The 72,089-nt window shown below is 41.4% G+C and overlaps 1 protein-coding gene across 1 annotated transcript; it reads left to right on the forward strand.

The window, feature by feature from the left end:
* Positions 1–25,710: 25,710 nt before the first annotated feature.
* On the forward strand, positions 25,711–41,574 carry IYD (iodotyrosine deiodinase). The gene is made up of 5 exons (XM_085310485.1): positions 25,711–25,927; positions 34,897–35,091; positions 37,189–37,348; positions 39,175–39,331; positions 41,392–41,574. The coding sequence occupies exons 1-5, from the start codon at positions 25,747–25,749 to the stop codon at positions 41,572–41,574; spliced, it is 876 nt and encodes a 291-aa protein (XP_085166611.1). The 5' UTR covers positions 25,711–25,746.
* The last annotated feature ends 30,515 nt before the right edge of the window (positions 41,575–72,089 follow it).

Raw genomic sequence — 72,089 nt, forward strand, 5'->3', positions numbered from 1 at the left:
TTAGAAGTTAGAAAGAAGTATTTTTAATCCAGAGTTGAACCAAGAACTGCAACTCAGTTTCCTGTCTGTGATTTTTGACCTCTGGGCAGCCTGTCCTTTTTAGCCCAATTTCTATAGAAACTTAAACTCACAGGCCAAATTCAACCACACTTGACAAAAGAGCAAAAGCCATTAAGTAGGCTCAGTAATTTTCAGCTCCTTCAAGTTTCTTGAAAATAGATGACCAGACAGAAGAGAGACTTTTAAGCACTGAATACCTGTCCTATTAGAAACTAGGGAAGCTATGTGGAAGACAGCTACAAAAYGCCCCACTTACGAGAGAAACCTCTTTCAGCACTCTTAATTTTAAAGACTGCTCTCTRTTCTAGAGAGGAACATGTATATTGGTGAATATCATCTCCGAAATATATTCACATATTGGCCAAGCATCTGGTTCTGTGCTGCAATACATCTATGCTTTCTGGAAGAAGACAAGTTACTACATGTAAAGCTAATGTCAACAAACCTACTCTAGTGAATAATAAGGTCCAAAACTCCCAGGCTGACAGGCATTCAGAKAAATAGAGCACATGTACTTTTAACYGTCTTTTGTATCACACATGCCTGAAATGAAACTACCTGCATTTACAGTTTAAAAGTCAGAAAACACAGAGCTTATTGCTTCTCTGCGAGGGCTCTCCAGCTGYCCTCCCACACAGGACATGCGGAGAAGCCGTTAAAGCTGGATTGGCTGGGGGGGCTGGTTGCTCTCAACCCCCCAGCTGTACTGCTCCCTTTGGATTCATCCCATATACTGCTGGCTAGCTGTGCCTGACCTCAGCACACACTTGGAGCTCATCCTCCATCTGTTAGCTCTCCCAGTTTCTCGGTCCTAATGCTTAAGACTCAAACTATGCGTATTCTCCCAATCTCTCCTAGAGAGGCTGCATATGCCTATATAAAATTTCTATGAAAGAAGTGATCTTTCCAGGATACTGCTCCTCTTTGAGGCCTATATGACAGTCAAAGCAAGGAATATCTAACCTCCAAAAAGACATTTCTGATGTAATCAGTACATAGAGCCATAGTARCTGAAATGGCAAAAGAATCCCTCGTGATAAACTCCACTCCATTTTCCAGAAATTACAAGTGCTGCTGAGGAGTCAGTCCTAATCAGGGCCCTGTTTTGTCTCTACCAATATTTCACCCTAAAATTCTAGTTGCAAATATTTCTCAGACTAAAATGAACAGAGACCAATCAGGCAATTCATATTGCCCCTCTGATGTCCCAACCCCTTAAAACTGGATCTCCCAGCCAACAGCTGCTGAAGGGAAGGTCAGACGGGTCAAAGACTCCTGAAGGATCTCTCTTGTTAGCCCTCTATCTTAAATCCAGATAGCCCCAATTTACTGTGGCAGTGAAAATAAAACAACGTAGTGTGGTTTTATAGCCAAACAGTGCTCAGCATAAAATGTTTTGTAAAGATACCGATACTCATCTCTTGCAGCAGTACCTCAGAATTAAACTATGTGAAATTTTTCTGCTCCCTACAAAAACAATTGACTATGAAGCCCTATGGGAAACCCACAAACAACAGACCCCTGGAAAGTTTTGAAGAATTCCAAGCACTACCTTAATGCAGATCTATAAATACCATTTTAACTGTTCCAACTGCTCGCAACTTACTTAGCAGCATCTCAGAGGAGTCAAGATGTGTGTTCAAATCCAATGAGGGCTGTCGCTGCATTCAGAGATTTTGGCAGCCAGCCAGAGTTCCCTGAAAGGATTGATATATGTGTACACACATGCCAGCTGTAAAAACTTGTTGAAGGGGTTGGTGTATGTAACAAGTACATTTTATATCTCACAAAAAGTCACAATAATTTTACAGGCACAGAAAGTTAYGTTCGCTGTGAATTCATATGAGCCCTGCAACATCCTTCCCACTGATACCTGTGGCTATTCTACCGTAAACCTGAACAAGATCTTGCCTTGAGCCATGGGTGATTTTTCACACAGGTTACCCAACTGGGTAACACAGAGTAGCACTTTTCTGTGACATGAAGCCAGATTTCTGTTAAGACCCTAACTTTTGTTATTTAGACAATTCTGCATGTTATGTTAGTAATTAACATTCTTCATTTTCTCTTGGTTGATTCATAAAGAATCATAATAAAACKATAATAAGAATCCCAGAAATGTAGATGATCCATATGGGTTATCTCCAGTAAGAAATGGCAAAATATTTGGGAATCTAGCCATGTTGATCTCAGTTTTAAAGACCTATTTAGGCTGGGAGAACTGTGGAGGATAAYGGAGTAACTCATAGTACTGTGTTGTGGTATTTATGTTAGTGATATTTATGTTACTGATATTTTTGGCTAAACTGGGCCCATTTTCCCAGTTGAGCCAATCAAATTCTGCTTTGTTAGTTGCTGCTCTTGCTGTGTAGGTCTTTACCCACATGCATTGTAGTTTCATTTGTWTTCATTTGTTTGTGGACACTTCGGGAATGTGGATCGAGGTTTGGCAATTGCTCAGTTTCTCCAGTACTCTTTTTCCCTTTAGTTTAGATATGCAAAGCCAGTGCCGACCCAAAGAATAAGAAATTTCTTTCTCCTGGTGAAATTAGCTGGCATTGCAGTCTGCTGAGGTTCTTTTACCTGCTGCTACCTTTTCTCTTCAAAAAGTCACAGCACTGTCCAAAGACAGTGAGCACCCTAATCTCTGGAATACCATCAGAGCAGCTTTGCCTGACAGATGGGATTAGTTTTCTTGCTCTCCAATGTATCCAYAGAGATCTGCAGTACAATACACCATCCCTCTACAGAATGTACATACATTTATTTGTAAGCTCCTTATAAACCTATTATAGCACCTGAGAGGCAGGAGGAGACCAGAAACATGTAATTGGTTGCTGAAAGGACCTAAGCGAACGGACARTGTTAACAGCAGGGACAATAGTATGAATATACGGTTTCCTCTGCTCTTTCTGTAACACACAGGTACAGCTTTGAATCTGGAAGATGAGTTCAGTGAAGGCAACTCATTTTTAATGAAGGAAAAAACTCTAAAATTACTTGAAATACGCAAATGACTGGCTTAGGGGAGTACGAATGAGAGTTAGCTTATGCCTTGGAATGTACAACCACAATGCAAATAACTTGCTTTTTATTCTCCTCAGGGAAGCTGGAGTTGAGAAGAAGCACTAAATGCTCGTAGTCCCAGGGGAAACACCCCTCTGCTGCAGCTAGGTCTCTTACAGTAAAATGTATCTCTGTTTTCCCTCCAGGCAAGTTTTAAGCTTATGATTTGAATAAGCATTTTGAAGAAGCTAATTGCGGTTCCAGCATTAGGATTTTCAGGGCTAGTGGATTGTTCCTAATTTAAAATGGACAGTTAAAATTAACTCTATCCCTCACTCTGCAGGACTCCCACCAAGGTACCTTAAGCCTTAAAAAATGTTTCTGAGGATATTCCTAAAGCAATGCTGAAAAGCCAGATACAAGGCTCAGACCATAAGGTAGTGTCAAGAMCACATCTGTAGACATTTCCAACTAGAAGTTTTCAGAATACACTTCAAATTCAGAGTGTACTGGAGACTCTGTCCTACTGCYTTCTTCTTGTGGATAGTAGTAGTAGTAACAAACTCTGAGACCAGCCTTAGCTTAAAGAACGTTATATACAAAAGTGACCTGGAGGGCATTCAGGACATATCTTGTGTGCACACATGAGAAAAACTGGGTCACTACTAGTCCTTTCTCCTTCTTCTCTTCTGCAGGTGCTCTGCAGTATGGCCAAAATCCTACAACTAGGACAGCAGGGATAACAATATTTCAAAACCCATCAGTATATCAACTGCCCAGGGACACAGAAGTCTAAAACACATTGTGTGAGACCCCTCTTAGCCAATAATTCCCATTTGTCTTATCTGCAGTTCAGTGAAGCAAACTATTCAATCAGAATTAATTTTTAGCATATGAGAATGAAAGACACACATTAAAAAACCTTAGTGGAGCTTTATATCAGCAAAGCAGATGCAAACAAAAGCAAACAACAAGAAGTTTCTCTGCATTAGATGCAATAAAAAATGAAGTAAATCATGTATCAGAGTTCTTTTGAAAGAGCACTTCAAACTAGCTAGACTTGGGCAAAGCTGGGATCATAAAATTACTTGTGGCTCAGAATCTGCTTCATCACCACCCACGCTAGGAAAGCCCCCACTGAGAGAATTCCTTCTCCTCCTACAGGGAAAGGGATAGACAAAATATTTTTCAAGATTTTTGTGCTTTGGGATGACTTTCTTTGGAAGTGGAAATTCTCTTTGCTGAACTGCAGTAGGAAACATTCTCCAAAGGAGAGGGGAAGGGGGAAGGAGGATCTTAGTTAGCTGTCATAAAAGTCAGATTCCTTTGTACAAGTAGAAAATGAGATACAAGGTTTGGGTTACTTTCACTCCACAGGAAGAGAGCAGGCTTTGAAGGTCAAAGGTCTAAATCCCACTCCAGCCTAAAATACCGAAAGAACCTAGGTGAATCCCACACTATAGCTGAGAAGGATGCCTTGTTGTACATTGCACATTCACTGCAATTGGAGAAATCTTTTATTTTAGGCCTTCCCAGTCCCAAAGCTGCATTGCATAGAGACCACACAGCCCTGGAGCAATCTCTTCACCTTCAGCATCTACTGGAGTCTGAAGACCTCAAGAGTCTGGCAGCAACTTAGCAAATTTTCTAGGGGCTCTAATTTTGGATGTCAGCACTAAATTAAGATGACATAATTATAGACCAGGGCCCAGTATCAAGAGATATGAGTGCATCCTATTGCCAGGAAGTTGATCAGTTGTGCCTATGTTATTGCATATTTTGCATATTTTTCTAATATTTTCTTAGCACCATCCCTGCTAAAGACTCCACAGCCTCCTCACCTGATTCAGAGCTTCACTATCATTAGCACTAGAAAACTACAAGAGAAGTTAAAACAGAACATCTCTTGATTCATTTTAAGCTATTGGTTCTTGTCCATCTCCCTTGTACCACCTACGACTTTTTGCCAGATTGCTAGATAGCTGTAAATGAACAATGCGATTCCTTATTCCTTCCCTCTGTGTAGCACTTCGCATTTTCCCTGAAAGGACTTGTCAGAGACAAGTCTAAATTCCAGTCTTCTCCTCCAACATATGTATGGCATCTCCCAGGATAGTGTGAAGCAAAAAAGTTTATTTTCTACTCCACTTTTAAAGTCATTAAGAAAATGATTAAACAGTATCCAGTTCAAATAGACCCCAGGAATATGTGAAGGATATATTCAATATCATTTCTGGGGCAACCTGCAGTCTGAAGGAGTCTACCGATCCTTCTAAGTAAATGAAATCSTAATTGAACCTCCAAGATGACCAAACCAGTACATTAAGCCTAATCTTACTACTTGTGTTCAGCCTCACCACACAGTGAATGCATCCTGAATGAACCCAGCTATCAGTGTCTTTTGTAATATACTGCATATGCACCGTGAACTTAGGGAGAAAGTTTCATGATGCACTCCTTACACTGAGCTTTGACCCCCATTTCCCATTATTACCTGCTCTGCAAATGGAATATGCAAATGCTGAGCAGAAATCATTCCCCAAGGCAGGTAGAAATATCAGATGAAAACACAACTAGGAATAAATACAAAAGAGCTGCAACAGCTATGATATCTCAACAGGCTCTCTCTCTCTCTCTTTTTTTTTTTTTTTTTTTAGCAGGGTCGCTATGGAAAGGGTGGAGTGGCAACCATATTCTGGAGAAGCCCTCCAGCCTAGGTTCGGGGGCTTTCATTTCATTCAGCTCTTTCCCAGGAACAGCAAGGGCTGCTCTAGAGCCATTTCTTTGATCATGGTCTCTGTCATCTGCCAGTCTGTAGTGGCATATGATTGACACACATGGCTGTGCCTCCTGCTGGCAGATCATTGCCATATAAGCTCTGGTCAGCAATGGGCAGCTGCCCAGCCCAGCTCGCAGCCCTGGCTGGCCAGCTTTCTGTTGCCCAGCCACTCCTTTGGCCCCTCCAAAGGACTCCTGGTCATGRTAAACTTGGGCTTTTGGGCCTGCCTGATCTCCAGTGCTGCTCGGTTACTGTTTGTTCCCTGCACACTTTGGTCTTTGGAGCCTTGCATTAACTAATTATTGGACTATGTAAAAGCATTTTCCATGACCTCCTCCTCCCCCCAGGTAGTACTCCGTATTGGTTTAACCACCTCCAGGCAATACAAATACCAAAGCAGGCAAGATAAAAATGAGAGATTCAAATATTAAAAAGCCCCCTAATACCTAAATGGCATCCTGGAAAAGGTCAGCAGGAAGAAATCSATACTGAAACAGAGCTGAGAACAGGTAAAGCCTACATACAGRTCCTGTCTGACCGGGAAAGAATGAAGTTCCAAAAAGCATTTTTTGATATAAGCATTGTACAGGAGGAATAAAAGCCCAATACCACCTTTTTATACAAATTCCATCTAATGTAGTGGTTATCACATCTGCTTTACACACTGAAGATCCTGGGATCAAGCCCCAGTGGAACCAGCACCAGGAAATCTTTGGGAGGTTGGACTAGATGATCTCCAGAGGTCCCCTCCAACCTTACCRATTCTAGTTTCATTTGATGAATCTCCCTCYTTTCCCTCTGTGTGTGTATGTGAGCATGTGTTCTCTGTGAGTTTGATTTTTTTTAGTCATATAAATAGCATTTGCTGAACTTCTGCCAGAAATCAACACCTAAGGCATCCTCAGGGCAACCTGAAGTTTAAATCAGAATGCTTCAAGACATGTCCATTTTCCTCTTCCTAACYCTGTGAGCACACTAAACTTGTACTGTGTTCAGAATCAATGCTTGAATCCTGAACAAACTTGGTGTTAAAAATAGAGGGTTTTACTACATCTTTCTTCATGGTATGTGATGCAGATCTGTAGAAGGCAGGCAATAAACTGCAGAGCTGCATCCACTTCTTTTCAGCACGTCACATATGGTGACCCAGATGATGGCTACACAGAAACCATAACTCTTAGGAAAGTGTCCTACAGTCTCAATCAAATTGCRGAAGTTCAATCCTGGGCAGTCCTGAAATAAAACCACCAGCTATGAAGAAAATCTTTTGCACTGATCAAAAATRGAAATCACTCAATTCAATCGCTCTTTCAAACACTCAGTGATCTGCAGCTTTTGCTTAAAATAAATCATAATACCACAAAATAAATCAGAGTTTTGAGGTGCTGCCTGGTGCCATGTTACATGAGTATTCTCCCCATAAAAATGATTGACACCACTTTGAAGGGATATGTTGGAAATCTATCTGTTGTCTTGCTTCTGGTCTGAGAAAGCCAGTAGTAAGATCTGAATATGTTTAGGAGAGAAAAGATTTCTGYTTATGATGGGCGGAACTTTCTTAAAATACTATTGTATTTTAAGAGATTCAGTGGCTTAAATCTCATTGAAAATTAGGAGCATTTGTTAGTGTACTCCTTAGAAATGCCAATCATGGCTAATTAAATGACATATATACATTTTATAACTATTTGAGACTAGACTAAAATACAATTTCATATATAAACCACTCTACTGTATGGCATATAACATGTGGAAGCAAAAATACTAGAACGCATTTTTATGAGGCCAATCATAAAAGATGACTTTTTTTCTTGTCTGAAGACAAGAAAAACACTCCACATATTTAGTATTTACAAGTTGTTCACACAACAATCCTCATCCTAGTTCTCACTTTTATATCCATCCTTCAGAAACCCAGATATTCAGTGCATAACGTGTTTTGAAATGATTTCATGTAGCATTTGGGCAAAACACCCAATTTTCTCCCATTAGCTGTTCCCATAGTAACTAGCATAATTGAAGGAGGGAGAAATTCAACCTGGGGAACGAAACAGGTACCTAGTGTTTTCACATAAATGGGAAAAAGGCACGAAGAGGAGGCAAAATCAGAGAGATAACATTCAAAACTGTTTGGGAGAGCTTTACAGCTCACTGCTGGTGAACAGCAATTYGTCAAGAGAGCTGGGAGGGGAAAGAGGCCTCATCCCTTGGCCACGTAGCCAGTGCTGCAGCCAGCTCAGGGTTATGCTTCACAGCTGACTTGATAGAAGTTTGCTTGGAAGAGCCACTAGTACCTTTTTTCCCTGTAAGGTGCAATATCCTATTCCATTCAGGTTTCTAGTGACTCTTGACCTAGTCTTGAAGTACAGTAGACAACCTCATCCAAGGATCATTTAAAAACAGAGTGATAGTAGTGATAACTGCTTTAGGCTATGTATACTTGTTAAATAATTTCACGATCCATGCTGAGAAATCCAGTATTGTTGATGGTCTTCACTGCAGAGCCTGGCTATTCCTACCAGAAAGCCAGTCTTTGTCTTAGGATTTTGAAGATGGCAGGCAAAGAGACAGTGTAGAAGGAGACAGAGGATTTGACTGAGATGCAACAGAATATAGTAGCCCATGGTTCCCAGGGAATAGGTGCATTTAACGACCTCATGCTCACTTTTGAATGGGTGTACTGTTCAAGTACTTGCAGAGAGCACAAGCCATATCCAGTAATCCTCATGCAAACATTGCTTCTTTTCCACGTAAAGTCTAATGCTTACATATGCAGTATCTGACAAGAAAATTGATAAAAAGAAAACTAAAACCTAACAGCCAGACAAACTGAATAATAGTGCATCTCTGACTGATCTGACAGAGTACTGCTGCAGAGCTCTTCAGTGGCTCCAGTCAATAGCTGTTCCACGTCAAAACAAAAAGTGCTATAGGAACCTATAGATAAGCCATCTGAGCAGGCCATGTCCCAGGCAGTTTCCTGCCTTGCAGCACTGACTTCAAGAACTACAAGTTAGAAAGAGTTATCACACAGACACTGCCATYCAAAATGAGTCACCATTTTTTAAGAGTTGTCATCTAACAAAATYAAGCTGCCAGCCCATTGCTGGCATTTAATTTCTCTAACAATGCAATTTTCTATCATAAACATTCTGTACCAAATTCAGCCTGAAGCCTAGCATATAGATGGTCTTACAGATTTTGGAATAACTCACATTTATTGTGCAAGGAACTACAACTTCAATTATTTAGCAATCATCAACTCAATATATATTGCACATCAGTTCATTGTAGATATTTTAGTTTAAAATCATTGTTTTTGTGATCATGAAAAATTCACAGATGTGGTCCACATCTGTGTTGTGAAATGCAGTGCCACATTTAATACAGAAACAAGTGRGATGTATGAACTTAAACAGGAAAAGCTAAAGGCCACTAGCAGGGTCAAGAAGCTTTGTATCATTTCTAGCTGGTCTAAGTTGGTAAAAAGGTTGTCTAAGCAAAAAARGGAACTGTAGGTCGGAGATTGGATCCATAGCTTAACCACAGGCAAAGAAAGCCCTRTGCCAGCTCAGCAGAAGCATGGTAGGGAGGAGGACAGAAGAGAGTCTCTCGCAAGTTCTTCTCAGCCTAGGCTGCTGCATGAGTTTGAGTGTACCTCACATTCATCTGTCTGAATGCAGTGAAACACATACAGAAAGCATTCTGTTCCTTTATTCAGTTGTGTTCTCTTCTGCAGRAAAAGCCTCAAAACTCATGTATTTCTCAAGGTAGGTGTTAGGAGAGCTCTGAAAAATGCATAAATCCTCATACAAATTCAGTAGTTGCTTTATTTCCTACACAAACACCTGCATGCATGCACCTCCCCCTGCCCCTTGCAGAGGTCATAGGCTGAATGCCACCAGTGCTTGCTGCTTGACTGACAGYTCTGCCTTACAAAATGGACTGAGCCCATACCCTGCCCCAGCCTCTACCCCCAACAGTGCAAAATACTGGATTCAAATCTGAACACCAAAGTCTGGTTCCTCTCAACACAGACAGAAACAAACCTCACATGGAACAGATGGGGTTAAAGTGGAGCTGCCATAATCACACAGGATGGCATTGGTAGCAGGAGGGATGATGCCTGGAATTGCAATGGATCACCCAGAAGGGAGTGTCACAAAGTGCCAGTCCAGTGGTTTTATGAATGCAATTCACAGAGTCCCTTGACTTCTTGCTTTTTCTAAGGCATGCTGTAAATCACTGACATCTAGTTCAGTGCACATACTGAAAGAAAAGGTCCATTTCTTTGTTACAGCACTGCCTCAGCAGCATTAGACTCTTGAGAGYTGGAGGAGGATATGATAAATTAATGCATAGAAGTATTGCAATGGGTGCTAATCAAAGGAAAAAAACACAGAATGGGGGCACTTGCTTGCCTGAAATCACTGAATGAACATCATCTTGTTATAACACGAGTGATCTGACGTATTTGCCTTCTCAGTAAGAAAATAAAAAGGAAAAAAAAAGAGAAAAAACATGAGGCTTCAGTGCCGAAGAGTTTATAGAATGTTTTCTCAAGTCAATCTAAATCATATTAAATAATGAATGTTAGAGGAAAAATGCCCTGATATTCCTCTTTTTTGATATATTTAAAATGCCATCAACAGAAGAGAAGCTCCACTCATTCAGAAATAGAGTTTTGTAGAGGTAAGTATCTTATACTGAGATGCTGCTGCTCAAAGTATGGAGAGGGGGCTTTTCYATTTTTAAGATGTAAGGAAGTAAACTCTCTGTCAGAAGGAACTAAGCAGCAGAGAAATAATTTTCACTTCCCCAAATACAGGCTTTTTTCATGCCAACTGTGATCTGTTTAAGAATTTCAGCTGTAGGAAGATCTAGAAAAGGTAATATATTTTTGCTTTCCCTCCTAGAATGCATGTCAAATGCTATTTCACTATCCTAGGTTAYGGTAATTTAACCTCTGCTCTATCCAGTTGCCATCTTCACCCCCCAAATCAGAAACTGTCAAAAGAGCCAGCTCACAGAATAGGGGAGCTCAAAAATACCCCAAGATCCCACCACAAAAGAACCTGCCAATCTGAAAAATGCTCAGGCTTTGGTTGGAAATTGAGCAATTTCTTTTTTAAGACAGATTTGGGGGCTTATGTTTAATACTGTGTTACACATAGACAGAAACAATTTTAAAGGTCTAAAGAGAAGCTAACACTTACTATGATCACAAGTTATCAGAAATCTAATTCTTAGTCAAAAATAGTCAATATTTTTGACGTGAACTAGTTTAGCTCCAGTTCTGTGATTCTCAGTCCTCATGTGGATGCTAACGCAGTATGAACTGCCTCATTTTCCATGTTGTCGGTGCATGTGTCAACTCTAACCCAATTCCCAGTTACTGTGGAGCAGTAGCTGAGATACTCCAGCCCCCCATGCCCTCTTAGATAGATGCAYTGCTGTAGGTCTGACATGCTTGTTGAGGACCAAGAGCAAGTACAGGTGTGCCCAGCTTACCACAGCTGCTGTACAGCTGGCTCACAGCCCACACATCTCCCCCATATCAGCCTTTCCATCTCATATGACCCCGACTTATGGTTTAAACTGGAAAGAGCAAAGAGTGTATCCAGATGCTGAGGGGAGGCACAGGCTTGGCAGGCTGAACAGATGCAACCATACATCTACATCAGAGCCCTTTCTCCATTCAAAGCCACACCACTGAATCTCTTGTTGGACTGCCTTCTGCATTGCCAGACTGACCAAAGGGAGAGTAAAACCTTTTCCCAGCCCATGTGCGCCTTTTCACAAAGCTAACTGAGCTGGGATGGTAGTGGCAGGTCTGACCATCGGGTGAACGCTGCCTGCAGTGACCCCAGGGGAGGGATTTACCAGTGATCAGGCAGCTTTTTGGAAAATTTATGTTCATGACGGAGGCAAGATTTTTCATGGCCTTCAGCAGTTCAAAAATTGCTCCTGGTAATACCAGTTGTCTGCTCCTTCTCCCCTGGAGCTGCCATTCCTGTGCTGGAGAATGCAGACAGCAGGATGCAATTTAGCCCTGAGTCACCCTTGTAAACTAGCTATGTCAGATTTTACAGAGACATCCCTCTCACAGAGGCAACAAACTCCAGTAGGAAGGCAAAGCAAACAGCTCAGGACTGTAATCTCTTCACCTGCCCCAGTGAGATTTGACAAAGTTTATTTTGTCTATTACAGCCTTTGTCAGCACAGGGTGCAGCCAGGGTTTGCCACCCCCCCAAGGTGCCAAGGCCTGCATCTCAGCTGTTCTCGCTCACACTCTGCAATATCAGCACAAACCACCCGGGCAGGTAGCTGACTGAAAGATGCAGYTTTCCTGCCTGATGCAGGTTGTCACACAGGACCACCTGTGTTTTCTGCTCATGACCATCACTCCACTTATATTTGATCGCAGAACCAGCCCCAATCCAAGGAATGAGTTACCCTGACTATGGCTTTTGGATAGTTCATGTCAAGCTGGAAGRTTAAAACCAGTTTCTCATGCAGCTGTACCAGAAGGTGCCTAAGTATGTCTCACAGCTTTTTAGAAGCGACTTTTCTCATTCCCCAACTTCCAGGTTATGACAATGGAAAAAACTACAGACTTTCCACCGCATTATCTCACAAYGGGAAGACTTTTTGGAAAATCTCAGCACTCACATGCAGAGGAAGAAAATATATTGATTCACTATTACGTCTGCTCCTGATAGGAGGCCAGATAGCATGCATGGGCTTATGCCAGTTGGTAAGGGCAAAAGTTACCTCAGGAATAAACAAATACATGCAAGAGACCAGACAGAAGCCTTTTATGCATCTAATTTTCCTTTTGCTCAAGTAGTTTGCTCAAGTTTGCATATGGCAAGCACCTAAATTACAGTCCCAGCTACTGACAACACAAAGATCTCTTTAACTTCACAAAATAACTACCAAGGGTGCTCCAGTATCACTCAGAGAGGGAAACAAGATTATGCAAATATAGGAAGTGAATATTTCCTCACTAATATACTTACTGGTTTTGGAGAAGAGAATAGAATAAGAATAGGTAGAATAGACGAAGAATGAAATAGAAAATAGAATCCTAAAAAAATAATAAAATAATAATAAAAAATAAAAAAATAAGAATAAAAAAAAAAGTAAGGGGTAACCAGAAAGCAAACAATTAAAAGTATTTCCAATCCCTGAACTGTTTGCTGAGCTTTTTATTACAGGAATTATCAGAGATTATCACACCAAGTATCAGATTGGTTTTGGAGACTAGAAATACAAGTGTCATGCAAATAGTTTCTAAGATATTTTGTTTGGGTAGAACAGATAAGCAAAAGAGCCTCAGTAGCACTATTCAAAACAAAGTCATATCAAGAACACAAAATAGAGCACAGAAGAAGAGAAAACAACTCACATAAGTTTTTGAGTTTTAAATACCAAAGCAGGCTCATATGGAAGAGGACAAAAGGGATCTCAAGATGAGGCTTAGTTGTGCATGCTACCACACTATCTTGTGTAAGACAGGTTTGGTTAATCCATCCAATGATGGAGACTCCTTAGTATTACTACTGTGGAAAATATTCCAGTCCTTCACCATCCTTATTTTAGAAATATTTCTCCTGATGCGTAATTTGACTTCTCATTGTTTCTCCCTCCTCCCACTACTTTTTGCCTATTCATCATGACTAGGGAAAATATTTTACTCTCCTCCTCCTTATAATAACCTTCTAGACATTTAAATCTGCTGTCTGTTCCCTCTCAATCACTCCTACCTCAGCAAACTGATCTCATTCTTCCAATCCRGTTGATGACATCTTCTAATCCTCTGATCACTCTCACCAGCTGTTCACTTTCATCCTCCCAGGTGGCCCTCATTTTGCTTTAAGTTGGTTGCCCAAAAGCAGGTTACCCTCACTCAGGCCCAGCCAATCCTGGAGAAGCAGCAGATATCTAGTGACAATTTCTCTGTAACCCCCTAGGCACTTTTCTGATGAGTCACTACCTCTCCACTACCCTCACTTCTTACACCAGTATTGATTACTGCACGTTGACTGACTGCCTCAGGGCAAATACTGACTACTTAAGGCTAGTACCTTGCACTTAATCCTACTGAATTGTCTTCTTTAATTTCACAACAATTTCTTCAACTTATCAAGATGATTTTTGATCCTAAAAGGAACCAAACTCAATACATGCCACCTAAATCTCCACTTCATCTGTCCTTCCACTTTGACCACAAACCACTGACAGCACTTGAGACAACGGGTGCTCAGGAAGCTTTGCTCCTATGCTACAATTCCATTTTGACCATTTTTCTCTAGCTTGTTTATAAGAACATGAGATAACGTCAAATGTGTTATTAATATCAAACTCCTGCTAATTCTTTCCTGCTTGTAAGACTTATTATCATGTTGTAAAAAGAATAAAAAGAATTTAGACTGACTTAGCACATTTTGTTAATTCATACTGGATACTACTTATTTTCTTGTACCTACAAAATACTATTTAATTACTTGTTTCAGAATCTTTCTGAGAACTGCAGTTAAGATAACTGATCAAAATTAATTCCTTTACACCTCTTTTTTCCCCCTTTTTTTTAATTCTAAGTATCACTATCAGACTCATAATTTTCTAGTCTTCAGGTACTTTGGCTATTTTCTGTCACTTCCTCTCTTCCAGAGGACCATAAACTGTGTAATTTTGTGATCACTGTCATATAAGCTACCCTCTAACATAAAATTCTCAACTCTCCCTCTTCTTAGAAATAAATCTGTAAGGACCTTCCTTCCCAGTTGGTTTCACCACCTCCATTTCAAAACTCACTCCCAGTACACTCTAAGAACTGGATGGACCATGTTTTGTTGTGTTTTGTTTCCAAGAAATGCCTGGGTAATTAAGTCCCCACATTAACACCGCATCCTGCTCTGAATGACTCTGAGTTTACTTTTGCTCAGACATCTCTGCTGATGAGTTAGCAACAAGCAAATTGCATTTGGTGCTTTGTCGGTTTAGAAAAACCATCTGTAAATTCTCAGGGATGAGATCTAGCTTTTCCTCTGCCTGATTTTATTAGAAAAAGAAAAAGAAAAAGAAAAAAAAAAAAGGGAGAACAGTTTATAGTTTGAATACAACCTCGGTTTCTCTACAACTTTTTTAATTTTTAGTGCTAAGGATCTGGCCTCATTAAAACTAAGGCACAGCCTTAGAGCCTGTACAGGTACCTCTCATCCCAGGAGGATCCCCATTTCCTAACATGCTTAAACCCTTCCTTTCTGCCCCATCATTTCCTCTGTGCACTGGGACACTGGCTCTCTGCCTGCCTCCTAGGCACCCCATTTGGCCTTGGTATTTCAGACAGTGCTACTGCAGAGATCAGGGATACCYGAAAATAGCCCCAGAGCATCCCTTCATCAGCATCAACAGGTTTCTCCCTGCACCCGCAATGTTCTTGTTGGAGAAGGCCATCAGGTTGGTTAAACAATCCCTTCACAAATCTATGCTGACTACTCGCAACCACTTTCTTGTCCTCCATGTTTGGAGAAACGGTTTCTCCAAACGGTTTCTAGGATTCCATCCAGTTCCTCCACTGCCTTCTCAGGGATTGAGATGGAGCTGACCAGCCTGTAGTTCCCCAGATCCTCCTTCTTGCCCTTTTTGAAGACTGGAGTGACATTTGCTTTCTTTCAATCCTTAGGCACCTCTCCCATTTGCTATGGGCTTTTCAAAGATATACAAGAGTGGCTTCGCAGTGAGATCAGCCGGCTGCCTCAGCACTTGTGAGTGCATCCTGTCAAGTCCCACAGACTTGTGTATATCCAGTCTGTTTAAGCGTTCCTTAACCCAATTCTCCTCCATCCAGAGTATCACAATACCTCACTACTCTCTCAAATGAAGGATTACTCCCTCTCTTCCCTCCTGCCCTGTCCTTCCTAAAGAGCCTGTGACAATGCATTGCAGCATTGTAGTTGCTTGAGCTCTCCCCAAATATCTCCATTCTCCCAGTGAGTATTCAGAAGTATAGCTTCTACTTCGAATAAGAATTTTCCTTTCTCTCAAAGATAATGCTAACATCAACTATAAAAATTTTCTGTGGCTAATGCTGGGACTAAAGGTTCAGGATACAGTTGAGGGAAAGAGAAAGCGCAGAGGTGCACTTGGAGTGTGTATGGAAAGAGGCTGCCAGAGGAAGGTGTGTGGTGCCAGGAGAGCTGCCCTGTGAGGAGTTTCTCTCAACTCTTACCCTAACTATAACCTAACCCTAACCCTAGGAGATTTCTCACACCAGTGCTTGGATTCAAATTCTTCATTTCTGGCCCCAATGAGAAACTCCTCACAAGACAGCTCTCCTGGCATCACACACCTTCCTTTGGCAGCCCCTTTCCACACCCAGTCCAACCATATCTGCAGGTATTTAATAAACAGAACTTTTCACTTCYGGGCCCTTCCCATCAGAAAGAGCTTATGAGGAAATACTTGTCTCTGGAAGGCTTTAATTTGCTTCTGTGTTTCTGCCTTGACTGTTACTGCTATTTTTAGCCTGTTGTTAGCATGCTGTCAGCATATCTCCAGGTGTGTGTGATAAAAATGTATTGAACATCATGGAAATGATACCTTTTTTTATGCAACATTTTCTTAGGCTACCAGCACAAAGGAGATCGTCAAAGAAAGTGGTATGGTAGCTCAATACCTATGAACAGTTAGACTGATGTATTTTCACAGTTCACGGATCTGCAGGAAATGCTGCCTTGAAAGGGCCTGGATTTGGAGGAGAAGGGGTTTAGCATTGTCTGAGGCATTTTTTTGCTGTCCCTGCTCAAGTGATGGAAGAGCTGGACCGTTGCTTGGATCTGTCAGTGCATCTGATCAGACAGGCTTATTATACAGKTTTCCTGGACAATTAGCTCCCTGAACCTTCTCTAATGCAGAGCAGAAACCAGATGGAGCAGTGCTGCACGATATATTTAGACTGTTAAATAGTTAACCGGAGACCTGTTTTGACTCAGTCATACCAGTAACACAAGGCCAGCTTCTGTCCTCATCTGACACTTCAATGCTGCTTGGAAGGAACCACTGGGGAAATATGCTTTCACAGATTGTTGATTATACATCCACATCCCTCAGAGCCTTGTATAATAAGGAAAAAGCTGAGGAAGGGGAAATAACCAAGTGCTGTCACATACTAGCTCTCTTGCTGTCAGCACAACCTCAAAGGCAGCTGACACTGGCTGTAAGGTAAAGCTACTCGGAGTCATCTCAGTTAACAGCAGGGTTAGGACAGGGTCCCTGCCTGGCTTCATAGATAAAGTTCAGCTACTTTTTCATTCACTGAGGAGAATCTGACTAAAATGAACAATTAAGTTCTTAATCTACAAAATCCACTGGGAAACTACTAAAGTAAAATCCTCTGTGCATATTAGGTGGCAAAGCTGTTATAAGATGACAGACTATTTTATGGGTAGTAGGGATGGGGGAGTTCTTATCACAGAGAGCACAGTATATAATTCCTAATTCTTTTAAATTTTGGAGTGAAATTACGCTGAAAAGCAAATACTTGCAGTCAATACTGAAAAATGAGCTGACTTACCTTTTGGACATGGAAGAACTTCAGCATTGATTAACTGTAACCACTGCAGTTCACTGATTGCAAGGTAAGATATGATTGATCACTGGTGGAAAGCCACTTAAACTTGGGGCAGCACCTTAGCAATCTTCAAAATAGCAGCAGCCACAGATGCAGAGCTACCAGTGAGATGGTTAAGATGAACTTCACATGTAGTAAACAYGGACTCTGCTGTTAGAAAATAGCTGGGGAGCATCAGAGTGCATCAGCTTGTTCCATCACCAGTACTGGTTTGTAGTGAGAGAGGGCCACGGCTATGCTCACAGGTGAGGGTTAGGGTGCGCTGGCAGAATGCCTGGATCTCTGAGTTTTCTCTGTAAAGGTGTACACTATATTTTTTAGAATTTTTCCATTCATGAATTTTGAAATAAAATAAGTTCTATGGAACCAGAGCCTCCCTTTTCTCATACCAAGCCAACTGGTGACAGCTGTAGCATATYTGTGGTGGGGCAAGGACTTGAGCACAGGACTCTCCATATCTTTCAGAGACCACTGGTCATTGTTTCCCCTGATGAATCTCTTTTCTGGTGTCAAGGACCCCATCCCTATTTTAGAAAGAATGAGAGAAAGAAAAAAAATACATATATGCGGTCCATTCAGAAAATAGAATCTTTTCAAAAGGTTGTAATGGTCTGAGCTTCTTACTGTTTTACTGAGATAGCAAAGCATATCAAAGTAGGATGCAGATTTTTAGAGTCAGAGCTTTTCAAAAAATTGAGATTCCAAAGGTTCTAAGGAAAAACTGCAGCTGAGCTTGTTTCCAGATCCTATGTGCTTAAATCAGATTGAAGCCCAACCAGAGAAACAATACTTAAATCACTGTCTGCAGACTAGCAAATTTCAAACAGTCTGCTTGCAGTACATGGCTCTATTTTTCAGACAGTCCACTAGAGTCCAATTTCAGAGAGTGACTGTCTGTTACAAAAGTCTGGGTTAAATGAATTGTTTGGACAGTGCTGGGGTCTTGAATTGAATGTTGCTGTGACAAATGCTGTCTTTCTGCAGACTAGCCATGGAAAGCTGCAGCCTCTTTCTCTGTGAGGGAAGACATTAAATGTTAATCCCACATTGGCAATCTGTCAGGGGGTGGCACTGCAACCCAAGACAAGTGATTCACTGATTAGCTGATGTGACAGGTGACTAAAGAAGTGTTTATGCACAGGTGAGAGTAACAGAATGGGGCAAGAGATCTGCATTCCTGAAGTATTAGATCAGTAATATGGAGAAAGTAAAAAAAAATCCTTAGTGAAAAGGGGGAAAAGGTAAAGATCAGCCAGGTTCTTTGTGGTACTTTAAGTCATCTCTGTGCTTGGGATCATTCTTGAAAAGGAAGACTCAAAATGTGAAGATGATCTCTGGCCTTGGGTCCCTTGGTGCCTGGCCTTCCAGCCTCAGCACCCCTGTGGAGCCTGCAATCCCAAGCACGTTGGCCCAGCGGCCCAGTTCTCCCTCCCTCTCTCCCTCCCTCCCCAGATACTAAGACATTACCTGGCACCTGAAAAATGCCTCCCATGGTGTCTGACCACTTCTGTGGTTTCCCTGAGAGCAGGGTCAACACACACACACAGCTATAGGTTGGGCACACGTGGGGCACTGCTACCTCCACTTCCCAAGCAAGATGTCTTGGAGCAAAGGGAGGGAAACGTTAGAACAGTCTGACTGCTGATGCAGCCGAACTGGAGTCATGGWGACCCTGAACGTTTGGTGGATGCTGCTGCTGATCAGACAAGGAGGAAGGGTTTTGCCAGGATGCATCTCCAGGGTGCTGCAAAGTCCACTTGGGGAGAGCAGAGGAGGGAGAGGCTCGCTGCTTGGCTGGTGAGAAGTGTGCATGGGTGACTGGCTGTGCAAGTGCTGCTGCAGAAGGCAGGTTGCCCCTGTGGAGGGGCAAGTTGAGGCAGCTGGAGCTAAGGAAGGGCAGAGCCACCCCGTGGGAGAGAGAGGACCCTCTCCATGGGAGGTACAGGGCATCAGCATTGTGACAGACTTCCTCATGAGACTAGGAGGGGGCAGAAGGAGCTGAAACTCTGACTCAGAGCATGTAAAGAAGAAAAAAACAAACACCTCTGAGCTGCTGTTTAGGATTACATAGGAATTCAAGGCTTCGTGCACTTTCATAGCTAGGAACTGCTTTCGTAGATGAAGTCTTTAGAGTCTCAGATGTAAAAAGTTAAGGAACTCTTCAAACAAGCTAGGTACTTTTTGATTTAGTGCAAATAAGAAGTGAAGTATCCAGGAATAGCTGAGGCTTTGAAATGCTGATTTTAAATATTACCTGCTGCCATTCAGCTGTCCTATCATAATAGGGTGGAACCAAAGACAATTTCCCTCTCTGTAAGTGTACAAAAAAAGTATATAAACAACCAGAAATAAAAATCTACCTCTGAAAAGTAGGRTTGTTTTCTTCTTTTTCCTTTTATTCTATTTTTACTCTCATTTTCCCGTGTTCTTTTTTTTTTCATCAGGAAGACAATAGGAGTATTTATGTCAGCTACAAAGGATATCCAGTTATCATTTCTCTACCACTAGCAGTTACCTGACTTCGCATCACCATTTGAGCAGTCTGCTCATATAGGACACTGCTATAAACTTGCTATAAACATTCATTCCCCTGTGCCATGAGCAGAAGAGGAACAGAGATCTGGGGTTGCGTCCATGCTGCAGTCAGAGCCAGAGTCAGAGCACGTAYAGACCTACCCACGTTAGCTCTAATCTCCTTCCCTGGGGCTGACAGCGGGGTGTGCTGCAGCTGCCGAGGTGCTAGCCTGTGGGCTTGAGTCTTGGCGCAGGGTCTCATGCAGGCTGGTATGGCTTCCCTGATGCCTTTGGCACCAGGGTTATGCAGCTCCGGCAAGGTACATCAGGCACATCTACACGTGCTTCAGTCCCACACTGTGGGCAGCAGGGACATAGAGAATCTGCTTATTTAATTTCTATTTCAGTTCTTTGCCTCTGCCTCTCCCTCTTTGGTCCAATATGCTGAGAATTAATTTGCTGTGTATTTTGCTAGCAAAGGTTACTCTCAACTTGCTGGCTGTTGGGAGGGGGCCACTGCTAACCCCTTCCTTCCTCTCAACACTGCAGCTCTGAAGAGGTTATACCAGCGCTTATGAGTCTGCGCTTTCCCACCTAATGCACAGGTATTCAGTACATAGGAAAATAAGCCTTTATTTTTTTCCTGTTTTTYCCTGTGGGCTTGTATCACGAGTAAACAAGTGGTACTCACAGAAGAAAATCGATTTAAACATAGCCTGTTAGAGTCTATGCCTAAAACTGATTCGGGAAAAATAATATTATGAATTTCTGATGACTCTACAGTTTGGGCAAGTAACTTTCAAGCTCTGTTAATTGTAGATAATCGGTGGCTCCTTCTACAAGTTAGGTGATGTTTGTGAGATCCCTATTTGGAGAGCTGAAACTTTTAAAGTGCCTGAAAACTCATCCAAGGAGCACCACCATTAATGTCTATCAGACTCGTACCATAGGTAAACCCACTCTTCCAGGTATATGGTGGTAGCACTAGCATGGCAGTAGTAAATCACACTTTCTGGAATGAATTTGGGGGTAAATTATTCTCTGAGTTAAAATCTAATTTATTTTCTGAAATCATAAATATTTTTAGGACTATTATTGTCCTTTTAGACATGAGTGATGGTTTATCTGGTAGCACGGATCCTAACAAATAGGTGATTTTATTTAGAAAGATATTCATGAATCACATTATCTACTGCTAGGTTATTTCTTTTGCCCCTTAATATATAAATATGAGGAACTTGCAACTAAAGGGCAGTACACTGAAAACAAATGGAAAGAATTGCTCTACTGCATTGCGTGTTGTCTTGTGCCTTCATTGTGATGGGATGTAATTGTATAAGCTACTGCGCTGCTAGATTTCAAAAGGCTAGTTCATAACCAGTAATAACATTTGTGGCAATCTGAGCTAAGTTAATGAAAAAGATAATCAAATGTAATGCTACAGGGCATGATATCTGATATCTCTTGGGGTCATAAAGAGATCCAGTTGACTTGGGGGAAGGGAAGGAGGCGGTTGTATGTGTGGAGGGCAGAGGAGGCAAGAGACAGCAAAAAACGAAGGGTCACCTTGCTCAGAAGCACTGTGTGCCTGTGTGCTGGTCACTGATGGAGGCAAAAGAGCATAGACTAGATGACTCATGGAGTTAAAGACGCTTATCAAGCTTATAATATTTTTAGTAATGCCAATACCTGATGAAGTGTAAGTTTCAACTGATCCCAGACATTTGTCTCTATGCATTGATTGGGAAATTGGATTAAGTAGTTCACATGTGCTTCTACCTTGCCCAGAGCAGATCAGTCACTGAGTTAGTGACTGATCATGGATGGCATTTGAACTGCCTTTTTTTTGTTTGTTTGTTTATTTTTCAATAAATACTAACTCTAATCTGAAACTCACTTCTGTCACTGACACCAATAGAATACAAACATTTTATTGCATTTCTAGACAACACCCAGTGGCCACTTTCTTCTGCTTCTAGCTAAATTTATTGAAAATTGTCTATGTGAACACTTTCCTGGTCACATGTTGGTACGTCACTTGAGGGTCCAGATGACCATGGCATATGTAGCAGAATTAATGGACAAGTTCCTTGTATGTGTGTAACTGGTAACATTCAGAGATACGTGAGGAGTACTTCTATTTGTAGATAGCACTCAAAATGTGTTTTCTCTTTTATATATTTCCCATTATCATTCTCTTCTAGTCATGCTCTCCTTTATGCAGGTGTACTTCTGGCTAATGTAAGAATTCTCATTCTGAGCCAAAATCCATTTGGGACCACCTAGCCCTATAGCCTGTGTCTGGCCACAGCTAAAGGCAAATGATTAGTAAGAAACAGAAAACTGAGGACTGCACAAAGGGGTTCCTCCTTCAGTATATCTTCTCAGGTTTCACCAGTTAGAAGTTTAGAGACTTACTGAATTAGATGTTTTAAGCACCATATTGAGTATTTGATAGCTAATTCTACCTCATTAAATAAACTGAATCACTTTCTTGAATGTTTTGATGTTGTTGTTTTCCCATAGCATCTTGTAAGAAGAAGTCTCAGAGTTCTCTGCAAGAGTACTGTTAGGAAAACATAGGTAGGAAAGATTGTGGGAAAGGATGACTTTGGGTTCTGTCTGGCCAGTCACACTCTCTTTCCCATAAACACCTGTATSCTTTTGTGGCCAACATTTACCCTATACAGATAATATGCTCGCTAATAATTTGTGAATTTGGGTGCTCTCCTATCATTTACATCTCAGGTTCTCGGCTTCAGGGCTTACAGCATAACAAAAGAAATAATTGTAATAAAGTTGTTTATACTTGTCATGATAACAATCATTGTAGCTATATAAAGTTTGGATGGAAGAAAATCTACTACTGCATTAAAAGCTGATGAAAATCCACTGTACACAAATTGACTATTTCCATTCCCCCCTCCCCACAGCTCCTCAGAGCTTCACTGTGCTTATATTTTGAATATCCATGATATGGAGTTATTGAAACTAAATCAGGTTTTAATAAACGAGAGTATTGTGAGATTTCTGTGAGGTTCAAGTTACCAGTCTTGAATATATAGCAGCTCATACAGATTTTGCTTAAGTTAATACCAAAGGGAATTTTATTTAGCTTTCTCTCTCTGCTCTACAAGAGAAAAGTTAATATCTCATCACCTCTGAGAAAGYTGAAGTTATTCCAGAAGAAAGGGAGAGTACAACGTTCCCAGCATTGCAAACAAAGGTAGTTATTTTAAACAATAGGTTTCAGCTTTCTATATTGCTTCTTTCTCACCTTCAGCACAGAACTGTGTCTCTGCAGAATGGATTCTCAGTTGCAAAGCACCCAGATACTAATTTATGTGGATGTGAATATTCAAGGTTAACAAGAATATATTCCTTGCAAGAGAAACAATGCCATTCAAACTGCATTCCCTTTTCCTTCCCTGACATACAGTMGGATCTTGAAAATCTGTCTGATAAAACCTACTCTACTTACATAAAAAAATTAATGTTTCTAATTGGGATTAGGTGAAGTATCCTTCTCCTTGACTGGATGGCCAGCAGGCAGGAGAAATGAGTTTAAATGTCTGCTCTAAATCAAGGAGAGRGAAGATAATTTGAACTCCTTCCACGTGATAATTGCTGTCCTTCATATGTTTTCATTTTAGTTTTTACAGAAAACCCAAGATCAATGACCCACATAGATGATCCAGATTGTATATGGTCTGGAGAAAAAGGAATGCAAGATTTGTGGCTAAAGTTTTCAAGCAGGTAGCCCTCCTAGCCAGAGGTAGGTGCCTATCTAGTGTCAGTTTTAGTGGATTAGAAACCTAAGTCAACTTCTGCATGTTCTCAGTATTTCATCTCTGATGGACTTACGCTAGCTCTGGAGGATACACGTTACATGGATCCCATATGTTGCATGGAAGGACCAGCACCAATCTTGGATCCTGGGGACTGTGATGAGATAGGATGCACTGCAACAGCAATGAAGCTTTCTGCACCTGAGATGGGCAGCTAGTAATGCTCAGCTTGGGTCCAAGCTGTAAGGCAGTTTCATTTTGTCTCTAAATACATCTAGATGATGCATGCACAGATTGGCAATTTCCTTGGCCTGCAGAAACTAGCAAGGGCCTTGTATGAAAAAAGGATACATGCCCGGACTATCAACCAGACAGTCATCGTGCATGGCCAACTGGTATGKGCTGATTCAGCCCCATGCCCGCCACATGTTCCTTTGCCTACRCACCAAGGCAGCCCTTTGTTTATGCTTCCTGACATACAGACCCCTCCTCTAGGCATCTGTCAGTACTTGTTGAAACATGAGAAGGCAGAGAGTGTACGGCAGAGACCCTATCGAGTGGCAGCGTTTAGTGGGACCAGTATGGTTGTGCTCAGTGCTGCAAAACTGGGGARACAAGAGAGGTGAGTGGCTATGACATGAGTGAGACGCTGTTGGGATAAAAACCTCAGCACACACCAACTTTGCCTCTCCTGCCGAGAGTTCTGCTTTCTGCACCAACAGAGAGGGGGCACTGCAGTTCATCCTGGTGGATACCATTCTCCATGCTTGACTTGCCCAGCACTGCATGCTCTCTCTCCTGGAATGGTTACAACCACAGACTGCTTTCCCTTGCCCTTGGAGGGCTTATCCAAATGCACATTAGCTTGTCATGTACACAGGGACTTCAGAGCTGGTCTTGTGCAGAGTGACATAAGGCTTGGCAAGGTTGGTGCTTAGCCAGGGCTAAAAGGGGCAATGGGTGCTGGCAACTGCATGTGGTCAGTATCGCTGTGCTGTGCTTCCCAGGAGGTCCCTTAGCACCATCTAGTTTTTCATTATCCTGAACTGCCCCACATAAACGGCCTGATTCAATATTGCAGTTTTGATTCAGTTCCCAAGCAGCTGACCGAGAAGAAAAAAATGGGTTAAGGATTTAGACATTGACCATTCCTGGATTAGACTAAGATCCTACCACTTTTTCATCTTTCCTTTGATAAGCTAAATGAATTAGAGTTTTAACATTTGCTATAGATTCTTCAACTCTCAAACCATCCTCATTTCAACCCCATGATTTCTTCTGTTTTCCCTCAGAACATCCAGAATGGATACAGGGTTCTGAGAACAATCTCATTCGTGCTTCATACAGAGGTAATGCTACCATTTTACTTATCTATTTTATTGATCTGTTTATACAGCCAAGGGTTGCTGTATAAACTCATGTTCCATTGATCATATTCTGCTTTCCTAGAATACATATAGTATAACTAAGAATTAATCATTAAAGTCATTGAGTTAATCATTAAAGAGATGCTGTCAGTTTTAAAAAGTCACATTCTTACTTGAATCTTTCTCATAGTCATTATTGTAAGTAAGATTATTAGGATCTACATAACTAAAATAGTTATGGAGAGAGTGTTTTTTCTTATTCTGCTGTTCTGAAGGTTTTTTTTTTTGCATTTGACAGCATTTATGTATTTTTATATGGTCAGTGCCTCTACTTGGTGTTTGTAAGCAGTTTCTTCCCAGAAAATGGATAAACCTGGGTCTGCTTAACAACAGGAGCACATCCCAGAAGAGACTGCAGGAGCAGTGGCTGAAAAGTGAAAGCAGAATAGAGTCCAAGGACTGAACCTTCCTTTCTTTTCTATATCTGGGTCCACCCCTTTCTGCTTACTGCCTTTCTGCTGTTCCCATTTCCTCCTCTTCTTTTCAGGAGAGAAAGTACTGAACTTGGAAAGACAGCTCCACATTTTTGCAGTTATGGCATTCTTTTCTTCCCTGACCCCAGTCTTCATAGCCATTATATGTGTTTTGATTGGGGTAATACTGAAGAAGAAGAATGGAGAGAGAGAAAAACATGAGACTAAGAGCAAGCCTCTACCTCGCCCATGGGTTGATGAAGACTTAAAAGATGGTACTGACCACCAATTAGAGGAAGAAGGTAAGAAAAATTTTAGCCAGGTGAACAATTTTGATATCTGAATTTRATCTGCTGTTATGAGTAACTGATATGTGATCTCTTGGACATCTCCAGAATGGTGGAGTATACATAGTGCTACACTGCTGCTGTGGCTTGCGCTCATCAGCTCTGGGGAAGCAGGTTGTGCGAGTGCAGTGTTGGTCTCGGTGTAAATCTGCATTTCCTCATGCTTCTACAGGCAGGCCAGGTTGCAAAAAGAAAATGCACTTTCAAGGAGCACTCTCTGTCCTTCTGCTCAGCAGATCTTACACCTATGAAGCACTCTGTGGGGAATATAGGAAAAGAAAGGGGATACTGTAAAAAAAAGGGAAGAGTCGAGCATGAGTTTCTGTTTGCATGCTAATTGTGTAGGCATCTTATCCAACCTACCTTCCAGTGCTATATGGTGCAGTCTATATTTGAGCTCAGCACCCCCAGAAGAGATGGAAATTGATTTATTACACTGTTTGCTCTTTTTTTTATCTGTTTCTGACAACAAAATATGCATTCAGTTTTCGTTCCTAAAGTCCCYTCTGTATGACTTCCATGAATGTCCATGAGAGCTCTAGCTGGATTAGAACTGGGATCATTTTGGAGGTAATTTGTGTCAAATTTTTAAGAACAAAATGTGATCACGATGCTAATTTGTGTTCACTCAACTGTATATCTGCACCTGTACAGAATGTCCTTTTCCACAGCACTGACTTCAGTTGTACAGCTGTGACATAAGTATGAGACATCACTACCCTGCATGAGCTCCCTTCATTTTCCTGTAAAGTTAAAATGTACAACTTTGTTCCTGTAGTATTTTTAACTCTCAATTAACAAAGATTTTTAAAATGCTGCTATTGAAGGCTTTTGGGGGCCTTTGAAGGCCTTAATGACGTGTTCCTCAAGTCAGCTTCTAGAAATTTTGAAACTTGGCTTTTTTTTTGCAATATACATATTGTTATAGCAATTGCTATACACTTATTGCTATAGTAATATACCTATTGCTATTACCTATTTTTTTCTTATCAATATGCCTATTACTAAGAAACATTATTTCTGTTTATTTCTCAATGTTGAGTGTAGCCTGAATTAGTGTAGTGTATCAATTTCCAGAAATAGTTGATACTTGGAACCTCTTAAACCAAGTTTTTTATTTATTTTATTTTTCATTTTATTTATTTATTATTTTTTCCAAAATATCCAAAATCTATTTAAAAGTTAGTTCTAGGTATACATTCCTTTATATAATTCAAAACTGATTCTTTGAAAAATTATCCAATATTTTCTTTCTGTCACTGATCATTAAAAAGTTCAATTAAACTGTTGCAAATCAAAATTCCTGTAGCTAGTTCAAGTGATAATCCATGAATTATCATTGTGATATCTTTGACTGCAGTTGTTTCTATCAGTTTAAAATTTTAGATCCTCTAAATAAGCAAAGCAATTAGCTCCTGATAAGGAGCCGTACTGGCACAGCTTTATGTACAAAATGTTATTCTTTTATATTTTTGTTTTTTTCTGTCTTTTATTGAGGCATTGAATTCAAAAACATACTAGTTAAAAATTGCTTATAAAAAAATTGACAGGTAGGTAGGTACTTTTTCCCTGTTGCTAAAAGAAGGTGATTTTTTAATAAAACCTCCATTCATGTGTCATATATTCGAACATTACGTTAGGCTTTCTTGCTGTATTGTTTTTAACAACAAATAATCACCCTTCTCTGGAGGCGGTTACACAGTTTTAAACCACCATCTTTGCAAAACAAGCCTGTCTTTTATCTCCAGAAAAATTAAAATAATTGCAACATGCATGAGGAAGTTTTTCCTCAGTAGAGAAAACACCAGCATAAGTGAGAAGAGAATATGGACACCTTGGTAGTGATCTGTTATTCTTCTAATGCTATAATTAAAGATCAAATTACATATATCTTGTAGTCAATGTTAAAATTTTCACTGACTTAGTAGATGCTGGAAGTAGAAATAGCAGAAATACAAACATGAAATGTAAACAGTTTTTGTTAATATTAGAGAATAGTTTGCATGCTGTATAAATTCTACTAGTTTACTAATATATCTTACTTTATTAGAAAAGCTCCTTTCTATTTAAATGTCTCAYGTCGGCTTGTGGTTAAAGGCAAAGTTCTTAAAGGCAAACTCTGGAGAGAGTTTGAGTTAAATAAGATCAAGCACTTTTAAGGCCTTCTCTAAAACTAGAATCTAGGCCTGCTCTAGTTAAATGAGCTGCATTTTGAATAGCCCCCAAGTCTGAAGATGCAGCTAAGGATCAAGTCTTTCCATACTTGACCATGATCAAAGAAAGGGCACTTTACCAAGAAAATGAAGCAAACCAAACCTGCATAGTGCTCTTACTGCACTGGGATACTTCAAGAGGCAAATCGTATTTTTCAGCTGCATTACAAAAACACTCAAAATTGCTTGGGCACTCACAGCTGCATGAACCATGAAGTAGTACCACAGGGATGTTTCTCTAGMAAGTGGCATTCCTGTGTGCAGCAAAGCATTAAGCGTCATTAGCTGAACTGCTTGCACAGCCTCAGTAAAGTCACTTAATGGAAGTGAATGACAGAAGTGGCTATTTGAGAAGTGAATGGCTATCCAGGTGCTACCAAGCTTGTCTTTGTTATGCTTTCTCAGGCTGTAGGGAAGGATGTTTCTTGGAGCAGCCAGAAAGCCAATTCTTCAGTTAAGTGGATAGCGTTCATTCAGTCAATTTGTTTAATGCCTCAGCTGGCAGTACTTCAGATTTATTTGCATGCCTTTCTGTCCTATAATTTCTTTTCTCTTTAACAAGATCCAGAATGAGAGATTGACATGCTGCAGATTGACAAAAATGGTCTTTATGTGTGGCCATGTACTGTATTAGGTCATATGTGATTGCCAATTAGACAGTCAGAAAACATGTTTCTTCAGCTTTGCCTTGAACAATGAATCAGAACAGATCTCTCATAGTCATGGAACCTGATCCCAAAATTGTGKTACCTAGTTTCTCACAGTGTTAAGTTTACATGGTTAGATCTAGAAYGTAGCTAAGGCAAGCTCAGACAAATGATTCAGTCTTCAGTACGGGGAATTTAGTGCTACTGAAATCCCATCCTTCCCCGGTTAATTACTACACTACACCTGTTAGGCTCAGATCAAGAAGAAGCATAAATCACTTTCTAGTTCATGTATTAAGGCCAAATAATTGATGGATAAGGTAAATATAGACCCAGTTTACAGTGGTGTGGAATTTTATTTGTACCCTTGTTACTCTGGGCATCAGTTGCAGAGATTATTAGCAAAGATATTTTATTGCTATATATTTAATTGTGAGGACTTTGCTTGGTGATATACTGTACTTAAGGACTATAAAGCAAGGTGCAAAGGCCTAAATGTTCCATCTCTTCTGAAAATGCACTGCTCATTGCTTGTGATACTTCTTAAAATAGATCTCTCCCACTTAGAAGTACTCCTCTCCCTTCCCACCACATTCAAAGGTTTCCTGTATCTTTTAATAAAAAAGGTAGTGACACGAGTGAGGCAGTAGCAGTTTAATTTTCCAATTTAATGACAATTCATGCTTTGTGTTATTTAGGAACATAGAATTTACATGTATATAGTGTGTCATTGTGTTTATCTCCCTGCTGCTGCAGATACACCTTCAGTCTCTATCATCAGCTGATTGAATTTCTCTTGAAAACTGGCCTTTTTTCATCCCATTTTATAATCTTACTTGAAGTCTATTCCAAAACTTCATTCTGTGAGTTAAAAAAAATCTTCTAAATACCAACCCAAACTTATTTAATACTGGTCTATATATAATTTTCCTGTCATGTCCTTCTTTTGTAGTTTAAAGGGCATTTTTCCAGCCCAGGTATATACCCTCCTGTGGTTCATACAGAGCAATCAGATTACCTCTCAACCTTTCTTTTACTAGGTAAACCAGTAAATCCTCTCTTTATAAGACAGCCACTTCATTCTGCTGGAGATCTTAAGAATCCTTCTCCAAYTCTATTCTAGTTTGAAGTAATTTTCACAATATTTTGTTACTGGCTTCCTTCATCCAGGGTGTGCTTCTCCCACTAGCTACTTCTTTTGCTCAAGACTCCTGACCAGCTCTTGTGGGCTCTAGAGTCAGCCTGCTAACCACTGTTCATATCCTGTCAGTAAGGCAATCCATTGCTTTTAGACTTCCACTAGCCACACACTCAGTTCAGGGCTGGAATTCATTACTGGGAATCCTGTAGTGGCAAATTACATACCATTCTGCCATCAAACAAACAAACAAAAAAAAGAAAAAAAAAAAAAGAAAAAAAGGAAAGAGAAAGAAAAAGAAAAGAAAAAGAAAAACACAAGGAGGTCACTTACCCAGAACTTAAAGTCCAAAGATGTGAGGATTTACTTTCTAGGCATTTAATTACTTTCCCAGACACTGTATCCTTATACTGGAGAATAGGATGGGAAGAGGAATTCTAAGCTTGGGAAGCAATTCCTTAGAGGAGAAACTGAAACAGCTGTTTTGGAAAGAAGACATGGCTAGACTTGGGTTAATAGTGATGTTTCTCAAGGATCAGTCTTGGGACCAGTCTTTATTATCTGATAGTCTTGGCACAAAACCGAGGAGTGTGCAAGCGGAGTTTGTTGATCATATAAAACCAGGAGCCATCAACACAAGAAAGTATCAGTGTGGGTAAAAGAAGTGGCCAACAGAAATGAAATGACAAGTAATTGTATTGGTGAGAGTTTATGTTATTAGGAAGTCACAGTAAGAATTATTGCTACAAACTGAGATGCAGAATTTATTATATGGCTTGTAGGCTGACTATTAGTTTCAGTGTGAATCACTAGGAAGGCAGTAAACATGATCCTAAAAGGCAYCTAGAGAGGAATTTCTGACAGAATTAGAGAGGTGGCATTTTTATTATGAGATTTCACTTGGGATATATGAACCAAAGCAAATTTACTTAAAAAGCAGGAAGCTGAGTTGGCTACTGTAAATGTACAATGGAAGTGATAGGAATCTTGAAAATGTGGCTAACAAGATATAGACTCACTAGCAGGATGCCTATCAAATAATAGAATACAAAGAAATCTAAATATTTGTATTATTGTATAATGTGGATGTACAGACAGGAATACGTCCATATACAGCAATTAAAGATATAGAGAGCATGCACTAAACAGATAGTGCTGATAATGATTCTAGCTTAGCATATGGATAATGTTAACTGCTAAGACTAAATGGTAGACACATGGTGGAAGAGAATAAATAGTAGATGAACTTATTTTAAAAAATAGCTAGGAGAACTATGGTTTTGTAAGTCAGCTCTGTCACTTCTGAGTTCTTCTSCTGCTTCTTCCAGTATTCTCACTTTGAGTGAGTTAAGCTATTTAAGTTTTGTTTACACCTTTGATATTATGATTCTCCTACTTCCATTCTCATTAGTCACCTCACCCTTGTCTCACGTTCAAGATCTTTGAAAGTACATTTCTTTTTTAGTTGTGTTGTTATTAATCCAAACTGTCTTGGCTGCACAGCAGCTTCATTTCTTTTCTTCTCTTACATGGAAAAACAAACAAACAAACCTTATAAGATGTAACTCAGTCTGGCCTTAGGTAACACTGCAAGTTTAAAGCTTTCTGACTTTGYTCCCATTTGACAAACTTTCTTTTGTAAAGGATTTTGGTAGTTTATACAGTAGTTTAAATTTCTCTAACTCAAAATAATTTTTGATGGTTTTGCAATAATTCTAGAATAAGAGATGACCAAGCAGGCCCTTGATTTGCTTAGGAACCAAGATCAGACTAGTAAATCTCCTCAATCGGTGGCTGAATAGAAGGTATAGTGCACTGAATGTATGCTAGTTCCTGCCTTCTGAAYCTTGCTAAATCCTCCTCCTAAGAAAGTAAATGATGAGAGTACACAGAAACTCTCAGGTCCTGGAGTTATTTTTATTTGACTACTTCTGGGATTTCTCCCAGGACACACAACAGTAACTTATTACTGGGAAATGGATAAAGGCAATCTCTACAGCAGATTGATGTGAGCACCAGAGCAAATAGTAAAGTTTGACCTGAAATTTTCACCAGGACATCAGTCTAATACTTTGACTACAGCTCTTTGGTCAGATTCTGCCTTCTGATACACATGTACAGCCTGAGCTGATTTCAGTGTTTTKTTAACATAAAGACAAAATTTGTCCCATTTAGAAACCCCTCTTACAGGAGTGCCAGTGGATAAAACATATTGGCATATGTCTGTGTAACTGTTCGGTCTCAGTTCATCAAAGAATATCTTTTTGCTTGTAGTAGCAGTACTGTTATACCCAAGATGGATTTGGGAAGTGAGAATCTATTTTATCAGACAAATCAAGGCCGTTGCAAGCAGCAAACCAGCTTGCAGGCACATTGGCCCTTCAAGAGAAGCTTGCATGAAAATTTATGTGCTCAAAGCTTGCATGTTTTCTTCTCCTATCTGTATCAACTGGCCTAATAAAGAGTGTTACCTCTCTGTAACCTTCCCTGTGTGGGTTAATTACTGTTGAGCAAGCTCTACAACATATAAAGAATCTGCATACAGGAAATACACAATTTAAGACTACAGAATTGGCTAAAACACACACTAAATAACTAGGACAAATGAGCTACTTGGCTAAACAGTGATAGACTTATCTGCCCTAATGAGACAYCCTCTGAATTTCTCTGCTGGCCAGACTGTTATCAGTCAGATTGGAAAGGGTTGCTGAGTTGCTATCTCCCAACTCCTTKTTTTTTTCTCACATGGCTTGACACATTTTCAGGTCAGATTTTTTTTTTTTCTCGAATACTGGACCCAGCCACTTGGGGTGAGGGTTACATCTTCTTCCGAATCATGATGTAGAGAGGCAAGAGGCAGAGATATGTATTCTGACTTCTGTTCCACAGCTGCATTCCCTGTGAGTTCTCATGGAGAGGTTGCATACCGACTTCTACMTAGTGGGAGTGAGGTCAGCCTGTCTTACTGAACACACTTGTTTTTATTAGTGGTCTAACCTGGTACCCTCCTCCCTTTTTTTTTGAGGAGTATATGCAAAAGAGGATAGCTGGAGTTAATCTCTTTGGGCCAATGAAATGTATTTTTGGATGCATCTATGTTAGTGTTTCAGTCTGGATCAGGCATTTGGATCAGACTCAAGTGAATCTCCTAATTGTCCCCAGTACCACTCTTTTGTCCACATACTAGAAGTTACAACCAGTRAACTGGACTCCTCTAGAAAAAAAGTAAGACAGAGATGCATCCCAAGAAAGCACCTGTTCAGTTCACTTTGCCAGACTAGAATTCCTCCAAAATAACCACTCCAAAACACACAGTGTTGAACACTGGCTCCCCAGCTGAAGCTCTTCCTCTCTACAAATCACCACACTATTTGCTAGTGTAAAGATAGCTGTTGTAACACCATGGTATCTCCTTCACCAAGTAGGTGAGGAACAGCAAAAAGGGAATGTGAAAGTTTCTGAAGGTTACCAGAACACTAGCAAAGGGCAAGTCTAGTCAGCTGGCTGCTATTGAATAACTATCCATGATAACAAGCATAAAACAGAAAGGGCAGACTAGAAAGATGTTTCCTCTTATTTTTTTCATTTTGATTGTGCAAGATTCCCTCAAAATAGTTTTTACAAATGGTGACTGTTTCCTACTACACTGGAGCCAGATCTTTGCAGACTGTGACTGAGAATACTAACACATGTTCTGTGAAAGGAACATTCTTGATGACTTCTTTATATGCAAAATGGATGTTGTTCGGGGTTCAGATTCTGAATAGATTGCAGCCTCTTGCACATGCTAAACCACACTTGAAAATGTTTTACTGCTCTTTATAAAATGAACCAGCTCTTTATAAAATGATCAGCCTGCTCTCCCAAGACAACTGCATACTACTAAAACATAGAAATAATTGCTATCTGAATTTGCACTGGAGACTGCTATGATTTTTGAACAATAGCCTAACGGTGACTGAAAAAAGAACTGGAGTATTTTTCTTCTGACTCAGCACTCCGTAGCAGATTGCTCAATACTATTGACTAGCTAAAATGCAAAATTTAAATGGCTTTCACTTCTACGTCATAGCCGCAAAAAATGCTATCCTTGCTGATACTAGGAATGCAGGGGAGAAAGAAGAGATCTCCAAGGCAACAGAAGCTGTATTTTATGTTAAAACATCTATGGCATTAAAAAAAAGGAGGGAGGGCAGATTTCCATGAAATGAAGCACAATTTAAGTTCTTAAATGAAAGGCAAGATATACAATATCCTGCATTTAATACAGTGTTATCCTAAGTGCAGATGTCTCTCACGTATTCCCCCTCATGCTGAAAGTATTCTGAAACCAAAGAACTTAACCACAGTCACATTTGTGCAGAGCCTAGCCTTGTAACATTCCTGTGATGAAATATRAATATAGGAAGAGGTCGACATTCAGCCCTTCAGAGGAGCTTTTACATATCTTGGTAGTCAAGCCCTCTCCTTGACTTTAGTAATTTGATTTTTTCCTTAGTAGAATGCTTGCAAAAAGAACATACATATTCACATTTACTTAATGAGAAAAGAGCTGTAATTTGGCCTCTTCTTCACTGCAATTTCAACGTGCAAGCCACTTTTGCAGGCATGTTTGTAGACTGGAGTGCAGAAAGCCGTAACTTGCTTCTGGATCACGCTTGCTACAGTGAGCCAGGACACTCCCTCTCCCCCAGTCCTCCCTCTGGCTGATGGCTTTTAAACATGTTTATTTGGTAGCTGGAGCTAGGAATCAATGAGTTGTGTCAGCTGGAACCTCAGACTTAGGCTTTCCAGTAGTGCAGAAGTACAACGTATACAAACACAGGTCAAAGTGCATTACAGCAACGAATGCCAACGATACAACTGGCTTTCTCCGACGAAGCAAGCCCTAATAGTTCCTGCTTCATTTCTTTTGTTTTCTTGCAGAGGTTGATGAAGAGTGGCAAGGATTTGATGAAAATACTGCCCATGTCCCCTTCTCTGCTGAGCGCTACTCTGAGGCTGAAATGATTGAAAGGTCACAAGAGTTTTACAGACTTCTTAATAAGAGGCGGTCTGTCAGGTTTCTCAGTGATGAGCCAGTCCCCAGGGAGGTTATCGATAATGTCATCAGAACAGCAGGTATGGTACTGAGTGGATGAAGGTCTGAAAAAAAAAAAAGACTACTGTATGGCTGTTCAACTCTGTTAAAGTGATCTACAAAAGCCGAGAGAAWTAGCAATATGATCTTTCTAGATTTACCAGTAGCCATAATGAGTAAGAACCAATTGATTATTTATAAATTACTCAGTAAGGTAATGAGAGCTGCTTGAACAACTATATGGTGGGGTCTGTTTTGGAGCATTTGCAATTTTTTTTATTGTCAGTGTAACTAAAAGGAAAAAAAATCATTTCAACGGCATGAAACATTTCCTTTTCCAGTTAAAAAAAAATGTTATTTAAAATAAAATTGAAGCACAGCTTCCTGAAACACTTTTCAAATAGAAATACTGAAGTGTTTCCTTCTCAAAAATGTCAAATCATAGGAATTTCACATGCTTTAAAATTTAACTCATTTTGAGSATGTTTATCACGTGAAGCTTTTGTTCGGTGGGTTATTTGGGGCTTTTTTGCCAAAAAATTTGATGAAATTGGCCTAGCCATGCAAAATATTTTRTTTGACACAAATGTTTAAGATTTATCATTGACAAAAGGTTTTCTCAAAACAAACAAACAAACAAACAAAAAAAACAAAAAAAACCTTCCAGCCCTTTCAGCATCAGTGCCTGGCCCCTATTGTGTAAGACTGGAGTGTTATACCAAGGACYCTGGTCAAGGTTACTCGAGTGAGTGTCAGAAATAAATTTTATTTTTTTGAGAACTCATGTGTTTCACATCATTACTATAATGTCCTGGCCTAATCTCATTGCTGTTCTGGCAATGTTGACTTCAGCCAGGAATGGATTTGACCCTCATTATTTCTCTTATTCTATGAACCAGCTGCTGTTAGTACAGCAAAATTTTCACAAGATGTCTTAGAGGAAAGTTCAATAGCCTCTAGCAGAATTAATAATAGAGATTCTTAGCATCTGAAGTGCATTATTTTTCCTTTAAAAACAGCAAGCAGCTTTGTTATTGCACTTTTTTGAGTCTCCATCTTCCTCTAATTAGCTGGGACTCATTAAAACACTAAACGTGTTTTGGCAAATGCAGCGAAGTGAACAAGCCTGGAGTACAGATGAAGTACCTTGTAACCCTGAAAGCTTTGGGCTGTGTGGAGGAAAAGAAAAGAAAGCAAAACATAAATGTCATGAGTTCTTATTCAAACCTGAGGAGAGGCAGGGTTCTTGATTTAACCACGCTGGAATATAAAAGATAGTTCAAACTGTTTATTCATAGTGTTTCTTAAGCTAAATTTAATKCTCAGAGAAGCGAATATACTGTCAGCAAAAACTTTTAATATTAATTTTCAAAATGTTAACAAGAGGCTAGAAGACCTAAACAGTCTCCTTAACCTATTGCTCTGTGAGCTTATACAGGTAAGTATATTCTTCAGGATTTGGCTTTAATCTGTTAGTCAGTTAAAATGTTCTCCAGTGGTGTTGCTGTGTAATGATCAGGGCTGAATGAGCAAGTGCAGATTTAGTATGTGCACTTCACCAGCTGTCTTTGGGACAAAAAACTCAAATCTGTATGCTATATAGCAGATRTTTGCATCGTGCAGTTCCTCATCTTTGTCAGCAAGCAATGGATTCCTGTGCATGGCTAGCTACCTTGCTTCCTAAAAAGCCATTAGCTTTGCCCTTCACTAGAACTTTTTCTCAGAGTTGGTTGCATAGTCAGAGGGTGCATTGCTTTGGGTAAAATGTTTTGCATTAACATCACTGCACGCATATATTGCATCATATTACTGCCCCATCATAAGAAGTACAGAGGAATTTTTTTCAAATCCCTAAATTTTGCTTCCCATGCAAGATGGCTATTTGAAGGCATTAACAATTGTCACTGAACGGAATTTTATATTCTTCAAGAAACAAATGAATAGGGATTGTCAGCAAGAACTTACCTATCTTCCCATCAATTTACCTTGATCCCCCATTTCTTCCCATCTCATGAGCTTGCTTTCCCATTGCACTGGTGGTTAGTCCCAAAGCCCACAAAGAAATGTTGATACCTCTCACAACAGGCCTTCTGTTAGCACTATACTAAGTTTTCATCTTTTCTTGTTTTTGTACGTAGGTACTTCACCCAGCGGAGCACACACTGAACCTTGGACCTTTGTGGTAGTGCAAGATCCAAATTTAAAACATAAAATTCGGGAGATTGTAGAAGAAGAAGAAGAAATAAACTACAAAAAAAGGATGGGAGATAGATGGGTTAATGACCTGAAAAGACTGAGGTACAAAAAAATCAGTTGTTCAAGTGGATTGAAGGGAACTGGGTTTTGGTATAGGAAAGATCATACTGAAAAGTTATAAACAGCTTATCTTTTTGTATTTTTCCATATGTTTTCAGGAAGAAAAACCCTAAAAATATTCAGCTCAATTTTAAAAACTTTGTTTTAAAAATGTTCTCTCAGGTCCATGCTCCTTAGACTCTCCTGTTTTCCTGCTCTATTCAGGAGGGCAGCTGTAATATATTTCCCACTTCCTGATTACATGAGAAGGAAGAAGATGGGGTCAGAGACTATCTGAGTCAGTATGTTGTCAGGGTCTCTAAACTGAGGCCCTTTTGCTGGTTTACAGCTGGGAAGAGGAAACTCTTTTCTGAGGAAAGTAGAGCTCCCACCTTGCTTTTATTGAGCAAGAGCTCAACAAAAATTACTATCTTTATGTTTTAATGCTGGCTACTTTGTTCTAAGGGTAAGTGAAATGTGGCACCTAACAAACAGACACAYGCATGACCGTGTGCTTCAGTCTTACCAGAAGAGGGATGAAAGAAGTGAATCATACTCTCATTATTACACAGTCATTAATGTTCAGCTCACGTATATACATATAACATAACATACAACACTCAGTACAGCTTTATCTTGATTCTGAGAATGACAAGAGTCTTATTTAAAGTGCCACAGTTCAGAAAATCCAAGTGATAGAAGAAGCTTCTCTTGTTTTCCCTTCCTCTCCTTGTCCCCCCAATTATTATATTTCTAAAACTCATCGTTAACAAGAAAACTTAAGAACATGACTAGAATTGTGCCCTGACAGCTAGTCCATAAAATTGACTCCATTAGAAAGAGATTATATTTCCTTCTTTTCGAAAGTTGTCCAAGCATTTGGCTCCATCATTATTTTTCTTCTATGTTACCTCTATCGCCCCAAATCACATCTCAGTTCTCTCCTGTCATTTCTCAAACAATGTAGCTCCCAAAGTCATTGGTAGTTTTGCAGTTGATTGCAGTGTCCCTAAGGCCAGACTCTATGCAAGCACTGAATTATGAAATACTTAATTGTTCCAAACACCCTGCAAAGTCTGACTGACTTGCTTAACTTCACATAATGCGAAAAAATCTCAAATGAAGAMTATGTAAATTGATTTGCCCAACCTATTTCATAATGCTATTCATTTTTCAGGTGCAGCAAACATATTTGCTATATATACAACTAAAAACAGTATTTTTATATTTTGTGTGAGAAAAGTAGAAAATACACCTTTTCTTATCTAAATCCTGTATCTTTATTGTGTATAGTCTCATAATACTAAATTAAGAACCAAATGAAGTCTAAAAGTGCTAAAATACTCAGAAACTGGATAATGATCTGTAAGAATATATTTAGGTTAATACCTTAGGCCAAGCAGTTTTGAACAGTTTTGCCAGTAGTTTTTCCTGCAACCACAAAATTTGGCATGTATCAGGGGGAGCTGCAGGTCTACAGAATTCCAGGAATTAAATCACCTCAAGGGCAAATGCTCATGAGGCCAGTTCATAGATAAGAGGTCAAGACCTGCCTCCTATTTTTATGCAATTCCATCCTTCAGGGAGAGCACATCAACTCCATAGCTGAATGTGTTAAAATGGAGAACTCCATTCAAGCCTTTTTCTGCAGAAAGGTTTCCACTTAAGCTAATAATACCTAGTCATTTGCTGTAGCTGTTCTAGCCTTAGTTTTAATCTAACATTGTAATTGTTGTGTACCTTTACTGCACCTCTGCAGACAGTAAACGTGACTTACGGGAAAGTGAAAAGGTCACAAAATAATTGTCTTAAACATTATCCTTTTGCAGAACAAACTGGATCAAAGAGTATCTGGATACTGCTCCTTATCTGATCCTCATTTTCAAGCAGGTATATGGGAAACTTCCAAATGGCAAAAAGAAGACCCATTACTACAACGAAATCAGTGTTTCTATTGCCTGTGGTATCTTGCTTGCTGCACTGCAGGTATGTGGACAGAATTGGTGCACTGGGAGTCAGTGAATTAGTTTTGATTACCCACCAAGGTCATTTTGCCCAAATGAGGGCTGAACCCAACCAGTTTAGATTTTAACATTATCAGGCCTCTGGAATTGCTCTACTTCATGGCAGTGTATCTTAGTTTTGAGTTTTAAAGTTATTCTTTGAATAACTAATTCACTCAAACTGAATCTTCCTGCTTAAATACTCAATCCTCATTAACAAGATAAATACTAGCGCTGGCTCTGCACAGGCTCATGTCTGAGAAGGTGATTCCTGTTCTCGATACTGGTTAACAAGAAGAAAAGGGTAATGCAGCTTGCCTCATAGAGTGGTCATTGTTCTCCAGGCATAGACTTCAGCACCTGTGATTACTGTTTTATCTTAACAGGGCTGACAAGGGTCTGCAGGTTCCCAAAGCATGGCTGTACAGTGCCATAGAGGCACTTTCCTTTCAGCAAACCCTAAAAAATGACTTGACTCCAAATCATTTTTAGTGCTAGAAAAAAAACCCAGGGACATATTTCATAGAACAGGTTGTACCATTTCCATCAGTTTTTCTGAGGCATTTCTGAAGATGAACTGATTTCTAAAGCTCAGCATGTTTTTGACACCAGCCAGTTGGATTTTCTCAGTGGTTTCTCAGTGTTCAGTTCTGCTTGTAATATCTGATGTGCTCACACAAGTGTTTAAATAGTGAAGCTATTCCAGTTATTAGCTTGGCCTGTCAGCAGATAACACCAAGATGCCATCTTTTATATTAGGCCAGTTTCCTACCAGGAACTGCTGTTTCTCCTCTATTCCATTTTGAGTGACAGTTCCCTGCCCACATTGCTGTTCTTAGGAGTATATCCATGGTGGAAGATCTGAGAAGGGAGCAGTGCAGGGGATGCTGCTGCTCTGCAGCTGCTCAGGGTTCTGTACGTTTCCTGCATGGATCTGAGAGCAAAGGGAGTGCACAGGGAACTGGGGTAGAGCCAGCACTGTGTCACTAGAACCTTGCTCTAGTCAGAGGCAGTAAGAGTGACAAGGCTTCATTTTCCTCCTAGCAAGTCCATCACCAAGTAAGATTTCTGAGACTCCCTTCCAACTGCTCAGCTCTTTCATACTGTCTCCTTCACAGCTCTTAGAAATTATTTGACAACATTAAAAAACATAGTGCATGGAGGCATAACATTCAGCATCACCATTACTAGCTCTCACTCCTCTTCATAGAACTCTAGATGTTACTTAATATGTGAGGTCTGCTGCCTGAGAATGTCTTCCTGACTATCTTTTATACCCTAAAGCCTCCCAAAATGCTTGCATCAAATAGAGAAGCTGAAATCCACATGCATAACTCTCAGTATGCCCCTCAGCTCTGGGCAATGTCAGCTATTGGATAGCATCAGCTGTCTGACTATTTGTCAGATGATTTAGCTTTTTCGTGAGATTTGTATGAGGGGAGAAGGATACATAGACATATTTTGGAGTTCTGCTGTAAGCCAAAATATTGGCCACTGAGAGATGGCAACAGACTTCTGCCCCTTCTTCCTATAACCTTGAGGAACAAGTACCAACAAAGCTGTAAGACATCTTTTTGCCAGCCATATGGGCACAAGAACCAAACTATTTCTTAGCATGAACTGGACTAACCCTGGGGGATGATATTCCAGCAATATYCCCACAACTGCCTCTCAACTGAACAGTTGATTAAAATGGGCCCACCATTACACTGATTGCTTCAGCGTAAACTCCTGCTGTACAACCTGCAGATGTATCAGACAGAATAGGGCTGTTTCCATTAGCCTGGGCTACTGCTGCACTGGAGAAATGCTGTACTTTTATGCAAGCATGGTAGACTTTTTTTTAAAGTTAGTCACAGTTACTGTGGCTATTAGTAAATTAGACGTTCTAAAGCCTGCAGAACAGTTTAATGAAATAGTATTTCTGGGATAGTCAATATGAAAATGAGTATAGGGCTTATGAGAATAAGATACAAATATAGAGAATAGACCTCCATCTCATTCTTATTCCCGTTGAGATGTTCTTGTCTTGTCTTATTGCAGAACGCAGGCCTATACACAGTGACCACCACACCATTGAACTGTGGCCCTCACCTGCGGGTGCTGCTCCAGCGCCCAGCAAATGAGAAGCTACTCTTACTGCTCCCTGTTGGCTATCCCAAGAAAGATGCCACTGTGCCTGCACTAACCCGAAAGCCACTGGAAGACATCATGGTGATCATGTAAGCCCTGGGCCAGAAGGAAGGAGCCCACTAGTGCCAGCTAGTAAGCATTAGTCCTCTAAAGTTGTTGCTGCTTTTCCTGTGTAGTGTGCCCAGCTTTCATCCTCCTATGTCACTGTTACTCTGGCTGCTTATACCTAAATATCTTTTAGTGCTAGTAATAACAGTGGCTGCTTCTACTAATAGCAGCAAGCAGTCAAGCACTGCGAATTTGACAGGTGCTATTATCAATGAGCCTAGCTGATTGTTCCAGGGAATGTGTACAATGGCATATAAATAACCTCCATTACTTGATTTTTTCTTTTTGCTTTATGGGACAAATCTCTCCTTGAACTGGAATGCATCTTCTGCTGATATTTTTGTAATTATCATTACACAGTTATTTTCACTTCAGGATTGCAATGGAAGTTGTATTAAAAGATATAAAGAGACTTGAGCAAGTCAGTTCTCTCACATTGCTCTGTGTGTGTTCTTCAAAACTCTCTTATTCTTTACTGTGTTCCATTCTGCATGGGAAGAAGATATTTTTCTCATATATAGCAGTATTTTCCCTGCTTGACAGAGCTCAAAAGCTTTGCCTACATCAGACTTTTCCAAACTGTTGCTGGTACAAATCTCTTCAGTTGTGGGAGGCCTAGTGTATATATATATATTAAAAAAAAAGTAATTTCCTTGTCATTTTTACACATTCTAGGCACAGTTAGCTCATATGACATCTATTGGCTAGGCCCTCTGTACTAGCAGCTTCCACTGCAAGGGACCCAGACTGAACTGCAGTACTGATTAGCCTATTACACCTAAAGCTATACCAGTTTTAAACTCTGAAATTTAAACTGCTTTAGAAACTCTGGTACAAAAGAGGTGCTTTTATGTCATGCCAAATCAGGCATATTTTGGTTTATTTTAAGACCACTTTTCATAAAAGCATCTCTCCCTACAAAAGGCCTTGTCTAATGGGAAGAGTTGAAYTGACATCACTCAGAGCGTCTGCACTGGAAGAGCTTACCCATGTTGGCAGAGCCCCCTTGTGGAGTTTTGGTTTCTGTCTTTCTTGAACAGCAAAAAATAAAAACATTGGAAGAGTGAAGGCCCTCCTGAAGCTGGCTATGCTGTTATATACCTTCACTCCCTGCTCTCTGCTGCTTGTAACTCTTCTGAAAGGCCTGAAGCGAATTCAGCCAAATTAGCTACAGCCTCCTTTGTCGATTGTTATGCTAACTCACATTTGTCTGAAATGAGTTAGGGCATATTTAACACGATCTGCTGTCAGCTAAGCAAGTGGCAGGGATAATACTTGGAACAGCTTTTTGCAGTGTGAATGTCTGTCTGTCGCCTAATGTGAAAAATTATTTTTCTCTCTGACTGACTGTTTCGCTGGTATTTAGCAGTCAATGGCTATGTGTCCATCTGCTCTACTAGCCCCGTTTCCCTTATCCTTCCCACATTCACAGTAGTATAGCAATGGCAGGGAGTTTCTAACGCAGACCTAGCTTGAAATGAGCTTTGTAGCAGTACAGTAAAACTAAAAAGAAGACCTGTGTCTTCTTGCTGCATTTCACTTTAAATTCAACCGATTTCACCAAAACTAGAATTTGAAATAAGCACTCAGAGAAGAGACTGGATTAGTTTAATTAAACCCATTTAGTTTAAACCCACATGAGCTTGTGTGTACAAGGTGATTTCTAGTATGGCTTCATAACTAAAAAGCAAAGAACTAAAACATATTACAAATATATACCTCTCTAACCAAAAAAAAAAAAAAAAGATTAAATTTTTTGCATGTGTTGATTCTAAAAATCATTATACACATAGTACTTGAAAAAAGAAGTCCAGATACCTACTATAAAGGAAAGATTCTACTCCAGAAAGAACTTCCGGAATCACAGGATATATAAAAAAGATGTCTTTTTTTCATAATATCTATTCAAATGCGAACACCCCAGCAGTATTACTACAGCTGATGATGCTGTGGGGACTCTTACAAATCATGTGTTAGTGTTGCTATTGTGACAAGCCTACTTAGAACCACCAATATTCTCCAGTAAGAGTGTTGTCAGTGTTTAAAAAAACAAATGAAATAAGAAGAAACTTTGCCTTTGAGTACAGAACATTCTTAAATAAAGTTAAGGATACCATCTAAATTGTTTCACAGTTAACTAAAGGATTTTTCATTTATTTGGGTGAAAAAAGCCCTGTATTTTTTKGGGGAGACATCATTGCATGAGGAATATCTCCCACACATTTAGTAAAGATGTAATTTTAAATTCCTTTCTTTGACAGATTTTAAACCACAATTAAAAGACAAGTTTAGCAAAAGAGGCTGGCAGTTGGCATCTATCATCATGATAATTTATGGCCAGTCTCCAAAAGGTTCTGGACTCATCTACACATCTCTTTTAGAAAATCATTGCACCACTCAGACAGAAATTGAGTCCTTTAGAAAAATCAGCTCCAAATACTAGTTTTATAGAATCACAGAATTACTGAGGTTGGAAGGGATTGCAGTCATCCAGTTCAACCAGTTAGACCTGCTCAAAGCAGGTCTAATGAAATCAGGTTGCTCAGGGTTTTGTCCAGTCAAGTCTTGAACACCTGCAAGGATAGTCTACAACCTCTTCGGGCAACATGTTCTCAAAGTAAAAMGTTTTCCTACTATCTAATCATAATGCCCTGTTTCAGCATGTATCCTTTGCCTTTTGGTCTATTGCTGTGCACCTTCAAGAAGAGTCTGGCTTTGTCTTTGCTGCATCTTCTGATCAAGACAGCAATCAGGTCTTTCCTTTGCTTTCTCTCTTTTTGTTTTCYGGCTGAGCAAAAGACCCTTCCATGTAAGCTGTGTGTGCCAGTCTCCTGATTAGCTTGCTGGTCTCTGCTGGACTCGCTCCAGTGTGTCAGTATCTTTCTTGTACCAGGCAGGCCAAAACTGGACACAGTACCTCAGACATGATCTCACAAGTGCSAAATAGAGAGGAAGGATCACTTTCCTGAGACTTGCTGTCTACTCACTTACTAATGCAGCTCAGAAGCCATTAGTTTTCTTTGCTGCAAGAAGCACACTGCTGGCTCATATGCAACTTGTCCACTAGGACCCCCAGCTACTTTTCTGTGAAACTGCTTCCCACATAGGCAGCCCCACTCTGTACTGTGGTATTGAGTTATTCCATCCCAGATGCAGGACATTGCATTTGCTTTTGGGGAACTCCATAAGGTTCCTGACAGTCTATTTCTGCAGCCTGCTCTTGTCCTTCTGAATACCATCCCCACTCTTCAGCATATAAACCACTCACTGCAATTTGGTGTCATCTACCTACTTGCTCAGAGTGCACTCTCTTCTGACATCTAGGTCATTAATGAACACATTAAACAGTATTGGTCCAAGTACTAACCCTTACAGGATGCCACTAACTACTGGTTGACAGCTGCACTTAGGACTAATCCTAAGTCTTTGAGCCTGGYTGTCCACCCAATTTTCCATCTACTGTAGTCCACTTACCCAGCCTGTAGCTAGCTCACCAACCTCGTGATAAAGACTCTATGGGAGACTGCATCACAGACCTTTCTAAAGTCAAGGCATAAAACACCCACYGCCCTCCCCTTGTCCACAATACCAGGGAACACCATCATAGAAAGTAACAGTGTTGGTTAGGTGAGATTTACTATCGGTATATCCATACTGGCTGTTCCCAATCCCATTCTTGTCCTTCAGGTGTTTAGAAATGGCTTCTAAGACGATTTACTCCATAACCCTCCCAGGGACTGAAGTTAGGCTGACTGGCTTGTCATTACCCGKATCCTGCTGTTCRCCCTTCTTGAAGGTGGATGTGATGTTTGCCTATTTCTAGTCATTAGGAACCAAATGCCGTGACCTTTCTAAGATGGTAGACAGTGGCCTTGCAATGACAAACACCCTCAGATACAGCTCATCTGGTCCCATGGACTTGTGTATGTCTAACTGGCTTAAATGATTCTTAACTGTATCTTCCTCTACTGTGTGTACTGCTTCATACCCACAGACTCTCCTAGTAGGGTCATGGACCTGGGAAAAATTGATGAAGGCCTTACCAGTGAAAACTCAGGCTAACTGGACACTGAGCACCTCAGTCTTTTCCATATTCCTTGTCATGAGGTTCTCTGTCCCATTAAGCCTCACTTCCTTTGCCACCACTATGGTCCTCATATACTTACAAAAGCCCTTCTTGTTGCCCTTCACATCCCTTGCATTTGAACTCTAGCTGAACTTTGACTTTCCTGACTCCATTCTATATGTGCAGGCAATGTTTATGCATTCCTCCTGAGCAGCATGTCCCTGCTTTCACCTTCTGTGTACTTCTTTTTTTGCTTAAGCTCAGTCAAGAGCTCCATGTTTGTGCATGCTGGCCTTCTGCCATGCTTGTTTGACTTTCAGTACACCAGATGGACTGTCCTTGAACGTTGAGGAGGGTGTCCTTGAAGATCAACCAGTTCTCCTGGGCCACTTTGCCCTCCAGGGCAGTTTTCTATGAACTGAATAGGACAAAATCTACTCTTCTGATGTCCAGAATTATAATTGGTTTTACTCACTCCTCTGAGGGTCTTAAACTGCCCTGTCTCATGGCTGTTGCAGCCAAGGCTGCCCTCAACCTTCACATCCTCAATCAGTTCTTCCCTGTTTGTTAGTAATAGGTCCAAAAGAGCATTTCCTGCAGTTGGTTCACTGAGCACCTGCATCAAGAAATTGTTAGAGGGCTGCCAAATCCAGGGAATTCTGGGACCCAGAGGATTCCCCATGTCCTAGTGTGATGGATGTGGTTGATGATGATCCCACTGGTAGATCTGGCCAGTACTGAGACTGAATACRTAATCCAAAGAGGCAGGTACACACACACCGCTCACACAGCACAAGCACAGCTGGCCACAGGGWCTAACACAGTCACAGACTGCTTTTACTAGCCTGCCTTTACCAGCATTCACATAAACAAGAATACAGATAGCCAAGTCTTGTTCTATTCTGCTAACGAAAATTGGAGTTCACTAGTGAAAACATCCATACCTTCACTCTTTAGATTCACAAGCACAAACAYATTCATAGATCCTTTGAGCATTAGCATGGCCTCTGAGTCTATGCCCAGACCCTGGGCTCCTTAAACAGACCTTCAGTCTTTCAAGATGTGGGTCTCCAAGGGAAGCACACACCCCCGTCTCCCAGTTGCTAGCACACAAGATTATGGGCCCCTAAGGCCTGTATCTATCAATTACATCACTCCCATCATGTAAGCAATCTCATCATGTCTTCGTAAACCCAATGAGGTCACAAGTCTGCAACTGTGCAAAGCCTTCTCATTCCTTCYGCTTGTTCCTCATGCTGTGTGTATAGAGGCATTTGGGATGGCTCCAAGTCATGCTGCTTTCACAGAGGAAGTGGGAGAGCCTCCTTTGKCATGCTGTCCCCCAGGACACATCTCCTCTTCCCCTTTGCTTTTGTTTCTCTTCAGGTTATGGTAACCATCCACCACAATATGTGTTGGGAGTTTAAAGACCTTCTCACTACAAGCAAGTGTACTTGCAAGCACACTCTTGCCCTGCCTTGTCAGATATGTGCCAGTCCTTGCTCTTCAGAGAGAGCCCCATGGCCACAGAAGCCAGAGCCCTGCCTGCCAGCACCAGCCATGCAGGCAGGTGTGACCCATGGGGTGCTGAATCCACCTCTGCTCAGGCCTTTTCCCCTTCACGGGAGAGCAAACAGACCCTCTGCCTCCATGGCCGGCTTCTTGCCCCAGAGCCACCTAATCACTCCTGATAGGCTCCCAGGTACTTTTGGCAGCATCAGGATTGCCCACATGGATAAGCAGCAAGKGGCTGTAGCTCAAGGACCAACACAACCTCCCAGATCCTGGCTGCTGGGAAGCAGCAAACCTCCTGAGACATCAGGTCAGACAGGCAGGCAGGTGTCTCTGTCCCCAGCAGCAGGCAGCCTCCAGTGAGTGCCCCTCGCCCTTCCCCTTCAGCACACTAGGGGAAAGTCAACCACCTTCACATTTCCCTCAGGGTGGCACACCTGCCCGTCTCTCCCTGTAGAGCTCAACACACTCAGCTCGTGAACAACGACAGCAACGCTGCAGTGTGCTGCTGCCACCCTGCCAGGAAGAAGAAGAAAAAGAAAAGAAGGAAGGAGCCAGAAAGGAAGAAAGAAGAAAGGGAAATGAGGAAGAGGAAATGAGGAAAAGGAAACAAGAGGAAAAGAAAATAGAAAGAAAAAAGAGGAAAGAAAAAAGAAAAATAGAAGAAAAAACATACAGAAGAAGAAAAAGAAAAGAAGGAAAAAGGAAAGAAGAAAAAAGAAAAGTAAAAAGAAATAAAGAGAAAAGTATAAAGGAAAGAGCGGCCGGAGAAAACGCAGCCCCGCGCCCCCGCTGTGGGGGCGGCAACGGCCGCCGCGAGCCCAGCGCCTGGGCCCGTAGGGGCGGGCGCGCTCGCCGTGCCGCGAGAGGAGCCGCGGGGGGCGCGGCGGGGCGGTTCGGGGCGGTTCGGGGCGGTCCTGGCCGGCGGCCGGCGGCGGCGGGGGCGTTGCTCAGAGCCCGGAGACACCGGCTCTACTCGCCGCCCCGGTGGCGCCGCGGGGTGCTCTGACGGGCCGGCAGCCTGGAGCGTTTGGCCGGACTCGGCCCGTCGGAGAAGTGGGGAGGGAGCAGGGGCGGGAAGGCAGCAGCGAGGCGGTGCGGGCGGCCTCGGCGAGCGGAGGTGCGGGGCACGGGGGCGCTTCCTAGGTGTCTTGTGGCCTCTCACGGGARGGGCGCCAGCACGGAGCATCGGCCTGAGGCAGGGCACACCTGTGCAGGGGCTTGAGGGATGTTCACGTGGGCTTGTTCTTTGCCCTCATGGCCTCTTTCTCACAAGGTCAGGGAAATGCGTCACCAAAGAGTGTGGTTTGCAGGGCATCCCTTGCRTGCGAGGGTGATGTGGGCAGTGTTGGCAGCTTTCATGCTCCCTCTCCCTTTGGAGGAAGCGTTTATGTGCGCTTGTTCAGGTGGAGGGGCAAGGCATTACCGCAGACGCCTGATGGTGGCTTTCCTTTGCTGTGAAGGCCCTGCTGTTAGCAGAAGCACATGCAACATTCATGAGCAAGGTAATGGRTGCCAAGAGAGTTTTCATACAGTTTTCTAGTCTTGAAAGGAACTACTGGGCATGGGAGTTAGGTAGCATCACCCTGGAATAGACACCAGTAGTAGCATCGGTAGTAAATACCAGTGCTGGACTTTACTACCCTGTGAGGGCAGCAGGAGTGTGTGACAACAGTGGTGAGTGCAAGGCACTTGGGAGTCTGGAGTGGTTTGGGTGGGCTTGTAGTTTTACAAGAAGCAATTTGCCAGGCTGGAGGGGGAAGTGTTGCCTAGGGGTGCCAGAGCATGGCTTTCTTTTGCTGTGAGGGCAGCACCAGTGAGAGGAATGTGCTGTAGCTACAGCATTCATGAGTTAAGTGCACTGTGCTCAGGGAGGCTTTTGGGTGGGCTCARAGTTTTGTGAGAAAGCCTTCTGGGGGCAGATGGGGAGAAGTGCTTTCCAGGATGAGCAGGTGCCTGTGCTGGGTTTCCACTTGCTGCAAAGTTAGCAGCAGTGTGTGACAGCATTTATGAGCTAAGTGAGGGACATTTAGGGGTGTTCAGGTGGGTTGGCAGTCTTGCGAGTAGGGAGTCGGGCTAGGAGGGGATGTGGCAGCAGGAGCAGCAGGTGCTTGTGCCAGGCTTCCACTTGCTGTGCCAGCAGCACTGGGGACAGTGACAGCATGAGCGAACAAAGTGCCAAGTGCATTTGGGCAGAGTCATAGTTTCCCAAGAAGAGACCTGCCAAGGATGTAGGTGAATACTTATCCCAGGAGTAGCAGGTGCCTGTGGTGAACTTCACTCTGCTGTGAGGATAGTTTGGGTGGCAGAAGCAGGAGGCAATAACATGCCTGAGTGAAGTGCTGGGTATTTGTTGTGTGTTTGAGTATTCTCAAAGTCTTGTAAGAGGAGACCTACCAGGTGGTGGGGGTTAGATAGAATTGATCATGAGCAACAGATGCCTGTGCCAGGCTTCCTTTTGCTGYGGCAGGGATGGTGCTGGCAAGCCTGAGAGGCACTCTGGGAGATGTTCAGGCAAGCTTTTAGTCCCACAAGAAAGGATGTGCTGAGTATGCAGAGGGAAGCTTTGCCCAGGAGTAGCAGACGCCTTTGTGTAGTTTCCATTTGCCTGCTGGATCACGCAGGCTTCAGGAATGGATAATGATATTGGGGATTTCATTGCACTTGCAGGGGTTGAGATGGACTTACTGTCTGGTGACAAGGCACCTGCTGAGGAGGGAGGGAAGGAAGTGCCATGGGCTGTGCCAGCTGCCTGTGCTGGCCTTCCTTTGGTGTGGGAGTGGCATGGGCAGCAGAAGTGCACAATGTTGACAGTGTTTGCAGACTGAGTGACTGGGATTTTGGGGTGTCATTTGGATGGGCCTTTAGTCTTGTGAAAAAGGACCTTATAGGCAGGGAMGTACACTCAAAAGTGGCAGGCATTTGTAGCTTCATTTTGCTATGAGTGGCAGTGTGGGTGGGTGGAGCATGCAAGTATCTTTACCCAGCCAAGTGTCAGTTGTGGGGAACGGTTTAGGTGGGCTTGCAGTTTTATGAAAAAGGACATGGCAGGTTGGGAGTGGAGGGGATATCATTGCTCAGGAGTGATGCCTGCCTGGATCATCCTTCCATTTGAGTGTGGCATGACTGGCCTTAACAGCATTCATGAGCCAAGTCTCTGGCAACTGGGGAGGCAGGCATTCAGATGGGCTTATTTCGCTAGAGGTACTCACTAGGGTGTGATGGCAGCATTGCCCAAGAGGAATAGGTGCTCATGCCAGTGTTCCCTTTGCTGGGAAGGCAGTGTGGGCAGCAAAAGTGGGAAATGTGCTCTATGTGCATGAGGTAAATGCTGGGCATTCAGGGAGGTGTTCATGCAGGCTCATGGTCTCATGAGAAGGAACCTGCCAGGGAGGGAGAAGAGAAGCATCCTTGGTGGAAGATGCTTGTGTGTGGCTTTCCTTTGCTATGAGGTCAGTGATGGTGTTCACAAGGGAGAGCCAGGAACTTGCAGGGTGTTGAGATAGGCTTGTTGTCTTAGGAGAAGGGACTTACCAGAGAGGAAGATAAAAAGTGTTGTCCAGGAGCTGCAGACCSTGTTCCAGGCTTCTGTTTGCTATGAGAGCGGTGTGGAGAGGAGTGGGGAGGCAGTGTGTGATATTGACATCCTTTGTGAGCTGTGTGACCAGTACTTCATGAAGGAATTTGGGCAGGCTGGCAGTCTTGTGAGAATGGACCCACCATGGAGTGAAGCAGGAGCAGCAGGAGCCTGGGCCAGGCTTCTCTTGGCTGCAAGGGTGACATAGCCRGCAGAGACAGCTTTGGTGGGCACAGGGCCAGGCACTCAGGAAAGCATTTTTAGTTTCACAAGAAGGATCCACTTGGGGTATAGGGAAGGGCTCTGCCCAGGAGTTCTGGAAGGCTGTGTGGAGTTTCCATTTGCTCTGAGAGCAGTGCATGCCAGAGGAATGGGGGAACCCAGGTAGTTAGAGAGTGTTGAGATGGGCTCACAGTCCCATGATAAGAGCCCTGCCAGGGGTGGAGGAGGGAAGCATGGCCTAGTAGTGGTGGACTCCTGAGCATGGCTGCCATTTGTTCTGAGGGTAATGGAGTGGTAGAATTGCGTGGTATTGATTGTGTCTGAGRGTGAAATGATGGGTGCTTGAGGAGGCATCTAGGCAGTGCCTTAGCTTTAGGGAAAAGGGATGGGCAGAAGCAATGCCCAAGAGTGTTAGGCATCTGTGCTGAGCTTCCCTTTAGCAGTGCTGTTACTTAGCCAGTTAGTTCCCACCCCAGATGCAGACTTTGCACTTAYTGAATTTCAAGAATGTTCCCCCCCCACACACACTTTGTCCACTAGTGTCTCAAGATCCCTCTGAAATGATGCTCAACACATGGGTACACATCTCAACCCATCCTCCAATATAGTATCAGCAGCAAATTTGCTGAGAGTGCAGCCTGTTACATCAGTCGAGTGATTGATGAAGAGGACAGTGTTGAGCCCAGAGTTGGTCTCTAGAGCACTCTGCCTGTTGGCAGCTATAAGCATTGAGCCTTCTTTCAGCCTCATTAAGTCCAATTCGTTATGCTGTTAAAGCCTTTGTTTTTCCTGCTTTACTTATTTCTCTAGCATGCATTTGCCCAAGGTCCTCCCTAGCACTCCATGTGTCAGATGCACTAGTCAGCAGGTATCATACCTCATGATGACAGGTTGACCATGAGCCAGCAATGTGCCCTTGTGGCCAGGAAGGCCAATGGTCTCCTGGGGTGCATTAGGAAGAGTGTTGCCAGCAAGTCAAGGGAGGTGATCCTGCCCCTCTACTCAGCCCTGCTGAGGCCTCATCTCGAGTACTGTGTCCAGTTCTGGGCTCCCCAGGACAAGAGAGACATGGAGCTACTGGAGAGAGTCCAGTGTAGGGCTATGAGGATGATCAGAGGGCTGGAGCACCTGGCCTGTGAGGAATGGCTGCAAGAGCTGGGCCTCTTCAGCCTGGGGAAGAGAAGACTGAGGGGGGGATCTTATCAATGTGTACAAGTACCCGAAGGGAGGGTGTCAAGGGGACAGGGACAAACTCTTTTCAGTTGTCCCACGTGACAGGACAAGAGGCAGTGGGCAGAAATTGAAGCACAGGAAGTTCCGCCTGACCGTGAGGGGGAATTTCTTCACTGTGAGAGTGACAGAGCCCTGGCACAGGATGCCCAGAGAGGTTGTGGAGTCTCCTTCTCTGGAGATCTTCAAGGCCTGCCTGGATGCAACCCTGTCTACCATGCTCTGAGTGACCCTGCTGAGCAAGGGAGTTTGGACTAAATGATCTCCAGAAGTGCCTTCCAACCTTACTGATTCTGTGATTCTATGCAGCAGTTTCTAGTTCAAGAGCAAAATCACAGCAATGCTCAGCAATCGGGGAATGCTTGCCTCCAAATAAGGCACCATACTCAAGGAGCTGCTAATACTGAAAGACAGATTTCTGTGGTCTCTCTTCCTTGGACTGTGGTCAATTCTGTACACATTCAAGGGCTCTGACATTCAATCAAGAATGATTTACCAAGGGACAGCTACTGAGATTACTATTCCTAGCTATTGTAGGCTTCCCAAACCATTAGGCTTGATATCAGGTGTCATATGGTGGGGTGCATCACAACCCAGACCATTAAAGGGATGATTATCACATGTGGTTGGGGTTTAGAACTGTGCTTTTCTGCTTGTCTCCTCCTGCTGCATTGATGGCTGACCTGGCTTTGGTTTCAGTTTGCCTTAAAATACTGAGCTGTAAGCTATTATGATTCAGCTGGCGCTTCATTAGCAGCTCGGGTATCCCTATAGTGAGGCAGGGAGATGCAGCAACATCCTTACCATTGTCATCCTTGTCAGCTATGCGAGCTAGAACTCAACAATTGTTTGTTTGTTGATTTGTTTTTAATCTTGGTGAGCCAGGGCCCTCAGCTCTGAGAACTGGGTTGCACTGGTATAAGTATCCATCTATTAGTAGGACTTGGTGTGGTGTAAGATTCCAGTAAGCTAGCTGAGCTGTAGGAACCATCTACGTACAATACCCTCAGCTCAGATATCAGGCTGTGACCACTTAGCTTGGCTTGCGAGTAAGTTGTTTAAAGCTGAGTGGTGTTCTCTCACATTTGATGGGAGATGACAGTATGCACAGGAATGACTAGTGGACTTCAGCTGCTGCATGAGGACCTGTTAAGCTGTGGCTCAACAACTGTATGTTTGAGYACCTCTTACTGTGTGGATTTATGCAGTGCAACTTCTGGGTGTAAGGCAGTCTTAACATGGTGCTGTGTAGCCCAGATGAAAGAGGCATACAAGCTATAACCTCAGGTTGTGGTTTTGCTCTGACTAATCTATGGTGCTTCAAAGACATTTAGGCAAGTAAGTGTACAGTCAGGATCCGATTGATTTATTTTTTAATTGCTACTTGGCTCTGATAAACTCATGAAAAATGAATCTTGAGAAGGCATTCAGCTCCCATTCCTAGGCTGGATCAGCTGTAGCAGAAAGCCAGGTACATGCATCCAGGGCACTGATCTATTGCTCCAGCAAAACACTTGAGACGAATAAAAACTCTAAAGCTAACTCTCACAGCAGATACAAGTGTTAGTAAGGGTTTTTCGAGAAGGGCTTGGCCTTGGCTTTGTGCTGCTGACACTGATCAGACTTCCACAAACATCATTAGAAACAGAGGCTGGCTGCTTTATTGCTTTTGAAGATTTCCACCCACCTGAACTTAGTCATCTGTTCTGCTTTTACAGAACTAACATTGTATTAATGATTCATAACCCACAAGGCACTTCATCGTTTCTTTGGATAACATTACTTATGTCATACATCTGAGAGAGCTGTAACTTTTCAGCCAAGTCTTTGGATCATATAGATGGAACAATCCTATGCTTGTGGAATGTAAATGATAAGGAAAACACTTAATGTTATGAAAGCTGGTCCATGTAGCCTTTCAAATTTAAGAGGGAATAGAGTCCTTGAAGCTTGAATCATAGAATCTGCACTGCAGTAAGTTACCAACTGAAAAAATCACATCCTGTGGGGGAAAAAATTCACTGTTAACTTCAGCTACACTGTTAATTAGTGCATTGCACTAGTTATGGTAGAAWCTCAGACAAAGACAGTCCAAGACCCCACAAACACAATCTCAGTATAAGACATGGGAAAGCAATACTGGTCAGCATTGACAGGTAGTGACCATGACCCTTATGTATCAGTTATCAAGTCTTTTGGGGCATATCAGTAAGGGAGAAGTTTAAAGGAATTTGTAAAAGAGAATAATGTGAGGTCATTTATGAAAGGCTGTCCAAAGCTTGAGAGTAAGTTCTTATCAAGATCACTAGTGAGTCAGTTTGAAAAGGAAAAACCAGAGCTGTATGTTTTTTTTTTTTTTTTTTCCTGGAATGTGACTGTATTAGTGAAGTTGACCTGAGGAACATCTTCCACAGATAGCATATTCAAAGTACATATATTGAGAGTAGAGTAGACACAAGCACAGCTGTAGAGACCCAAACAGTCATTAAATAGATGTGCTTTAGATGAAGGATCTCCTTTAACAGATTTTTCTGACTCATTTTCCACTAGTGTAGGGACAGCGGTCTGTATATTACTCAGTGGCTTTTAATAAAGCTTTTGTGGCATTCTTTGTAGTGAGAATGGTTCAAATGTCACAAGGTTTTTAGCATTTTCAAACTATTCCCTTAGTTCACCCATGGGACTGCAAAAATTTACACCACTTGTAGAAGGCAGTCATAACCAATTCTCTGTGGGATCAAGACCAAGGTACTGGTCTTTGGTTTATAAGAGCAATGTGCTCTACCAGCTTGCTGTGGAGGACATGTATATGARCATAGCATTACGAGCTGGAAAGGAAGCAAAAGTTTTTGACATTCCCTTTCAGTGGCAAATAAGTATGAAATTGATATAAAACTCTCTTGCAGCAACTGTTCTCRGTGATGCGAGGTAATTTATAAAGCTGTTATTTTTTGTATAAGCAATTTACTGAATTTGTGCTCAGAACATACAGTCAAACTCTTTTCCACAGAATTTGAACAATCTCTGCTATCCATTAGTTTTCTGAGCCAATTCTCATCTAAAATGACAACAGGATACAGGAATAGCTTTAGAAAGACAGAACTATAAATCAGTAACCAGTACCTTCCCCTACCACCACCAAATTCCATTTTGTTAAACCTGCAGGAGATGTAAGAATGCTTTCTCCTCACTAAACTGATACGCCCTGCTGAGATCTCAAGGTCTAGCCAAAGTTAATAGTATGCAGTGCTTGCTTRCATGAGGTTACTGAGGGCCTAATGGCTTCAGGGTGGAAGGCTTTTTGTGAGGAGGGGGAGCTGGGGGGGGAGTGTGAAAGGCTTTAGCTAGGCCACTTTGGCCTCATAGCATTAATTAGTAATCTGTACTGTCCTCATCACCCCTTCTTCAGTCTCAGGATCTTAGGCTGCTTTCCATAGTGGTGTAAGCTCTGTGCCCAGTAAGTTTGTTCTTTGGGTTTTACAACTGAGGAAAAACAAGGTGCAGAGAGATCAGCGGCAACTACTACGCAAGGCCTGAATACCCATATAAAGATGGGAAAGGGCTGAGGTAAAAAAGAGCATTTGCACACAATCATAGTGTCATGAATTCTTTACTGGCCATTCTGTAGCTTCCCAGGTATGAGCTGAGATGTATTATATTTGGAGCTGACTTACTTTGWGATTATGTGGCTACTGAAAAATCTGTGCGATTCCACAGACTATGTATAAAGGGTACTAATGAGTAATGACTTAGCAGCTGCCAAGTGGAGCAGTTATCACATCACTCTTATTTGGTGTGGTGCCTTACTTGATGTGGTGCCTTTTATTTCTCAGAGTGCTTTTTGGGCTTGGTATGTATGGCCTCTCATTCTCTTAATTTGATTCTTTCTTTCACTTGTTGCTATAAAATGGAGATGAAGCATGTAATGGGAAAGGAGTTGTTTTACTGTTCAAATGCAGTGAAATATAAATGTTGGTCAAAGCAGAAAGGTGGTATAAAATCAATAGGCAGAGATTGAACTGTTATACATAGCTTTACATATTTAAATATTAAGTAATCATCTACATTGCAGAGTCTTCAACATGGTAAGAGCATCCTAAATTTTAAACAAAGATGAATTATCCACTAACTGTGGTAGTAGCTGGTCCTGCAAAGGGAACAAAAGCAGACTTCAAAAGGAAGCATTGAAATATTTATAAATACATTATCTATTTAGAAATCAAAAGCCACTGGAGATACTGACTCATTTTGGTCAACTGCATTTTTGAGGGGGCATAATAAGAATTGCGATTATTGCCTTGCGCTGCTTTGGAAACCAAGGCAGCATGTATGAGTGTAATCACTTGGAAGAGATTTAGGATCTATTTTATGCCAAACTGTATTTCAGACTGCCCTTGAAATGAAGTTGTATTTCCAAGCTGTCTGCTGTGCTGTAATATCAAGCCAACAACTAACCAATCATCMTGGATAGGATCTCAGACTGCATTTCAGTTAGAGGTATGTTATGAGTTGAACTGTGTTTGGTAGTTCATTTCTGTAGCTCAGTGAGATCTGAGAGACAAACCTGATACACCAAAACATAAATACATGTCTTGGAACATTTCACATTGCTACAATAGCATTGTAAATGAAAGGTAGTCAACAGATAATACTAGACAGGGAGATTTCTCATTGTGACCAGAAAGTCCAGCTGTACAAGTATATGTAAATGCATATATAAAAAAGGTATATGTACCCATATAATGCACACATAAAGTATATGACACAGGAGTTGTTCTTGCCTCATGTTGGCAACTCAAGGATTTGTGCTGCATGAGTGGCTGTAATTTACTAAAGGCATTTTGGCATTTTCCCAGGAAGAAAATCTTAAGCAAACAACAGACATTTCTGCTTTTGGAAGATACAGAATTAACTCTAGGAAGAAGCTCAAAGAGAAGAAGGAGTCTTGTGAAGCGTCTTGCTGTTTCCCCAGGGCTGGCTCTGGGTGAAGATAAGAAAGTTTTAGATAAGATCATCTTTAATGCTGTTCATAACTGTTCTTCCTACCAGCTGGTGCACTTCAAATGGCTTCATGATGAATGAATAATGGCAAAAGAATAGTTGTTTCTTGTGTGTGCATTTTCTAGTGGTCTTTCCCTCATGCTTCTTTTCTTTCATTTCTCATGTGTCATTTTATATTAGTCTTGCTGTAGGTACTTCTCTAGGTTTGCAGATGGTGCAAATGTTCTCTTTAACAGAAACGAAATGTTGCAGTAGCCACCGGATGCTAACCAAAGGGTACTGAACTTTCATCCATTTGACTACCTCTGGATTTTGTAAGCTCTAAGGCTACTTCTACTCTGTGTTCATTAGCTGGATTCAAACTCAGTATCAGGATCTCAAAGCCAAATAACTTGATCCTATATGCTTATAGATCTGACCTTTCCCTGCCTGCAGATCAAGTTGTTGTGTTACTGACTAGATTCAGAACAAGACCTGACATGTAACCAATAAACAAGAGCTGTCATGTAAGCAATATGGCAGGTGTTCTCAATCTCCCCTTCAAGCCTGTGTATTCATGTATTTTTCTGCTTTTCTGTAATATAAACCAATGTCTGATGTAGCACTTTGATGGAGTATTTTCTATGAAGTGGAACAGAACTATGGCATAATTCTCAGGTTCTATGAGCAGGTTTTCAAAACAGATCTTAGTCTTTTTTTGTGTTACATACACTATTACCTTATAGCCCATCACCCTTCCTTACTCAAAAGGCTGCTATGTGCAATTTTAATGGTAGAGTCGAAATACCAACTTTTCAGGGCTATAGTCAGACCACAGTAATAAATGACTTAGTCTGTATTTACTTAATAACACTAAGCCATTTCTGGATATAAACTCCATTAGCAAAGCTGGTTAGGTTGAAATGTTCCCTGTGTAACTTATTTCTGTTTGAAGTGCCCATAACTTTACGCTTGATCTACATAATGTACATGTTCAGGAATATTTGACAGAAACAAGCATGAGTACTGTGCAGAATGTGTTGAGTTGGCAGAATCAAAAACCTAGCAATACAGCAAACAAAGGAGTAGCAAGATCTTTGTTTTTATGTATGTTAATTTTGTACGGAGGTCTTTCTATAAGTCTGTACACCATCTGGACTCTCTTCACATATATAAAAAAAATTGAACCTCATCCAGAAGTTTGTGCCTTCTTTTCAGCTGATTTTGTTCATCTGCCTATAATTAGGCAACAAAGCACAAAGTAAAAGTATGAATTGGGTAATAAACAATGGTTACAGCAACCTGTTGTCAGCTGTTGTCTGTGTTAACCACCAGCAGAAAATCTGATTCTAAAGCACTTCCTTTCATGCAAACACAATTGAGTAACTCTTTTCTGTGAATATTACCTTCCAGCTTGATTTGGTAAATTGCTGATGAACAAATTACAAAGTTTAAGAATGTAATTGATCAGAATTAGTAGTGAATTTTTTTAGCATATAATTGATATTCTGTGGATCATTTCATTAGCAGCTGAAAACACAGTTCCTAATTGATGCTGTAATTAGCTAGCACAGTACTCACTCTAAATGAGACTACAGTATTCTAAATTTGTGCCATTTGGTAGACTCAGTTATCCAGCCAGAATACAAAGTCAGTGCAGCTTGACTTCTAACTTGCATTGAACAAACAAGTTTTTATAAGCAAACATACAACTTGAGGTGCAAGCTAAAACTAGTATTTCATTTTATATTCTTTTATAAGACTACTCATTAAAAAACTACATCTGCATGAATCAACAATGAAAAATTTGCAAACAGATCTGGATCAAAAATCACTTCAGAATCACTTCCTTTTAATTCTCACTCTGCTAATGTCCGATGTCTGAGRGTTCCCATTTCATCGTTTCACTTCTCCCTGGAGAGTCAGGACAGAGTGGACTATGTGTGATTGATACATCAAAATCAGCATGGAGAGTAGCTATAAAGTGTAAAAGATCTTCTGTACAAATCCCTAAACTATAGGATTTTCCTGCAGATCCTAGAAGTCCCTACTGACTGGAGGCCAGTATTCTTTCCCCTCCATAAGTGTGCAGCAGACCTGTATCTTGTCGCTTCTTCTGCCTTATAGGAAAATGGAATGGATGTGAGTAGCAGAATAGAGGGAATAGTGTCTTCTGCATGGATTATTCAACTGAAACAATAAGTGTTCTGGGCTGCCTGCATTCCAATATCCATGCCTAGAGATAAAACACATTTTGTAAGAAAAAAAATATTTTAGAGATTTTTTTTTTGCATTTGAATTATGAATTTTATAGTCACCTAAGCATGTCTGTTATACTGTCTAAGGGCTGGACAGGTAAATAGAATCATAGAATCAGTAAGGTTGGAAGGGACCTCTGGAGATCATCTAGTCCAGCCTCCCTGCTCAGCAGGGTCACCTAGAGAATGGTAGACARGGTTGCATCCAGGCGGGCCTTGAAGATCTCCAGAGAAGGAGACTCCACAACCTCTCTAGGCAACCTGTGCCAGTGCTCCGTCACTCTCACAGTGAAGAAATTCCCCCTCACGGTCAGGCGGAACTTCCTGTGCTTCAATTTTTGCCCATTGCCTCTTGTCCTGTCACTGTCATGGGGCAACTGAAAAGAGTTTGTCCCTGTCCCCTTGACACCCTCCCTTTAGGTACTTATACACATTGATAAGATCCCCCCCTCAGTCTTCTCTTCCCCAGGCTGAAGAGGCCCAGCTCTCGCAGCTGTTCCTCACAGGGCAGGTGCTCCAGCCCTCTGATCATCCTCATAGCCCTACGCTGGACTGTCTCCAGTAGCTCCATGTCTCTCTTGTCCTGGGGAGCCCAGAACTGGACGGGACTCGAGATGAGGCCTCAGCAGGGCTGAGTAGAGGGGCAGGATCACCTCTGTCGACCTGCTGGCAACACTCTTCCTAATGCACCCCAGGAGACCGTTGGCTTTCTTGGCCACAAGGGCACATTGCTGGTTCATGGTCAACTTGTCATCCACCAGCACTCCCWGRYCCTTCTCTGCAGAGCTGCTCTCCAACAGGTCAGCCCCCAGCTTKTATTGGTGCCTAGGGTTGTTTCTCCCAAAGTGCAGGGCTCTGCACTTGCCCTTGTTGAACCTCATGAGGTTCCTCTCCGCCGTACTCTCCTGCCTGTCCAGGTCTCTCTGAATGGCAGCACAGCCCTCTGGTGGATCAGTCACTCCTCCCAGCTTGGTATCATCAGCAAACTTGCTGAGGAGGCACTCTGTCCCTTCATCCAGGTCACTGATGAAGAAGTTGAACAGGATGGGACCCAGTACTGAGGTCCCACAGGCCTCCAACTGGACCCCACACCACTGATGACGACCCTCTGAGCTCTGCCTTTCAGCCAGTTCTCAATCCACCTCACTGTCCACTCGTCTAACCCACACTTCCTGAGCTTATCTAGGAGGATGTTACGGGAGACAGTGTCAAAAGCCTTTCTGAAGTCAAGGTACACAACGTTAATATGATAAAAATGATGGTTTATTATTATTTACTTTTTAAAAACCTTTGAACTTCTTAGACTAAATCTAATCAGATGGAAAGRGCTCTTCCATGAGTTTTTGTAGATTTATGGAGTGCTCCATCCACTATGTTTACTGTCATTTTCTGAGGACCACTAGATGGCATAAGGACACTATGTAGGAACACAGGCTTTTTTGCCTGGAAATGAACTCCTGAGGTCCACCTTTCTTCTGTTACATTTTACCATATCCTATAACCCAGATTACAGATGTATTTAATCTGCTGGATTTGAGAATAAAAACTGGCTGTGATCAAAAAGGAATGCATAAACTTTGGTATGTGCTTGGATACCTTAAGAGTTCACCCTAAATGCTAAGGTTGAGATTCACCTTAGTCAAGCTCTGGTAGCCTAGGCAGATTTATTTATTTATTTATTTGTTTGTTTCTTTGTTTTTACTGTAGAGGAGAACAAGGTTTGACTAGTGCCTTAACTTAGTAGGTGGTTACAGCTTGATGCAGTGTCCCTGTTTGTTACCATTTGCTCACCATTTTGTGAAGAAATATAGACAAAAGGTTTCATATTTATCTTCTGGCAGACTGTCACATACACCAGATGTCTTTGAGTAAGAAAATGGTCACAAATTTCCTGTTATTTTAATGAATTCTCCATTTATTTCCCTTCCTCCCCATGTATATTCAGAACTCTCTAATCCTAGCTGGCCAGTAGTTAAGTCATGGCAGACAGGCAGTCACTTTTTTGCTGAGAAGCAGATCCAACACCAGCCTACTCAAAGGCTCTCACTTACTAATACAAATCACAAGGCATGGTTTGGCTGTGGGCAAGACATGCAGGTGCTCTGGGTTTAAGTTTTGCCACCTGCCTGGGAGGAGGTAACTACAAAGAGGGAAACTATGCCAAAGGGGTTCCTTTTGCTCTGGACATTGCTACCTTGTGAGTGGAGTATGTAAYATAAGTCTGAGAAGAGCTGTGGGAGGAAAGTGGGAGGCTGAGAAGGAATAGATAAACACTGCAGAAATACTTTAGCATCAGAGAGACTCTGACAACAATGAACTCCATGCACTTGGGGAAACAAAGTATGTAGGCTTAAACTTCAAATCTGTCTTGATTGCTACTTTCAGCATTTCAGTTTTTTCTGAGGAGGCTGTCAGGAATCTACTTAAGAAAAATATAAAGTATTCCTAGGCAGAGTTTTCTTTGTATTCTGTCCTCTTGTGTTCACAAAGAAGAAAATAACTTCTTACAAAGGACAGGCACTTGCTAGAATACTCATAAATTAAAAAAAAAAGGTGGTGATCACACATGTTTAATGACAGGTTGCTTAGTATGTTGTTTGTGTGATGCTTAGATAAATATGGTGCCTGTAAGTTTCTTCCATTAATATGTAGTTAATTTGCACTTCCTATGTAAGCTGGTGTATATTGCATTGTTTTGTCACTAGAGGCAATACACAGCAGTTGATAGAAAAAAGTTGCAGATTTACTTACACATAGAGTAAAACATATATTTCATTTTTATCTTGAAAGTTGCTAAAGGGAAAATTGGAGCAGACAGATCTCTGAGAATTAGACAAGGAAACTGTCTAATTCATGGCATATATGGGAGTGAACAGTCACTAGTTTGCAGATCTCTATTACTCAAGAGAAACAGTCCTATAGTAATCTCACCAGGTATTCTTTGTCATATTTCTAAACTATAATCAGTATGCAATGCCTTTACAGAAGCTTCACCTAAATAACTTTAGGTAGGAATTTGGTAATTTCCACAATACCTTAAACACATTAGGCTCATAGGTGCACAGATGTGTTCGCAAAAACTAACTGCAGTGTARTGAGGCTCCCAGGGCTATGTGGTCAGTGATAAGAGTACCCTCTGAGCAGGAGTCCAGTATCGGCATCTGTAGTGCTCTTGGGAAAGCTTCCCCTGCCTGTTTATAGACTGCACCTGGAGCTTGGCAACAAGCCTGCCTTGACTAATGTGACTTTGCCTGGAGTGGTAAAATGAAGGAGAAGTCCTATCAACACTGAGGAATGCAGGGCTGACCACTGCCTCACTCAGAAACTAGCAGATGATTCATAGTGAGCTTCCTCATGTTCAGTATCAGGCAGCTTATGAAAGCCAGTGGTGCAAGGCAGAAAGAACTAGTTCTGCCACCTGAAGAAAAAAAAAATGTTTGGCTGAAGGAGGAAATAAAGCACTAATCCCACAGTCTTAAGGCTAAACTCCCATGAAAGGCTCCAGAGATGATTATTTTTAGCGGGGGAGAGCCTAGAGGGAGGGCTTGTCAATTAGATTAAATCATTGTTAAGAGCAGATTAGAATTCTCCTCCAGCACTTTCCATCACACCTGCATCCTGATGTGAAATAAAAAAGTGTGAGGGGAAAAAAAGGGAGGAGGGAAAAGCTGTATTTGGTGAGATGAAGTATTGATGCARTCACTCCTTACTCCCATTGCTTAACCCTTGGCTTTTCTTATGCCAGTTTCTTTCTGGTAACCCCCAGGACAGCCTTTGAGAGCTGTTTATCATCTTGGGTTAAAGTGTTTTGGCCTCCTGTCATCACCTTGACTTCCTGCAGGCAGTGGTGCTGATAGATCTAAGTGTCCAGAAGAGCCTGAGGACAGAGTGGGAGGATGTTTTATCAATTTCTTTAAGCCCTCTGGGCCTCTTACTCTTGTTTAGTCCTGGGAGTCCTGCTCTAGCTACTCTTGCTTTCTTCCAGGCACCCAGCTCCTGAAATGCAGTACTGCCAGGCTGCAGGAAATACAGTGGTGCAGTTGCTAGGAGACTCCTCCCTTCTGGGCCAGGAGCTGTCTAACCTGACCTTGGAGTGCATGTTCAAACATCCTTCAAAGCAGTCTAGCCACGGTGGGATTGCATGGGTGGTTTGGCCAGGACAGAATATTCAAGGGTGCCTTTTCCCAGCTAGTTTTTCCTGGTTTTATTGCGTATCTTCTCTCCCAGATAGAGGGAGAAGGAGGCTGAGAGAGCATATATGCTCTAGAGAGAGAAAAAATATAAAAACTCCACATACAGACCTGTGTTCTTTAGAGGCCTGTCAATTCAAAAATGGAGACCCCTGGGACCCTAAACTGTGAATGGAGGGAATGGGGGGACTGAAATCTGTCTCCCTTGACAATCTTTCTGACTACTTTTGGAATGGTTCATTTAAATCTAAATATGGCCTGTCCTCCACAAGATTTTCTAGCTTGCTTACCTGATAAGCCTGACCTCGGGAAACTCTTGCACCATTGCCTCGAAATGAATGTTTCTTGTTTATATTAGAATATTCCCCCAGCTCCTTTATCATCATGGAGGGAGAGATCAGGCCCTGTAGAGATTCTGAAGGGCCCAAAGTTCCTAGGTGCGATAACCCTCTGCAGGACTGGTGGGTGAAGGTCTGAGCTATATGAAACTTTCCTGCCTGATGCAAGTAGTATGTTTTTCAGTTTAACACCATATATTTGAACAGTAAATTGCCTTCCAGTAATCAAACAAACATTTAAAAGATCTTATATACAATTACAGGCATCTCCGAATCCATCACAGATGTCCTTGGGGTTTTGTATGCTTAAGGGAAAGCCTTGGTTTTCCAAGATGGAAAAAGCAGGAGAGATGACAGAGACTAGTTGCTTTCACAGAAATATGGGAAATATCAGACTGAGAGAAGTTAGATTCTGTAGAYTGGCTTGAGTACACTGAGTGTAGAAAAGAGCTCTAATTACTGCTATTTGCACCCATTGCTGCAGCGCATGCTTCAAGTCATGTAAACAGCTTGTGTCTGTACAGCCAAACTAGCTCTATTTGGAGCAGGAATACGTATGAGCAGAGCCATAGCACAACTATTTCTCTTGCTCACATCCCTCTARTTTCTTCCTGGGAGGGTATCCACATGTTAATGTCTGAGATCAGCCTGGTTTAGAGGAGGGGTAGGGAGAGAGGAGCTGTTGCATTACTATGAACAGCTGCAGTTTGGGGTCAGTGCCAAGAATGGGGGAGGAGAACTTCTGGAGGCCTGAAGAGATACAGAACGGCAGATCCCTCCAGGTCTGGAGCTTCAAGAGAGCAACACTGTGTGTGGGCAGGAGCCAGGATGCTGTGTGGGAAAGATTTGCTGTTTAATAGAGGGGGAGTTCCCTCCTGGATCTTCCTGCAAAYTGCTTTCCCTGAATCCCAGGCTTTATCACAGATCTAGGCTAGTACTGTGGGGATGGGCTGCAGAGCTACAGCCTCCGCCCTCCTCCACAGCACTCTCCTGGCAACCGGCTCAGGTAACCACTGGACTGAAAGCTCCGCTGACTTAACTGCATCTAGTACAGAGGGTTACAGAGCTGAAATAGGCAGTGGGGTTATCTCCCCTGCTAAGCAGCATGATTAAGCAAATCCTAGGAAGTTTAAGCTCAGGGTGCAAAACAATTCTTCAGCCTCATATTTCTTTCTCTTTTTGGGGGGTGAGACTGAGCACAGTCTGAGGGAACAGATAGGCAAGGAGTTTAGTGGTACTGTCAGATAGAAATTTTTCTTGAAGGGATAGCTGCTTGATCTGAAACATTGAGCCTAAAGGCCATGTGTTGTTCTTACCTCAGATATTTGGTATCAGAAAAGCACTTTGTAGCCCTTCAGATATGCCCGCGCTTCCAGTGACTTCATTTTGGAAACATCGAACTACATCTGGAAGGAACTGTAAAGTGCGAGTTGGGATGACAGCATCTTCTGTAAATACAACAGGATTTCCTGGGATTATGTTTGAATGCTTGGCCATCTTGGGGAGGGGAAGAAGGTATTTGGTCTCTGACAAAGTCTTGAGAAGGCCTCCAATATTACGTAATTTTTAAGGCCACTGGCAATAGTCCAGCCAGCAACCTGTTTCAAATTGAATGATCTAAGAATGTCCACATGGTTCTGTTGAATAAATCCAAATTGCATTAGTTACAGTTACCTTGAAATCCTTAGCCACAGTCCAAACCATTTTTCTCTCTTTTTCTTTTGTAAGCATAAGAAAATGCAGTACAAACCAGCTACCTATATGTTACTTGCAGGAATGTGTCATGAGGAGTACTTCATGGTTGGTCTAAGTGCTTTCTCAATGGCCCACAGCGTTCTGGTATATTCTTCTGGAAGCTTTCTTCTGTTTCGTGTTTGAAATTCTTTCTGACTCTCTGAAAAGAGTAGAACAAATATATCCAAATGAATTATATAGTGAATGGGAAGTTAATTTGACTGAGGCAGGCCAATTTCAGTTTCCCTGAATGTCATTGTTATTTGAACTTACTCAGTAATTGGAATGTGTCCTCTATGAGGACAAATGCCTCACTGCAAATGCTTAGTTCTTCAAAATTGTAGCTGTATTTCATGCTTGTAAGATTTAGCTTTTTTAAGTGGCACTGGGTCAAGTAGTCTGTGCAATATGTTTTTCTAGCCCTATTTGGTGTATGAGCTCTCGAACACACATTTAAGTGTAATATATGTAGATAACATATGTAGCTTTAAAATGAGCTTTGATGAATAGTCATACAGGCAGCATTTGATGACTGGACTGTCAGCAAAACGCAATCAAGAAGGGGCACTCCATTTTGAATTTGCTCTGTATGTTAGCAGAAATAGTCCTTGTGGTATTCATCCAGTTGCGTTGCTGGATACAGTCACTGCAAAAACTCACAGACATTTTCARTTGTTGAGGCCAATACACATTATCTCTGAAATTCATCTAAGGGGGTTTAGGAAAAAATATGTTTTAGATTTCACTTGCATCTGTCACTGTGGTTCCAATACACTGTGTTGTAGTTGTTAGTACCTCTCTGAAGGCCATGCCAATAGGGATCAGGACCTAGGTGATAATCAGCATGTATGGGGTAGTATTGCTGATAGTATTGTTAGAAATCTATCCCCACTAGCAAGTACTCTGTCCAAGTATAAGCAAGGGAGCCAGTTTTGATAATATGAGTTTATTCTGTATCTAAAGCGGATGGACTGAAATGTTTCAAGGATGGGGTCAAGTGGTTCTTCATTTTCAGAAGCCCTCATATTTCAGCAAACATCAGAGAATTTGGGGTAATAGACGGCTTCTTTCCTGTCTGAGTTGTATGTTTTCTGACACGGGTTGCTAGAGACATAATCTTCTTCTCCAGTGTAGTAGAAGGAAATGTATCTTCATCAAGATTCGGACTGGCAGAAGTTAACATTTGCTTGAGAACGAATGTGTATTGTTCTAGTATAATGTCCTCTAATTTAAATCATCTGCATACAATTTCTTATGTGGGTTCAGTCTGTAGACTAAACATTTTAGCTGGGTACATTCAATTTCAAAGTGCCCAGTACCACATATAACACATCAGCTTGAATTCTTATTTTCCTGCATTTTATAATTTTCATAATTAGTGGATCTCCATCTCTTTCCTTCTCGATCTGAATGAAATGTCTGTGATTTTTTTTCCTTTGTCACTGGGAAAAAGTACTGTAATATCTTCATGTTCAATGTACTTGTCTTAGCTTAGCTAGTTTCAGTATGCTATTTCTAGATGAAAGAACGGATTAAAGTGTTGTCTTAATCTGAGATACAAGTTGTCTGAGGGTCCTTGAAGCTCATTGTTTCAGCTTGCATGAAAAGAAAGGCAAATTTTAACTTTTTCTGAGGGCTGTACTAGCAGCCTTCATTGAGCATTGACTTCCTGGAGTAAGGATCAAATGGATGTGAAGGGCATAAGGCCCAAAGAAAGGTGGTTCAGAAGGAAGTTGAGTAAAGCGGAGTTTGCCAGTGGCAAAGTGATGTTCAGATCACCTTTGTCTGTTTCCTGAAGGATTCTGAAGAAGTTGTCTTACACTGTCAGAAGCACCTGATGGAATGCTGTTAAAAGCCTTTGCTTCTATATTTTAATGTTCAGTAAGGACTGTTTTTCTTCATGAACATACCTTGTTTAGCTATACCTGATTTGTCATTGCCAATCTTTCTAAGGGGTTGTGCCTTCCTTACTGTTGATTTAAACTTGCCTCAGATGTGGCCAGATGTTCAAAAGTACTATGAATTGAAGGGACATCTATGCATGCAGAAGTAGGCATCTGAACGTGTCCACTTCCTGCAAATGCATCCCTTACCTCTCAGTCCTGAGAATCTGGCTGCTGGCAGCCACTTAATATCCCAGGTGCACTCCTGGGACTTTGTAGTCAGCAGAACATATCCTGTGTAGGACATGGTGAAGCTGGCWACACTCCATGCTTTTACTCCCATCTGGAAACTAGTGATTTTACTGCAGAGAAGGACATACAAACCAACTTCTCTTTCAACCTGGGTAAATAATGATCCTTCTTGTTACACCAAACCATCCTTGCAGAGTAGCAGAAGAAAAGGAGCAAAATAGGCTGAAGAGAGCAATAGAGAGCAAAGACAAGTGAGAATATGCAGTATTAATGCAAGTTTTAATAACGTTCTATGACCTTCCTAGTATTTCAGAGCAGCATTTGCTTTTATGTTTTTCATGAATGACCTGTAGTATGCATAAGGCTCTGCTGCATCTCCTTGTGTACTTCTCAAATGAAAATACATCTTTTGAGAAAAGGGTTGAGTGAGTTTAGAGTTCTTCCATATGAAGTAATGAATAGTCTGATGCACAAAAGAACTTTCTATCAATGTTAATTTGTCACCTTTGCCTCTATATTTTTCAAGTGTTTTTTTACTTTTTACCTCTCATCAGTTGCCTATTACCTCTTCCTACTTATCTTTTTTTGTGTTATTCATACTTAAAGCAACATGTTCTGGATCAGCTGATTCACWCATGTACTTCCCTCACTGAATAACCAACATGAGACAGGAAAGTCTACCCCCTGACTAGTGACTGTTTGTTTCCTACTCTGCCTTTTTCAAATGCTTTGTCCAAAGTAGGTTTAAGTTCAATTTTTGATGGAAAGAAGGGAGAGAGATTATAACTTTCTACATATTTGAATGCCTTCTCTACTCAATTAGTTTTTGTGCTGGTTTCTAGTAATGTTAGAAAACACTCTGAGGAGACAGGATGTTTAGCCATAATTATATGTTTTCCTTTAGATCTATATATCACTATTATAGTCTACATTAATGGGCCTACCTTTTTTGGTTTTTTAACCTAAGGCTTAACAGCTCTTTGCACTTGCATTTYGTTTTCCGTTTTCTTACACTAATGGTGCAGAGATGTTTCACACATGATTAAGAGTATTCATCTTTTTCTCCCACGGGGTGCTCCTAAACAAATTCATACACAAATAGGACTCATCAAATGCTGGCATTTGATCACTACAGTCCCTGAGATGACAGAGCTGCAATATCTGTTGCTGTTCCACATGTTACTACTAATGGATTGGGCAATGAATGGGCTCATACTAGTGCATGGGATTGTAACAGAATCTAAAGCAAGTCCGAGCTTCTGATGATGATGCCTGCTAATTTAGAAAGTATCCAGGGGGCAAGACCAGAGCGTGTGCTTGATAGAAAAACCCTGCATACCTTTGTGTTGATATGGCTATTAGAACTAAACCTCTCATTTCCATTCCACTCAATTGTATATTTCCTAAAGTTACCTTAAACTCATGCACTATAGGAACATGCAATTTTTATTATCTTTAATGTCTTTTGTTGTTCCTAATGTCTCMTGTGTAACACCACCAAAGCTTTCTTTGTGTTGTGGAATACCCTTTTTGTCTGCTTTCATTTCCTTTTCTTGGACATTATTGTTCAATACTAATGGCTATAATTTAGGAGTACACTCGGTGAAGGAAGGGGGGAAGTGTGACAGTAGACAGAGAATTTATGAACAGGCGTATTTGCAAGGCATAATTGCAAGGCTGTATTTCAGCTGGACTGATGTTGACTATAAGAAAGGCCTGCATAAATAAACTGAAAGTGTAAGTGAAGCCTATTTAATTTCAAATTCCAGTAAAACAGTGTTAGTTTTCAAAGGATCATTTCTTAAAAGAGCTTTTTCGTTTAATGTAACTTCATCAAATGCATCAGGGGGAGAGTGTTTTGTGAAGCTGCTTAAAATGACTGTTAGGTTTGACATGATTGCCTACTGTAAGAAGCAGAGGCAGCAGCAGAACAATTGTGTCGGCATGGCTTGCCACTTGGTGCATGAGTTTGTAGAATGAACAAGCTTGCAGATTTGTTCTTTTCCCAAATCTTTTTCCCTCTCTATACAAAACCAAGCAAGACTTAGCCTGTGCACTTCAATTGTGTCCTTTCATGTGTAGACTAGCTTGTCTTCTGTGTATTAGTAAGACCTTGTCTGTCATTTTCTGACTGCATAATTACTTTTAATGGGAATTATTAATAATGTTAATGTTAAAAGACATAGGGAATATGATTGCATTTCAAGTCTCAGTGGGTTTGTAATGCTGGCAATTACAGAATTTATCCCTGCAGTTGTAAACTAAATGCAGTTGTTGGAGCATCAGCAAGACAGAATGAATATTGAGCACCACATTACATTTTTACAGCAATTTGCTTTCCATGGTGACAGTTCACAGATTTATTATGTCTGGCTACAGCATCTGGAAAAGATGCCAAGGCTAAAATGGACTTTGTATGTCATGAAGTCCACAGGCATCTATTTAGTGTGAATTGTTCCACACATTGCTGTTCTGCTCAGTGCATGGTACAATGAATTTTCCATGTAACAATTTTGGAACAGTAGGGTAGGCTAAAGCGAAATCAAAACTGGAGGACTCAGGAGTGCTTCCCAGGTGTTGTGTAAAGATTTGTGCCCAGGCTGTGTCGTGACATCAGTCATGAATTAACTTCCACCTTCTACAGAGGAAGGAAACTTTTCTTAAAAGAAAAAAAAAGTGTAAACTGACATGGTCTTATCTAAAGACACTGTGTTTCACATCACTTTCTGAGGGAGCAGACCCCTATTTGCTTCTAAATCCTTTTGCACATAGCCTTTATTTTAAGAGGGGCTGCCCTACCTCATAATTCTCTATTCCAAGAATCAGAAACCTCTGTCATGGCTTAGGCAGGTGGGTGTGTTCAGGGAAAGTGTCTGTTGTGCATAGAAGCAATGTACAGTTTTATCAATGCAGAAGTCTGGAGTGTTTTGCCTCTTTGAGAAGGAGTCTATGCTGTTTATCTATTTTGTTAGGGAAAAAAAAAAAAGAATTCCATCCTGGAAAGGTTGCTGGGCCTTGACTTACTTTGACCTAGCTTAATTTAGGATCTTGCCAAGTTTATAACATAGGACGTTCTTTGGCAGCACTGAGTGAACAAAGCAAACTGATAGCAAAATACTGTTTGCACATGCACAGAATAAAACACAAAAATAGCATTTTTTAAAAAAAAGTTTCCTTTAGGTTGACATATAATAACCTTTCTTTAATAGCCTGTCATAGAACTCAAGAGCTGTATGATAAGTCATTTCAGCTTCCTCAGTTTTATCTGTCTTCTCAGACATAATACTAAAACAGAGTTGAATAGTGCAAAAATACATCTTGAATCTTCACATCTGAATCTTCATTTGTTTGGGTTTTTTTAAACTACGTTGGTTTTATGCAGGCACCCATTTTGTGTTTGCCTATCAGGAATGTCAGACAGTATTTACTGATACAACAGTTCATCAAAAACAACTCTTACRAATTCCCACATAAGTGGGAATTCAGGCAAAATTCAGGAATTTTAGGTATATACACATATGCAGACATTTGCTTTGGAAGTACCTACATATTCATCAAATAGAGACAAAAGTAAAGAGCTGAAAATATAACTTACCTGACAAATGACAGTGGAACACTGCACCTTGAAATTCAAGCAGCATTCAACATGTAAGACTTCATGATCAACTCATAATTAAGCAGAAAATAAAGTTCATTAGCTCTGTGCAGAAATCAGACTGAAGAGTTGTTTTTTTTTTTTTTTTTTTTTTTTTTTTAATCAGAGATGAGTATGAAACTGGTGAGTGTAAACAGTTTGGTAGCCAGTAGCCAGTTACCAGTTCAGCTGAGGGGAGTCAGGGAGCACGTTGCTGTGTTCCAGTAGTAGCCATTTCACTGATGGAGAGAATCAGCTGGATGCAACATATTCCAAATGCACCATCAGATTACCCTACGGCAGTGTCCATAAGGACTGACTCTGGGGAGTGCTAGGAAAGAAATCTGTCATATACAAACAAARCTCTCTGCAGGTTGTTGACCTGACAACTGCTTGCTATGTAGTACATTTCATGGTATAAATGCTGAGAAAGGATGGGTAAAAAAGGAATGACAGGAAGAACTAGAGATCCCTTACAGTTTCTAGGCAAAATATCCTTAGTGTCAATTTTCAGAATGTCGTTCTTTAGATGAAGAGGCTATTCCATGTTCTGAGAAGTAGTATTTCAAACTTCTTGATGAAGAAGAAAAATCACATTACACTATAACAGATCTTGGGTTTTTT

This window comes from Rhea americana, unplaced genomic scaffold (genome assembly GCF_003343005.1).
Source record: "Rhea americana isolate MKP2758 unplaced genomic scaffold, rheAme1 scaffold_108, whole genome shotgun sequence".
Taxonomy (NCBI): domain Eukaryota; kingdom Metazoa; phylum Chordata; class Aves; order Rheiformes; family Rheidae; genus Rhea; species Rhea americana.

What these genes read in the sequence shown, in the direction of transcription:
- IYD (XM_085310485.1), top strand. Translation starts at nt 25,747, where the DNA reads ATGGCATTCTTTTCTTCCCTGACCCCAGTCTTCATAGCCATTATATGT. An exon ending in CCACCAATTAGAGGAAGAAG is followed by an intron (nt 25,928 to 34,896) that starts GTAAGAAAAATT and finishes GTTTTCTTGCAG; the next exon opens with AGGTTGATGAAGAGTGGCAA. An exon ending in TCTTGCTTGCTGCACTGCAG is followed by an intron (nt 39,332 to 41,391) that starts GTATGTGGACAG and finishes GTCTTATTGCAG; the next exon opens with AACGCAGGCCTATACACAGT.